Source organism: Arachis ipaensis, chromosome B1 (assembly GCF_059453495.1).
Source record: "Arachis ipaensis isolate K30076 ecotype BB chromosome B1, ASM5945349v1, whole genome shotgun sequence".
In the NCBI taxonomy this organism is placed as follows: domain Eukaryota; kingdom Viridiplantae; phylum Streptophyta; class Magnoliopsida; order Fabales; family Fabaceae; genus Arachis; species Arachis ipaensis.
Window position 1 is genome coordinate 5,375,804 of NC_142436.1, and position 72,089 is coordinate 5,447,892.

The 72,089-nt window shown below is 33.1% G+C and overlaps 5 protein-coding genes and 1 long non-coding RNA gene across 8 annotated transcripts in view; 2 read left to right on the top strand and 4 right to left on the bottom strand.

Moving 5' to 3' along the window:
* Positions 1-4,963: 4,963 nt before the first annotated feature.
* LOC107607545 (PHD finger-like domain-containing protein 5A) lies at positions 4,964-7,495 on the bottom strand. Its single transcript, XM_016309505.3, has 2 exons — positions 7,356-7,495; positions 4,964-5,540 (listed from the first exon to the last, which is right to left on the bottom strand). The coding sequence occupies exon 2, from the start codon at positions 5,488-5,490 to the stop codon at positions 5,158-5,160; it is 333 nt and encodes a 110-aa protein (XP_016164991.1). The 5' UTR covers positions 5,491-5,540; positions 7,356-7,495; the 3' UTR covers positions 4,964-5,157.
* Positions 7,496-7,929: 434 nt separating this feature from the next.
* Positions 7,930-8,749, top strand: LOC110269071 (uncharacterized). Its single transcript, XR_002358050.2, has 2 exons — positions 7,930-8,058; positions 8,538-8,749. It is a non-coding gene; the product is annotated as an uncharacterized LOC110269071 (long non-coding RNA).
* Positions 8,750-8,918: 169 nt separating this feature from the next.
* NPC1 (non-specific phospholipase C1) lies at positions 8,919-15,885 on the bottom strand. Its single transcript, XM_016309586.3, has 5 exons — positions 14,976-15,885; positions 14,687-14,859; positions 12,815-13,167; positions 10,940-11,116; positions 8,919-9,661 (listed from the first exon to the last, which is right to left on the bottom strand). The coding sequence occupies exons 1-5, from the start codon at positions 15,564-15,566 to the stop codon at positions 9,339-9,341; spliced, it is 1,617 nt and encodes a 538-aa protein (XP_016165072.1). The 5' UTR covers positions 15,567-15,885; the 3' UTR covers positions 8,919-9,338.
* Positions 15,886-35,246: 19,361 nt separating this feature from the next.
* Positions 35,247-46,675, bottom strand: VLN1 (villin-like 1). Of its 3 annotated transcripts, none has more exons than XR_015902193.1 (23): positions 46,416-46,562; positions 45,521-45,658; positions 45,005-45,104; positions 44,693-44,761; positions 43,600-43,833; positions 43,131-43,308; positions 42,889-43,015; positions 42,382-42,547; positions 41,296-41,446; positions 41,110-41,195; positions 40,857-41,012; positions 40,387-40,455; positions 40,223-40,291; positions 39,962-40,129; positions 39,354-39,482; positions 39,039-39,186; positions 38,892-38,902; positions 38,244-38,384; positions 37,505-37,688; positions 37,360-37,425; positions 36,995-37,211; positions 35,832-36,010; positions 35,247-35,559 (listed from the first exon to the last, which is right to left on the bottom strand). XR_015902193.1 is itself a non-coding variant. In XM_016309653.3 (23 exons), exons 2-23 carry the CDS (start codon positions 45,574-45,576, stop codon positions 35,446-35,448), a joined length of 2,730 nt encoding a protein of 909 aa, XP_016165139.1. In that variant the 5' UTR covers positions 45,577-45,658; positions 46,416-46,675; the 3' UTR covers positions 35,247-35,445. The 3 variants fall into 3 exon arrangements, 2 of the variants coding, with proteins under 2 accessions (XP_016165139.1, XP_020972084.1); XM_016309653.3 differs by having other exon boundaries at positions 37,563-37,688; positions 39,992-40,129; positions 46,416-46,675; XM_021116425.2 differs by having other exon boundaries at positions 37,563-37,688.
* Positions 46,676-66,402: 19,727 nt separating this feature from the next.
* Positions 66,403-67,224, bottom strand: PH1 (pleckstrin homolog 1). The gene has a single exon (XM_016309781.3). The coding sequence runs from the start codon at positions 67,026-67,028 to the stop codon at positions 66,543-66,545; it is 486 nt and encodes a 161-aa protein (XP_016165267.1). The 5' UTR covers positions 67,029-67,224; the 3' UTR covers positions 66,403-66,542.
* Positions 67,225-69,126: 1,902 nt separating this feature from the next.
* LOC107644876 (DNA replication factor CDC6B) overlaps positions 69,127-72,089 on the top strand; it is an 8,231-nt gene continuing 5,268 nt past the window's right edge. Inside the window, 6 exon segments of the mRNA XM_088502445.1 lie at positions 69,127-69,153; positions 69,211-69,316; positions 69,436-69,534; positions 69,537-69,577; positions 71,196-71,273; positions 71,819-71,893. Of these exon segments, the coding sequence (XP_088358571.1) occupies positions 69,127-69,153; positions 69,211-69,316; positions 69,436-69,534; positions 69,537-69,577; positions 71,196-71,273; positions 71,819-71,893 (426 nt within the window).

Here is a 72,089-nt window from a genome sequence, read left to right on the forward strand (position 1 = left end):
ATCCTGGTTTAATACTCTAAGGGCAGCACTATACACTCTGGGATTCTCCTTTACTAAATCAGATGTCTCCCTGTTCTTCAAACACACCAGTAAAGCCACAGTGTTCCTCCTTGTGTATGTGGACGATATTATCGTCACTGGAACTTCAAAAGAGGCTATTGCCAAATTAGTGCAACAACTTCACTCCAAGTTCTCACTTAGAGATATGGGAGAATTAAAGTATTTTTTGGGCATTGAAGTCACTCGAACATCTTGTGGGGGCCTACTACTGTCCCAGACGAAGTACATTAATGATTTGCTAAAGAAGGCTAACATGGGAGACTCTAAGGCTGCTGCTACCCCTATGACTTCTAACTTGAAGTTGACATCCACAGATGGTGTGCCATTTGAGCATGTGAGCCTGTACAGATCTGTTGTTGGAAGCCTCCAATACCTCACTGTCACCAAGCCTGAAATTGCGTTCTGTGTCAACAAAGTCTGCCAATTTATGCAAACTCCACTGGACAAGCATTGGAAGGCGGTAAAGCGTATCCTCAGGTATCTGCAAGGCACGAGGACCATGGGGCTTCATCTGCGCAAACCTACTGAATTGATCCTTACAGGATATACTGACTCTGATTGGGCCTCAGACATTGAGGATCGCAAATCCACTGCTGGCTATTGTGTCATGTTTGGGCCGAACCCTGTTTCTTGGTGCTCAAAGAAGCAGGCTGCAGTATCTCGTTCCAGCACAGAGGCTGAGTACCGTGGCATTGCCAATGTGGTAGCCGAGCTGCTCTGGATTCGAAATCTACTTGGTGAAATTCACATTCTTGTACCTACCCCCAAAGTGTATTGTGACAATACAGGTGCTGTGTTAATGTCTGCAAATCCTATGCTTCATTCTCGCTCAAAGCATTTTGAGATTGATCTCCATTTGGTGCGAGACCATGTAGCCAAAGGGCGAGTCCAGATTCATCATATCCCTGGAGATGCTCAAATTGCCGATGTCATGACTAAGGCAGTAAGCTCCTCACGGTTTGCAACCTTTCAATCCAAACTCAAGATTGAGCAACCTCAATCGTTGAGTTTGAGGGGGGATGACAGGATAATAGAACAGAATAACGGAAGTTTGTTAGAGTCACTTAGCAATTAGTTAGCAACTAATTAGTGGTAACAGGTGCAGCAAGTCACGTGTCTCAACATATGTATATAAACTCCTATCAGCTGTAGCCGCTACACAATAATCACATTCTCATTCTCTTATTCATTCATCTAAGCTTCATCTCTCTCTCTCTCTCTCTCTCTCTCTCTCTCTCTCTCTCTCTCTCTCTCTCTCTCTCTCTCTCTCTCTCTCTCTCTCTCTCTCTCTCTCTCTCTCTCTCTCTCTCTCTCAACACTCTGAGTTATCGATATCATTTCAAAATATATTAATCTTAGACTATAGACAAATTTCTAAAATTTTTCAGATTTATCAATATTTAAGTTGTCTATACATCACTTCTCAAAATATTATGATTTCACAAGTTATAATATGCGATATTAGTTATTGTTATATATATGAAAAATGTACTCATTTAGAGTTTATCCATTTATCTTCGATTAATATTGTTATAACAAGGATACATGTGACTTTATGAGAATGATATAACTTAGACTTTGGTTATCTGAATATTTACTGAGTGGTTGAAATAGCTCCATGTAACGAACCAACGAATGCTAGCAATAGTAGGAATGATGAAAAAATCAACCGAAACGAATATTCGTGGGAATTACTTATGATTTAAGACTTGATGGGACTCGTAAAATCCTCACAACACATCCACATGAAATGGATGGAGACAGAGACATAAGTACCATTCCCATGAGACCCGTTAAATCCACGTGAATATAAAATTACTAATTTATATATACATAAATCTATTTTTTAAATTTTTTAATCCTAATTTCTACTTTCAATTTCAATCCTTTCTTTTTCTTCCGGACTCATTCTTAGCCCCCTTCTATATATATATATATATATATATATATATATATATATATATATATATATATATATATGTGTGTGTGCCTATTAAGTTCATCATTATGTTGTTAAGTATCGCCTCAAAAATGATGTTATGTTATTATATTGGAATATGTTTAATTTATAATTTTTTTTAAAATGTTATTTTTAAAATGAATATGTTATGACTTGTGTTGAATTATATTGAATTAATTATTTTATAATTATTATATTATATCTTTTTTATTAAATTTTTTCAAAATTTTTTAAAGAATATCTATAGACACTCAAGGGGATTCGCACTCTTTAAGGAGATAATTAAGCGCGGACTTGTAAAGACGTAAAGGGAATAGGGGCATTTTTTTAAAAATGGGAGTGAGGGATAGGAAAGGGGCTCCTCACGCTCCATTAAGTACCCATTTTTATACCTAATTAGTAACTGAGATTTAATCTAAGCCGATTTGAGACAGGACATGTAGATGAATAGACTTCATCTGTATTGGGCTTTAAGGAAAGGGGTTCGTCACGCTCTCTTAAGTACCCATTACTATAGCTAACTAGCAATTGAGATCCAATCTGAGCCAATTTGAGATGGGACACGTAAACTTCATCTGCATTGGACTTTAAGGTAATGAATCTAAGTTGGATTTGAGACCTTAACAATAGACTTAGGTTGATCTTTCTTACTTTGAGATCTTACTGGTCCAAGTATATTTTGGATTAATATTTTGAGTTATTGTTGTATAAACACTATATTATTAAATATTATAATATTTAGTATATAAAAAAAGTTAGATATATTTACAAAAAAATTTAAGGTAATGAATCTAAGTTGGATTTGAGACCTTAACAATAGACTTAGGTTGATCTTTCTTACTTTGAGATCTTACTGGTCCAAGTATATTTTAGATTAATATTTTGAGTTATTGTTGTATAAATACTATATTATTAAATATTATAACATTCAGTATATAAAAAAAGTTAGATATATTTACAAAAAAATTTAATTCAAATTAAAAAAAATTTAATTATCTTTTTTTCTCTCTTTTAGTTTTAAATATTATTTACTAATGTAATAAAAAAGTAAAAATAATAATAATTACTCATATAAATAAAATAAATAATCTTAATATATACATAACACTACATATATCAATAATTATTATATATGAAAATAATTTTTTTATTTTTTGTAAAGATATTTATATGATTTATTGTATAATTGTTCTCTTAATATTTAATGAATTTAAAATACAAGATATTATCTATATTGTTTAACATACAAAATAAATAAATTAAGTCATCATCTAGGACAATACGTATAATAGTACAAATACCTACTTATTAGTATTAAAAAATATATAAATAGTATAAACTGATATTTTTTTACTAAAAAAATAATAATAAAAGTTATTAATTAAGTTAGTTACGTAATAAAAAAATTATGAATAATTTTTTAAATAATAATAAAAATAATATCACTATTTTTACATATTACAAAATTTATAAAAAAAAAAATTTGGACAATAAATCGACCCTCAATAAATTATATATTAGCCTATCAAAAAAATAAATAATTAATACATTAGATATTATTATTTACGTGTGTATATATATATATATATATATATATATATTAAAATTTTTGTTATTGAAATTAAAAAAAGATGAGTTGTTAACTAATTCTGAATTCAAATTTAAATTTGAGTAAGAAAATAAAAAATTATTTTGAATTTTATGTCATTAACCAAAATTAATTTCAAGATAAAAAATTACTTTGTACATGTAAGATAGTGTGATCATTTGTTATTTTTTTAATGGCAAATATTGTCAAATAAACAGTGTAAGAAATTGGAAGAAAATGTACTTACCATTTTAGAAAATACTAATTTATTTTCCAATAGAATAAAGAGTAATGCGACATATTCACGTCTTTTTATGAATCAAGTTTAACCAAATTAAACAATAAGACTTGAAATAATGCTAGCCATAACTAATTTTTGTGATGTTTGACAAACTTGGTTAGACTAGGTTAACAAAAGATTTGGATTTGTAGCATTATTCTAGAATAAGTTATATATTGAATAACAAAAGTTATTATTGGTTTTTCTTCACACTAACTAATACTCAACGATAGTGTTCCGGTAATGTTACCAAGAAATATTAATCAATCTAATAATTTTTGTAATGACGTAAGTCTATAAATTTGAAAACTTGAAAATCATGTCATAAAATGTGAAATTTTAACATATAACAATGGTGATTATAATGTTTTGACTTAAAAAATAAATATGATATCAACAAATAAAATTGTCGTAGGTAAATTTTAACAAAGACAAATCTCCATAAGTATTGCTATCAATGAGAAATTATTCTACTTTAAGGACAAATACTATTATTTTTACGGCATTTCCTAACTTGGCAAATTAATGATTAATATTGATGCTCCATTTATTAAGGATTTGTCACTAGCTAATAGATTGCAATACACAAGACGAGATTCATACTCTTATATTTACTCAAACATGACCACTTAACCAATTCAAATTAATTAAGATAAATGTTAATTATTTTTAATATTTTTAAATTATATATATATATATATATCGTTTAATTTTTTCAATACAAAATTTTATATAATTTTATGTTTATTATCCCATGCAAAGCACGGAACATACACTAGTACTACTAATGCGAGAGAATTAGTAAAAAGATAACTTGAGAGTTTTCAAATCTCAAAACAAAGAATTTGTTCTTAAAATTTCTTGAGGATTCAATGTGAGTACTTAATTTTGACCTTCTTTCTTTGAGTATCAATCACATGATGAGACAATAACACTGCAATATTAAAAAGCGTACTACTATTACTAACAAATTAAACAATAAATAGTGTTCTTAACAGCATAAATACTATTTTTCTTAATCCATTTACCAAATAATCTTTCCCTCAAAATTGCACACAATTCACAGCACAGTACCTGAACTTGTTCAAATCATTCCATTAATTGCATGATCCTTAGTAAACAAGTCATGCACTTACATCACCAACAATTGCATAAGAAAATATAGTTCTATGCTCAAAGTCTCAACTCCAACGGTTCTAATATGATATCTCAGGAAGTACATACAAAACAGTTTTAGACAGATTAAAATATCTCACTCTTACACCTTCATCATCTTTTCTTAAAACCATACTTCTTGCGTTCATAGAATAAATCGGTTTTGGCACTCCCTAAATTAACAATTTTGGGGCAGCCATCCCTATCTTTCTCCTGCTGTGTGCATTCCTTGCAGTAGTAAGCATCAGATATTCCCACCCCTCCACATATGACGCAGCGGCCCTGAAATGAGCCATAGTTGCATTCGTCACAAACCCGGACAAGTGTACAAGGACGCACGTAAGAGTCGCAAATCACACACTTGCCATCGCATTTCTCACAAAGTCGTCCAATGGCAATTCCTGGCTGCTTTCGGCACATAATCAAATCAGGATGATGCTTGGCCATATTCTCAACACCCTGCTAGATGGCGAGTATATAGATAACCTCTAACCAAACTGCAATTTGAATAACATGAAAGGAGCTCAGTAAAATACTATTAACACTTGCAAAACAAGGTAAAATACCAAATCTACAAGCAAAATATTGGGATAGCTTCATTGTTTAGATGAGTAAATTAGCAATTTCTGATCAAATGCCAACAAAGTATGCAAAATGCATTAGGCAATAAAATCGTGAACCTATTCAAGTCATAGGCTCAAATGGTTTCTTCCTTAGACTGGATACAACAAGGTCTTGTAAGTGGAAAATGCATAATGAGAATAGTCAACAATCACAATAGATAACTGATTACCAGAAACGAATATATATACATATATAAAACTTCCATTTTATCTAGCTGACATCCCGGAAAAATAAAGTGACAGGTCAAGTATCCATTAGTATTACTATTAAACGAATTGCCTGTACATCGCTGGAAGTAACAAATATACCAGCTCAATTATTTATAGACACCACAGTATACAACTTTGCAACATAATCATTAGATTAATATCACAAGAACATATGAAGTGCAAGGAGTCAGAACTAATGTCTCAGGCTGAGAGCCTGAGAAGCATTAATACCAAACTACTTAGTTTTGTTTCACAATAAAATATTTATGCAAAACAATGGCTTATTATTAAACCATATATATAACACAGGTCAAATCCTATATGAAACAAAAGTAGAATCAGAATAATGATGGATACAGCATTAAGTAGTTCAATCTATGGTTTGAATTTGACATCATAATAGTAAATTAGTAACCCGAAGAGTGGTGGGGAGTGGCCAGTCCCGAAAATGCTATATCAAGAAAGCAGATAGTAGGATGGCCACTATTTCAACAAATATAGATAAAATATTATCAATTTAGATACCGCATATACAAATTCTGGGAGAGAAAGAACATCATCCATGATCACACACATTCAATTAAATTGAAAATAATAGACATAGTCTACACTCTAAACTCTACTGTCCAAAGGCTAAACATGTGTCACAATCAATTAAATTGATAAATAACATCATTAAAGTAAAAGTTAAAAAGCTATGCTATATGACCAACAACATTTTATCATGTTTGCCTGATTGTTTGGTCACCATTCTAAATCCTAAGTCCTAACTTCTAAGCCTTAAACTCTAAATCTTAAATTTTAATAATATAAAAATAAAGTGTTGGCCAAATGCTAGCTAATATTAATAAAAAGGATTGGTCCCTAACATTTCTCAAATTTAAATATCATCACAAGAGGATTAAGCAAAAATAAACAAAATCGCATTGAACTTAAGTTCTCTACAACCCAAATCTAAAACATTCAAATTCATAAATCCGGATCATCATCTATCATTATTGTGATTGAAATGATGATGTTGCCATGGTTGATATTATAAACTGAATAAATTCTCTAAGCCATGAGCCCATGATAACAACAAAGAAAACCCAAACATATTTTCAAAAATAAGTCCTAATACAGCGTAATTACTCTAAAGCCCCCTTAATACTGAAAATCACCGTTAAACCAGTACACACCACTAACAGCTGCAACACCGAAAAAACCCGAACCTATACAATTTTCACTTTGTTTCAACGATATCCATTCTGTAAAAGCATCAAATTCGAATTTTCTTTCTTTATTCATTTAAATTAAACAAAAAAAATTAAATAAAAGAAATGCTAACAACATACATGACGAACTGCTTAATCCACAATCACAGAGATCAAGCTTGAACAAAAATCACTATGCTGAAACAAATATAGAAAAATGAACATGAACATGAAAAATTGAAAATTTTGCCGTGCAACACATAAGAATAAGCGGTGTTGAGCTAACCTGTGCTGAGAACTGAGAAGTGAAGGCTTGAACGGTGTCGCTTAACTGGAATGGAGAAAAGAATTGGGCAGCGAAAAAGAGAATGGCGAGAACAAAAATAGTGTGCGAAAGAGAAAGAGAAAATGCGAGAAAAATCGAGACCTGTCCATGAGATGGGCCAGGCTGAAAATGTTGAATTGGGCTAAGCCCACTATCTTTTGAATTTTTTTATTATTATTTTACCTGTCTTTAACTAAATAATACACAGCATGACCAAAAAAAAAAAACGTAAATAATACAGACTACAGAGGGGGCGTAGACGAACTTTCCAAACGTGGGAAGCGGCGAGGAGAACCTGGAACCACCGTGGATTACGCCTAGGCCGGAGGTGGACTGCGCGCCGGCTCAACAGAATTCGATACAACATAGAATCGGAGAGAGCAGAAGCAAACCGAAGCTCGAGATGGCCATGGAGAGGGGACGGTCTTGTCGGAGATGCGCGGCAGAGCTTTCAGTAGGAATAGGAGAGACTTTCCGGCGGAGTTTGCACCGAACCGGAACGGGATTAAGTTGTATGTAGGCAATAGACGTGGGTGGCCAGGGTTCGAGCTTGAATCGGCAGCAAAGGAGGAACGGCGGGCTACTGGAACTGATTGCGAATGATATCCGGGTCGGGTGGGTGCTGGGTGGTCCGGCCGTTCGTAGCCCTCTGGGCCCTTTTTTGGTAAAATATAGGATATTGAGAAGTTTTTTGGTGAAAATTTTACTTTTCAAATATTTTTTTTTCATATATGTATAGCTATAAAAAAAAGTTTGAATCTAAACATTTTTGAATTCAAAAGTGCTAGTCTACATTAAAATTAACCACTAATATATTTGTGTATAAATATATGTGTAGTTTAATTTATTTTTAATATGTATTTATATTCTAATATATATTTTATATTAGTGGTTAATTTTGGTGTACACAACATAATTCTTTTAAATTAATGGAATAAAATTTTAAAGAAATTACACCATAAGGTTCAAGATTACTACATATTCTGCTTTCTAGACTCACAATAGATACCAAAATTACCACCCTTTCGAATTACTAGAATTAGCTTTCTAGCAGCATAATTTCTTGAGTTCGTGGACCAGCATTTGTAATTATACCACAAAGCCTTGACAATATGTGTATAATCCCCTCTTCTCCCTTTACAGTAGCTAGTTAAGGCTGCATCCATAGCTGGGACCTGAGTTCATGTGACCTTTGCTTTCTTGCAAGTCCTCCTATACATTTCAGGCTTGGATAGGGCGCTGCAGTCGGAAGCCAAAAGCGCAGATATTTTAGTTCTTGCAAGGATTGCAAATTGTCTGTTGTTATTACGATTTCATTTCTCTTGCTCAACAATATAATTTCTTCAGTACTATAAGTTTTTATTTTTTTTAATATAATTTTCATTAGGCTTTTTATTAGCATGCATAATTCTATTCATATAATTGGATAGAATAACAAAATTAAGAATAACAAAATTAAAAAGCTCGTGCAATGTATCACAAACTTAAGTCCTATAAGAATAACAAAATTAAATATATCACAAATTTAGCATAAACAATAAGCTCCTCTAACATTAAAGCTTCATATAAATTTATAACACTACGCACAGTACATAATGTTTTGCTTAGTAAGTTATAATTCTAGCCACTACAATATATTCCTAGAAATTTTATCTCCAGCCTTACCTAGGAACCACATAATATAAATTTTAAGATTTCGTTCACAGTAATGTTCCTTTCATTCAAGAACAATCAACCATCAAAGTGATTAATAGGGCCAATAACTGATTGTTCATATTGAGCATCATTAATCAGTTAACTGGTCAATGTTCTTAAATAGAAAATAACATTCAGAACCCATTTTTGCATCCCCCCTTCTCCCCAAAAACCCTTTCCTAAATTTAACATGGAATCTAAAACCTAACATTTTAATACATATATTTACAGCTGATTTTGTGAAAAGAATCAGTAAGATTCCAAACCACCGTGGTGAGCTTCCACAGGAACTCTGCTAGTGAGTGAAGGCCTCATTGTGACAATGGCTGATTCATTAGCTCCAGCTTTGAGAGCAGCTTTTCCAGCCTCAAGGAACCTCTTCACTGCATCTTCTGCATACTTGTTAGCTTCTCTCACTGTCATAGTCTTGCCAATGTTTGGATAAGAGTTGAGTACATGGTCACCATTGAGCTGAGATGCAAGCTGGATCAGTTCCACTTGGAACTCTGAGAGACTTGTGTCTTCCCTTGCTCCGAATGGCCTTAGATCACTACTCACATCCGCAAGTGTCTCTGCAAGTAGAAAACAACAATACAAATAGTGTTAATAAAAACCTTGAAATTTGGATATCAAGAATATGACTAGTTTCAAAAGGAACTAGGATATAGAACATGACAAAACAACAGCCATAAACGGGAATACAAAATAATTTATTTACTTCCAATATTCCCAACAAGTGAGTTCAGTAGACATGGAACACGGAAAATATTTGACTCGCTACCCCCCACAACCACCGTCAGTCTGCCGCCATGGGCGACTTTTTGTCAGAAGTCCACATTGGTCCGACGAGGGTAAAATGTCGATTTATTATACTTTTTTTTTTGTCTGATTTGCTAAACACAAAAAAAAAAAAAAAAACTGGAGATATTAGACTTTTTCGTTATTTCTGACTCTTGATATGATTTTCTGTTGAGACAGCCCAATATTTGTATTATTTGTTTTGGATTATTGTATGTAAAGCTGCACCATTTTCTCTTCACAATACTTCCAAACCCACTTCTGAGCTAGAGCCAAAAGCGGAAACTTACTCATTTAATATTGCCATTAGTGCAAAAAGACAAACAGGAAGTTTCCAGGACTGCATTTAGAAATCGCCGGTATTGCCTTAATGCCTCTTCATAACACATCAGAGACTCTGTTGGAAGAAAAAGCTGTTTGTCCATTGCAAGCCTAATACCTAAGATTGTCTATGGTTAGTGTCTTCGTCTACCAGAGACATGAATGCGGTGGTACATGTCCACCATTTGTTTGTTGAGACAGATTTTTTATGGACATAGGAGCACACAAGTGGATGCATACATGTCTTCAATGTTCTTTTCAAAATGGTGAGATGCAAAAACCGGATATGAGACACAAATATTTATTACAATTTTGTCCCTAAAAAATTCTAAATTGCACTTCTACTCTCATCATCACCAATACCTACTACATTTTCCTTCCTTTTCATTCCTCCATGCTGCTGCTTCCTCTTCCACCACCATCACCATACGCTGCCCAGATCCATCCAGCTGAGTCTATCACTATTGTGTCTCTATGTTTGTGTCCCATCTGTCTCCCCCCACTAACCAAACACAGCCTAACTAACCCACCCACCAGCAAAAGAACAAGTTCGAGGAGGGCTAATAAGATATTCATCATATTCACACAAAATGGACAAGTATCTTGAGCTCATCAAAATGTTGCTTTAATGAGTAGTCCAGACTATAACTGGTTACAGATTAATTTTACTACCAGTAGAGTGTGCCAAGTTCACTGTGTAGGATGAAACAATAAAAAAGGCAGAGACAAACCTGGACAATCATCACGAGAAGTATCTCGAATGTTGAAGTATTTTTCAAAGGTACCGGCCCAGGCATCTCTTTTTGTTAAAAAATTGGAGTTCAAATTGAAAAGCTTCTTTACTGTGGCAGGAACAGATGAATGTTCATATTGAGAAGTTGGTGTTGGCCCATCAGGTTCATGAATCACTGCCAAACAATTAAGTGTCAGCTTATGCTTAAAAACTCCCCTAAACAAGAGTTAAACTTGTCAAAACAATTAAAACTTGGGTTACAAGGCACAGCTTATGACTATCCAAGTACAGTTATTGCATCAACAGAAAAGTGGTTTGATAGATCCAACCTTTTGGAAGGATAAGGATCTAAACTAATTAATCAGTATACACAAAGAAGGCCAAAATTAGTTCTCAGTACCACATGTCAGAAGCACATAGAAGTATGAAATTCAGTACATAATTTCAAAGTAATGCAAAATTTTCCCATCAACTGTAAAGTGACTAGAATCACGCAACAGTAGAAAATCTGTATGTCAAAACTCTTTAGATCTGCCAACACACCATATAATTATAAATCCTATGCAAAGACCCAAAATGACTTAAACCAAAGCAAGTACACAGTCCCATATAACTGATAAGTAATAAAATACTTGTGTCTACAAAAATACAATCATCAAAGAGAGAAAACTAGTCAATTGTACAATTTGATGCAAAAGTATATTTCAGCCAAGTCTAAGGTACATAGAATTAACCCAACTAAATAATTATGTCTACAGCCACCATCATTAACCAGATAAACCTAAAAATTTGTACAGCTTCAAGCAGAAGTATAATTGAACCAAGTCTAAAGGTACATAGAAGTAGAACTATGCCAAACAAATAGTTATATCTACAAAATACCATCATCAAACAGATAAACCTAAACATCTGTACACCATGAAAAGTATAGATCAAGCTGGCCCTAAGGTACAAAGAAATATCCCATTCCACATTGGATTTTCCATACTAACAATTAAAAAATAAATTGGTGACAAGCCAAAGTCACTAAAGTCAAATGCAGCAAAGCCAAAAAACTTTCAATGTACTCCACTCCAGAAAAACAAAAACTAGGGGAGATATTAAAAAAAAGAAAGCTGAAAATTTGCACACTATTCATTCCTTCACCTAATAGTCTAATACCACTACCATAATTCTTTTTATTTACTTCATCAACACCATCATCAGTCATCACCATATGCAATTATTTAAAGAAATAAAACAAAGATAAAGCTAAGCAAACAAACAGAAAAGGCCAAATGGGCCAACTTGTCCCACTCGGTACAAACCCGTCTAACTTGTGAGTTATCCGACCCGAGCCAAAACTACCCACTTCTAAACAAGCCATGTTTTTATAATTTTATTGAACTCTCCCACTCTTTCAAGTCGAAGTCGGCAGAGCTGGCACATTGGTTCCGACTCATTTTACCAGCTGACATGATTTTTTGCAGGGATCAGGCTCACTAACAGTCATTACGATTCAATTCAATTTAATCCGTCCAAACCAATTAAGTCACTGGATGACATTAATGGTGTGTTTGTTTCAGTTTTTTAAAGGGGGAAAAATCTTTTTCCATATATTTCTCAGAAAAATTAAAAATATAAAAATCTAAAACAAAATTGTTTTCTACTTCATAGCATAAGTTTTCAAGAACAGCTTCTCAATAATTCTATTGTCAAAACTTTAGGCTTTATAGCGCAAAATTAAAATTTCATAATCACTATTTAGAAAAAGCTGAAAGAAAAACATCCTAAAAATTCAGAACCACCAAAAGTAGCAATAATTAAGAAAACACCACCCCATAAAATGATACACCAGCAAAATATTCCATAATTCACAAGTTACAAAACTGACCTGTACCCTTTTCAATCCAAGGGGAAATTAAGAAGGTAGGGACCCTGACACCCAACCTATTAAAGCGGAAGTAATAAGGGTCAGGCCCAATGATCCCATCAGGGTTAGGGACACCTTCCACAGGGGTAGGCACATGGTCATAGAACCCTCCATGCTCATCATATGTGATCAGAATTGCCATCTCCTTCCACTGAGGGCTCTTCCTGAGGATCTCATACACCTCCTTCACGAACCTCTGCCCCTCTGCCACATCATGCGAAGGGTGGTCATCGTTTGCTGGGGAAAGCTTAACGTCAAAGTACCTCTGCTCCACCACCACATAATTTGGAAGCTTCCCCTTCTTAGCATGGGACCTAGAGCATATTTTGCAATAAATTGTTTAGGAAAATATATTCTTTCAAAAAAATAAAATATATTATTTGGAAAAAAAATAAGCTTTTTAAACAAATTTTCATGCGCGTAAAATATTTCAACAGTATTATCTAATAGAAATCATAAAAATCATGTCAAGATGAGCAATTACATACAGAGAGACCCTATTGACTATTTTCTTGATTTTTACTAGATAATGGTGCAAATTATATCAATTTTTTTTAAGAATAATTTCATGCACCATCTAGTAAAATATTCACAATTTTAATTTTAAAAAATGAAAATGACACAATAAATTATTAAACCTATTAAATGACACACTAGTGCATGTAGATATATTTTTACGGTTTTAACTTCTTATGAAAATATTTTATTGTAATTAATCTATTTATCTATTTTATAAGAATAATATTAATTCTATAAGAATTTAGGATATATTATTTTTTTAATTCTTGAAAAGCAATTTCTTTCCTAAATTTGTTTACCTTAAAATTTTTTGACCAAATAAGCTTTCTATATATATATATATGGGTAAAATATCCATAACTTACCTTATTTAGTATTTATTAAGTGTCATGACAATTAATAAATACTAAATAAGACAAGTTATAACTATTTTTGCCTGATTTTCTTTAGTTACTAAAGATTTCAGTGTATATATATATCAAGAATACCTCACCTTTTATTATTCAAAACTTTAGTTTTTTTTCTTCAATATATATAATATATTAATAATAACACATGAATTGGGAAAATCTTACTCCTCCAAATAATATAACTTATGAATAAGATTAAACCGTCCTTCCTCTTGTTTCCTAGTAAATCAAACTTGTGAAAATTTATTATTCGAGGAATATTTTAAAATAAAAAAGACAATAAAATAATGAATTGTTTCAAATCTAAAATAAATTACTTTTTTTAATAATCAATAATAATATTAATATCGATATACAAGAAAAATTTATGGAGTTACTCTTTTATGCATTGCCAATGTAAAAATATTTATTGCAGTTGAATCTTGAGTTTGTACTAGTCTCACTATCACAAACTCACAGTTCAATTTCAACTACTATCGGGTAAATAGCTTATAATCAAAGACTCCTCAGCTCAATAATTTTTCGGGGAAAAAATCAATTATTTTTCAAAATTAATTTCTTAAAATAGTATATCATGCTAACAATTAACAAATATACCTAAAAATATTTCTAACACTTTAATAAAGAAAATCAAGCATTTTAAGCTCTATATTTAATAAATTAAAGAGGAATTTAAGAAATACAATAAATTTATCTTCAAGAAAAAAAAAAGATGTTTATCATAAGAAAATGTCTCGGAAAGTCCATTTTTAAAGTAAAAAATATATCATTTTACTTTTTTATCCACTGTGAAAAAAACGATTTTTTCTCCCCAAAATAAGAAACCGTACCAAAAACAAGGAACAAACTTTCCTACTTCAAAATTAAACCCTAACGAATGAGTAAAAACTAAAACATCGCTCACTTGAATTTCAAGGCGTAGCTATGGAAATTGACAACGTTCTTGATCTTCCTGAGCGATTTGAAGAACAGAGTGGCGGGAATATTCTGGTAGTAAATCCCAAACGTGAGTCCGTTATCGTTCAGCGAATCGAAGATTGTCCTCTGCGGGAACCCTTCAATAAGGTCCTTCCTCACCTACGTTACACAAATACGAATACGAGTATTGAATACCATACGGTATTGTTTTAATTATAAATAGAAATGGAAATTTTATGAAAAAGGAAAAAAAATAGTGTATTATATTTGCTCACATTGCTCATGGCACCGTGCGAGGTTGCAGAGTGAACGTAGAACCGATTCGGCTGAGTCGACGCGGGAACCGACGCAAACCACTTGTCGAAAACGCCGAACTCGTTCGCCAACTCAGTGTAAATCGGAAGCCGCTCCGGCTTGAACCCGCTCATAACGGTTCTCGACATTCCTTTGAGCTGGTTTTCTGCTTGTTGCGCGAAACCGTTCATTGGTGCGGGGTTTGCTGACGTGTCATTTGAGCCGAAGATTTGTTCGCGAATCGCTTGGAAGGAGTGACCAGGATCCGAATCGATGAAGATTGCGTCGTCGGTGACGGGAATTGAAGGTGAGGAGAGGTCGTTGGCGGTTATGCGGTTCGATTCGGTTCCGGTTAGACCGTCGATATCGGGTCGGGTCTTCTTGAGCCACCCGAGGACGTGGTCGAAGGAGCGGTTCTCCATGACGAGGACCACCACGGTCTTGATTGGGCCGTTGATTTTGTGGGTTTTTTTGCGGTGGAGGTTGGCGGTGGTGGTGGCTGAGATGGGAGACAGGAGGAGGAAGAGAAGGAGGAGGGTGGGGAGGGGGAAAGGGGATCGCCGGAGATTCATCTCTCCGGTGGCCGGTATTGTTCTGTTTTTTTTCCTTTTTTCACCTGTGAATGGTTTAAGGGGTAAAATTGGGAATTCAAAAAGTTGGTATGGGTGGGTGGGTTACTTTGCTTAGTTTGGTTTGGTTTTTTTTAGGGATATATAAAGAGGAGCACAAAAGAATACGGTATATGCTTTTAAAACAAGATAATTTTTTTGTTTTTGGCTTTTGTGTTTGGAAATTAATTAAGGTTTTGTAATTTGTTTATATTTTGCATCTTTCTCCGAAACACCCAAATTTTATGTAAGGATCTATGTAGGTATGTTACTTATTCCAAACAAATTCTGTGTATCTTGAATCCGTATTTTATAAGTGTTTTTAGGACTATCCTCATTATTATATCCGTTTTCTTAATAATTATTTGTATGTCTTAAATTAATGAAATTTTCAATCAAATATTTTAACTGAGGTAACAGTACAAAGCTAAATATAAAAAAAAAATTGTGTATCTTAAATCCATTTTAGAGGCAATCTTAGGATTTTAGGATACCATAGAAACAAATGTTCTTTAATTTAATTTAATTTTGGGTAGTAATTCTTCTTCTAATATTGTCATTTAATTATATATTTTTAAATAATTATCTAAATTTTTTTAGGTCACTAGACATAATCCTCAAATATTCATCGGCTAAAAATCGATAACTAATTTCTTGTTTCGTATGAATTTTTAAGTTAATAACTTTTTCCGTTAAATATTTTTATATGATATAATAATATATAATTAAATATCTATCTAAAATTATTTAGACTAATAATAATGTATACAGTCATACAAATTAAATACGTATTAAAATTTAAAACCATTGATATGAAAGTAACATATAATGATTCTTAAATGTAATAGTTCTTGATATTATAACAATATTCAAATGTTACACAGTCTAAGTGTGCATGTGTTTTATATTTCATAAAATAATTACAAAAATTAATTCTTTAGTTTTTGTTTACCAAGTCAAGTTTTTGAGTTCCGTGGAGGTTATAACTCCACGCCCAAAACGTTACTAACAAGAATTTTGTGAAGATTTGTTTCCATGTACATAAACTTTTCAGCATGTAGGCCATCAATCTATTTCATGGGTGAGGGTCCCTTTCCACAAAAATTGACGTCTTATGATTTCATAAACAAGGTTTGTTAGTTGTTACATGTATAAAAAAAATCACTAATAAATTATTAAATAAAAAAATATATTTGGTTTTATAAAAAAATGATTATTTTTTATAAAATTTATAAAATAAAGGGTAAAGTATTAAGATGTAATCCTATTTTGGTCCTTAAAATTTAAAGTATCCTATTTGAATCTAAAAAAGTTTTATTTAGTTTCAATTTAGTCTCACCGTGAGGTCAAAGTTAAATAATTAACGAAATATTCTATATGACAGTAGTATAAGAACAAAATCGATAATTTAGAGAACAAGTACAAGCTCTAAAGCACAAAATCAACCGTGGATGCATCAATACATTTATTTATCATTCTCCTTAGTTCTATAGAAAATATTTCATTCAAATTGTAAGAAAAATGATAAATAAATCATAAATGTATTGATGCATCTACGACTGATTTTGTGTCTTTAGAGCTTGTACTTGTTCTCCATATTATCGATTTTGTTCTTATACTGCTGTCATGTAGGACATTCCGTTAATTATTTAACTTTGACCTCACAGTGAGACTATATTGAAGCTAAATGAAACTTTTTTGGATTCAAATAGGACACTTTAAACGTTAAGAATCAAAACAGGATTATCCTTAAACGTAAAGAACAAATTTAGTATTGAGGTAGGAGTTTTTTTCCGAAATGGTCGATTGATATGTAATCCATGTTTATGGGGGGGGGGGGATTTTTTGGATTGACCGTTCATGCAATGAATCCAAAAGAGGGGGAAATTTTTTTCGAATTGTATGTTCCTCGGACACGCATGGAGCATGCATGTTAGTTGGGTGGAGAGATGGGGTTTCATGTGTTACACTCTCTTTTCTATCTCTCCCATGACTCTACAAACTAAAGAACAAAATTTAGTGAAACGAACTTCATTTTTACATTCACTTTTTTACTTTCACCTTTTTCACCATTAGTTTAACTAAGAGAAAAAAAATTTACTCCTACCGTGAAAGACAAAATTTAAAGAAAAAATGGGGACACGTAATCTTACTAAACCTGAAAAACACATGATTGAATGTTTACATATCCAAAATATGTAAATTATTTTTTTAATATTAGTGATAATTAGTTTTAGTGTTAATTAGTATTAGTTAATGTTGGACTAAATCTCCATTTTGGTCCCTGAGATTCACGCGATTATCCATTTTGGTTTCCGAGATTCAAAATTACCTATAGTGATCCTCCAAATTCAAGTTCGGGCACTAATTTGGTCTCTCACTCGACTCTTTCCGACAATGATTCAGCAAATGGAGTGCTGGAGTGGCACCATTCCTGCCACGTGGACACTGCAATGGCTAACTGACATGGCAAGATTTGTATTTTGGACCCAATTTGGTCCATGAAACCCTAACTTCTACACCATCCTCCTCCTCCACCTCCTTCTTCTTTTGCCATTGCAACTATCGCTCCCACAACTCATCACTATTCACCTCTATTCTTGTTTCACTGTCATAGTCAATCCTACAATCTTGAAATAATGCAGTTTCCTAACCCATGCCAAGCTCCTGCAACAAGTCACATTGCAGGGCCTTTTCCACTACTTCACACACCACCTCATTGCCACAATCATTGCCCTCAGCTCCACCGTCCGTGCCACTGTCCTCCTCCTCACCCTCGCCCCGATCGTCGCTTTCTGTTTTCTGGTGGGATCAACTTATAAGGCGCTCTCTTCATCACGGGACCCTCACGACGCCGTTGCCCTCTACCATTAGATGAGGGATCATGGGTAGACCCCTAACCACTACGCCTTCTCTTTTGTCTCTAAGGCCTGTGATGATATTTCCTCTTTCTTTGCCCGCATTTTTTTCCACACTGTTGTTCTACGATCTGGCTTCGACTCTAATGTCTTCGTTTATAATGCTGTGGTTGGCATGTACCATGGGCGTGGCTCTGTCCAAGACGCACACAACATGTTTGATGAATTGTGCCAAAGGGGCATCCAGGACTTTGTGTCTTAGAATTCCATTACATCTGCTTATTCTCGTGCTTTTGAGACAAATACAGCACTTCAATTGTTTGTTGAAATGACCACTCGTTATTGGTTGTCACCAGATCTTGTGAGCCTTGTTGACATACTTCCTGTTTTCACTTTTGTTGGTTCTTTGATGTAGGGGAAACAACTTTATAGGTTTCTTGTTGGGAGTGGGTTGGTGGATGATGTTTTTTGTGGAGAATGTTATTGTTGACATGTATACCAAGTGTGGTAAGATGGATCAAGTAAACAGGATTTTTGAAAGAACAAAGTTGAAGGATATTGTTTCTTGGAATATTATGGTCACCGGGTATTTTTAGACTGGAATGTTTGGAGATGCTCTCTCTCTATTTGAGCATAAGTTAGGAGAAGAAGGAGAAGAAAGGGAAGGAGGAGGAGGAGGAGGATGGAGAAGTTAGGGGGAAAAGGAGGACGAGGATGCAGAAGTTATGATTTCAGGGACCAAGTTAGGTCCAAAATATAAATCTTGCTATGTCAGCTAGTCATTACAGCGTCTACGTAGTAGGAAGAGTGTCACTTCAACACTCCATTTAATTTACTGAGTCATTACTAGAAAAGGTTGAGGGACCAAATTAATATCCAAATCTAAATCTAGAAGACCACTATAAATAATTTTTAATTTTAAAGACTAAAATAGGTAATCACGTGAATCTCAAATACTAAAATAAGAATTTAGTCGTTAATGTTGTTTGAAGACTTATATTTGGTATATTAGTATTAATAGTGTAGTTTAAAAATTTAGTTTAATTAAAATGTTTATTATTACTGCAGTTATTTGGTTAACATGCTTATGATGATGTGATTAATTATAGTTATTTGGTTAATACGTTTATGTATAAAAAAATGATGTGACTAATTCTAGTTACAGTATGTGAAATAATTTTTTTAATGTATGTAGGATTAATAATACAGTTTCAATAAACTTCACCCTAACGTGTTATTATTAATTGTTGATGTTTACCCAGGAATTTGTTACATTTGTTATGTTTTTAATGTATTAGATAATGCTTAAGAGTTAACAATGTGTAATGAGTAGAAAAATATTATGTTATGAACTTTTTTGAGTGACTAATACTTAAACAAACATTTTTATATGTTTAAATAAAATTCGATCAATTTAAAAAATATTTTATCTATCATTTCATTATTAAAAAATATAAAAAATAGTACATCATTAAAACAAACACTAGCTAAATCGTTGAATATTTAATATTCTGTGCTTGGTTCAATATATATAAATTAAAACAAACACTAGTTGAATATATATTGATCTGATGAGTAGTTAAGATTTTAGGTTATGTGCTATAATTTTTTAAAAGAGAAATATTAATTTTTATCCAGTAATTTTGTAAATGTTTAAAAAGTATATATCATATGTTGGAAATTTATTTTTTATTGTTAACATTTTTTTTTAGGGTTTAAAATTATTGAAACTTAGACATGAACATGCTAGAACCTTGTGATTCAATTGCCGTTGAATTTCTAAAAAGATTGAGTTTGGACAAATATCTTGCATGGAAAGAATACAAGGACATTTGGCAATGTTGATAGTCTTAATTAAAAGATAACATCCAGATATACATATCTTTCATCTTTCAGCTAGTGAATGCACAATAATTTTGGAGGATGTAGCAATGATTTTTGGTCTTCAAAGCAATGGCATGCCACTTTCAGGATTAACGATAAGCAGTCAGAGCCTCCTAGACAGTGGATAAGTGCACGGATCAATTTGAAAAGTGCACCCACAGGGAGTGATTGTCGGAAAAATTTCATTAAGTTGACATGACTTAGGAGGTATAAAAATAATACAGACTTGACTGATATTGTTGTTATACAAAGGTATATAAAAGCTCATATTATGTTATTGTTTGGTACAACCTTGTTCTGTGATAAATATAGCAATGGAGTATATTGAAAATTTCTACCATTGCTCCGTAATTTTCGCGTAGATAAGTAAATTTAGTTGGGGGTTCAGCATGTCTTGTCTATCTGTATCGATCATTATATTGGACATCACGTTTTGATTGTAAGGACCTAGATGGTCCAGTGCTTCTCCTCTGACAGGGTGATGTGACAGTTCGGTATGCAACAAGGCATTCTTGGAGCTGCAAAGAATCTTGGTGGTGCGCATAACAATGTATTGACAGGTCCTAAAAATTTGAATTGGATTGTAGCGCACGATAAGTGGATTTCAATATGGCAAGACCAATATGATCGCCGACTTAAGGATCTTAATCCAGTCATTACTTATGATGCGTCTGAGTTTTACATGAGTTGGTACAGAAGTGAATTTTCTAGTCACTTGCACTTGGGCGAAGGTAATACTCCTAGTGAACAACCAGCGCCGCCACAGTTACAGTTACAACCACAAGCACAACCAGTTCCACAACAACAAGTTCTTCAGGATCCTGGGATGTTGTTTTCTCCTCAAGTGGACCAACAACAGTTCTTTATCCCTAAAATGGACCAAGCTGCTATAAACCAAATTTAGAGTTTTTTTATGATGCAGATCAATCACAGTGGGGTAGTTATCCAGGTCAAAGGCAAATCCTCCAACATCAAGATGACAGACCATTTGAAGTGGTGCATGGCCGCATGTCTTTTGATTCAAGACTTCACATGCCATCGATGCTGGGCATTCTGGGGATCCATCTAAGAGTCATTCTCCTTTGACTTAGGTAGGAGTGGTCTCGGTCGAGGAGTTGAATTTGTCCGTCCCACAGGTCCTAGTGGGAGCATACCTCGTTTTGATCTTTAACACGGTTGCAGCAACAATTCAGGAGGAGGTCAAGGTGGAGGACGAGGAGCCAGAGGCAGATGCCTTTATATGCACCTTAGTGAATGCACCCCGTGATAAGGTGGATGACAATGACGACGAGGATGCTGATGATGATAATGACAACACTGAGGATGATGATGATGATGATGTGGTAGTTAAGGATGTGTGTACACCCGCCACAGGTATTATAAATTGTGTTAACTTTAACTCCATACATCTGAATTTATTAGTAATGCATGGTTGTGTTCTGGGTAGGATTTATCTTTAATTCACGTATGTGCAACTCCTTGTTGATGTCATTATTATTGTGTATCATTGTATAGGTATTAGATGTGTTTGCAATAAGGGTTATGACTTATGGATTGATCCTTTGCGAAGAAGTCATAACCGGTTTACTCCAGCAACAATCAAGAAGAATGTTGGTAGAAAAATGAAGAGTATGGCAAAGGTAGTAAAGAGCAAGTTTAGCAAGTAGTATCTCCTCGTTTAGGTTGTCATTTTTATGACTATGTTATTTTTTATCGTGTTTGAAAACATGGACTATGTTAGACTTTATTGTTATTGTGGTTTGTTTCATTTAGAACTATGTTGTTTTTATCTATCATGATTCAAAACATGGATTATGTTGAACTTTATTGTTATTGTGGTTTGCTATTGTTAAGACTTTAATCTAGTACATTGAACTATGTTAAATTTGATGTATCAGAGACTATTTTGCTTGCTTTGTAGTTAAAGTGAGACTTCACGGGAGGATTTAAACTATACAAAAAATTAGAACATAAATTGACAATCGAACGCAAACAGAGAATATACCAATTAGGCATTCTCATTGGGCACTAAAATGGTGTGACACATACGTTATCACCTCAACCACTAACTATTTAGAACATTGCCCCATGCACTTGATCCACCCCTATAAGGACATCTACTACAATTGTGACCCTCCGCACCACAAAGCCTACACCGCCTTGGAGCACGCATCTCGCGTATGTCCATTTCATTCAAGAATCGAGTGATTTTTGGACGCCCTTTCCACACTCGCCTGAGGCTAGGATTAGGTATCATCCTTGGTCCTTCAACCACTGACCATGTAGTTGGGTTTTCCAGTGGCCTAAACCTGGCTCTACAGACCTTTCTAACCTAATGCATCCGGTAAACCTCAATCACATAAACTTGCCAATCCAAGCGTTGGTTCACACAACATGCAAACATATGGAGACATGGAATCCGATCCACCTGAAAATCACCACAATCACACTGCCAGTGGCATAGATCGATTGCGTACTCCATACCCGATGGCATCTCATAGACCTCGAACACCTCGTTTCACCTATCAAATATACTAACCTGAATGCTTGCTGAATGCTTCCTGATGGCGAGAGATTCTATCCAACCACCGAGTATATACCTCATCGCGGTCATGTAGTCATTGGTATCACGTATTAAATTCATGAACTGTCCTGGAATAGCCTGTTTCAAAAAACGATATTAGGAATTTACACACTATAAAAAAGATTCAAACCTCTGTAATGTTAAATGTTATATACCTATGTTGACAATAAGCTTTTGCAAATACGGTGTCTTGGAATTTCTCAAGAAGTTCACTGCTATGTGCCTAATACAATGCATATAAATAACTCTCGGAGGATCCCATGCTCCATTGCTATGGGCTATGACTGAAGTAATAGACTCATAACGATAAAAAATAAGACCCACATCATCCCGAATCACGACACGTCTTCTCAAATTAGAAAGAAAAAAGTACCATGCATCAGTAGTCTCCCCTTCGACAATGGCAAAGACAATAGACACAATATTTTCGTTGTCATCTTGTGATATTGCAACTATCAGAACTCCCTTGTATTTTTTATATAAGTGTATGCCATCTACCTACACAACTGATTTACAATGTCTGAATGCTCTAATGCAAAGGTAAAAACTCCATAACACTCGCTGTAATACTCGGATATCCTGAGTCAACTCATCCCCTCGATAGACAAGCACCGTTTCGAATTGCATAACTGCTGCTGGTTCTTTTTTACACATAGCTTCAAACCATGTTGGCAGAGCCTCATATGATGCCTCCTAACCACCAAAAATCTTCTCAACGACTTTTTGTTTTACCAACCATGCTTTGCGGTAGCTCACCGTGTAATTGAACTTTTCCTGAACATCTACATTCACAGATCACACTTTCAGAGATGGGTGGTCAGCTTCCACTAATGACTTTATCGTTTCTACGATTGTGTCTGAGTTCAACTTGCAGTGGTCTTGAGAAATAATAGATCTGGTGTAGGTGTGGCTACCATTATAACGTCTTATTTTCCAATAATATTTATTTCGAATCAAACTAGCCCTGATAAGCCAATCACAATTATTTCCATATTGTACACATTTGGCATAAAATGACATTGGCTTAGACTCGTATACCCGGTAGTCAACTCCTTTACGAATCATATAGTCTTTGATGGCCGCGATCACAATCTCTCTAGAACTGAATTCTATCCCAATAATAAATTCGTCGTCTGCAACAATAGGTGGGTCTGCAACAATAACACAAAAACCAATTATACATTACAATTAGCAACCACAATAGAATCATCATCTTATAGTACAGCAAAATATAAATATACTCTACTAATATTATATTCACATACCAGTATTTGCATACTCAAAAAACTCCGGTGCATTCAAAGCCGTAAGGTCCAAAATGTGCATAGAAGACGGCTCCCCAAACAGATGTTGGCTTGCTAGTACATTTGCCACTTCTTCTACATCTGTCTCATTAGTGCAATCAACATTGTTGGAATTAAGTCTCAAAGTGGTCCCTAAAGTTGTACTCGAGCCTCATATTGGTCCCTGAAGTTAATAGTAACTCAATTTAGTCCTTGAAATTGCACTCTAGGACTCACAGTAGTCCCTCAAGCAGTTTTCGTTCATCACTAGCCATCGGAAAGCTGAGGTGAATCGATTCCTGCCACGCTGGCACTCCAAAAACGACGTCGTATTATTTTTGGCATGTGTTTTGGCCAAAATGACGTCAAGTGGTGTATCATTCTATCTATAACGTTAAACTCCAATTTCTACCCATCTTCTTCTTCTCCTACTCTTCAATGGCTCTGATATAACACGTTGTTGGTAATATTTTCCTCACGGAGAAACCAAATCGCCTCCGATCCACTGAGCACAATCGTCGTCATTGCTAATGTGCTGGGTTGTTAACCGCGTTGTCTCTGTTAAAGTAAGGGTTTGGAAAAGAAAAAGATCAATTTTGATGTTCTCTGTTATTTCTTCAGTTCTCTGAGTCCATCTTTTTTAGCCGTTAAATATGGTGTTGTTTGTTGTTTTTGTTAGGGCATGTGCGTTTATTTATCTATATTGTGTTGATTTTGCACTCCTCCACTTTGTTGTTATTGTTGCTGCCAAGTTCTCCTCCATTTAAGAATTGAACTGCCAAGTTATCATAATTTGCATATCCTATCTAGTGTTGAAATACATTTATCTATTGTTGAAATTGTTATTATCTACCCTTATTCTTGTGCAATGCATTTATCTATTGTTGAAATTATTATTATCTTAATTTGCATATTCTATCTAGTGGCTAGTTAATATTTGATTTTTCCTTATAATTTGAAATTATTTATTCCTCATTCAACCATCGGTTCATCACAGATTCTGATTGGCTTATTATCAAAATTCTTAGTATGTTACTATTACTGTTATATGAAACTAAAAACATTGTTCAAAAATAAATTCTTATATGATAGCAAAAAATTTTTGGTGGTGCTATGTCAGTTCAAAATAATTTCTGCTACTGTCTTGTATGACAGAATTTTTTATCAGTTTGAACGTTATTGTTTTATTGAAAACATAAGCAAATTATATCAAGATGGTGGTGCTATGGCAGTTCAAAAGCAAATTCTTTGCCAAACTCTTAACAGAGGAAAACTAAAGATGTACAGTTCTTTTGAAATATTCGAGATTGTAACAAATAGGCTGTATAATTTAAAGGTTCTTATAATTTTTGACAATGTCAATCAATTAGAAGAACTAGAGGAATTGGAGTAAATACCCATAGTCATCCCTGAGATTCACGCAAATACCCATAATAATCCCTAAGATCCTGATTTCCCCATTATAGTCCTCCAGATAGAGCTCCGAGCACTCAAAGTAGTCCTTAGCCATATTTTAGGTGATGAGTCATCACCGGAGCGCTGACGTGGCCTCAAATTGCCACGCTGGAGGGTCCAATGGCTAGCTGAGCTGGCTAATTTCCAATTTGTACCCATGTTGGTCCTTCGTATTATATGTAACCCTAAATCCCCAAATTTTCATATAATTCATCTCCTCTTCGACTTCATCTCTTCTTCTTCTTTTTCATACCCTTGAACTACACGTTGTGATCTTCGGGAATGAAGCTTCACCACCTTCCCAGCCATCTGTAGCATCATCATAAACAGAACAATACCATAGTTAAAGGAGAACAATGCCATTCAGTTCCTAAAAGAAGCAGTCTAGGAATACTGAGGGTCAAGCATATCGAAAAATATCAAAACAGAAAGTAACAAACCATTCTCCAAACCAAGTCTTCAGGACCCAATGGTTGAGCTGGACAAGGATACAGGAAATGCATTGAGTACTGGAAAACAAAATAAAAGCAATTAATGCCAAATAGGAAAGCAAGACATTCAACTAAATATCAATTTTAGAAAAATAACAAATATGCAGGGTGATTAGTGGTTATATTGCACGGGACATAAATTATGCTTAAACTTGCCATTGGCATTGGGAAACAGTAGAAAGTTTTTGCAAGGTTTCAGCAGCAAAAGACTGTACATAACCCAGAATACAAACCTTGCAAAGATTTTGTTGCATTTCTTTTATACGAGCAGCACTAATACCTTTCAAAAAATTTAGAAGCCAACCTAAAGGATTTGAGGTCACATTGGACCACAAACTATTTGGAAGAAGAGTTTCATGGTTTCCCCTCCTATAAGGATCAATGCATTTGCAATTCCTACTGATAAATAAACAGTTGGAAAGAGAACAAGCCACACCCCCAATCTTTCACCTGAAAAAGCAAAGTTGAAACCTTTTCAAATCATGCAATGATAGTTTTAGGACTGTTATATGCATATAAATCTTCAATTAACTTGGTTTGAGTACCCAACATAGTTTTTGAGGATCAATTATATATAAAGCATTTTTGCATTGTTAATTATGCAAATTTACATCAGATTATAATGCACTTCTTTAAAAACATATAAAGAAATAAAACAGTATGGCATGAAATAAAATAGAGATTTTGCAGCAAGGTCTACTTTCACTATTTCTGTGCTAAGAATCAACTCTATACCTGCAATCAAACATTTAAATTTGCATTTGGAAAATCATTGTTAGGGACCATTTTTCTAATTTACTCTTGTTTTCACTTAGCATGAGAGCCTAGTTGTCCTTAAAACTATCCAATAATTGTGATGAACCAAACGTAATAATCACCTTTTTCATTATACCACTCAGGAAGCAATCTTTCTCTTCCACTTCCAACACAAACATGGAAACCAGGAAGTCTAGCAGGGGCTGCAAAATCCAATTGTCACATCAAGATAATTATAGCATAGAGGGAGAGAGAATATCACAACTTACACTCAGGAAAAAGGTAAGTCTTACTTAGTACAGGACGTTCATAAGGTGCTACCTACAGAAAATACAAAAAGAAAATACAAGGGAACATGTATTAAGACAAAATGTAAAGAAAGCCTACTAATGCATTAAAAAAAATTAATCACCACAAGAAAATATATTTTTCCAATCCTGCATACAACTCCCTGTTTCATCCGTGTTTCATTCAGGTTAAATAGAGCAACCCTACAAACCCCAGCCAGCCTTCAAACCCTAGACACTACAATGAGACCAAAACTCCAGAACCTCAACTATACTAACAACTTGCATATCATGAACCAACACTGTATTGAAAAAAAAAAAAAGAAGGTTACCTTGAGTCCGATCACAAAGTCAGAACCTCGTGCTTATGGTGGTGAAGGAGGGGAAGAACGATAACAACTTCTGATCGGATTACTTCTTCTCTCAAATTTTCCTAAACTCAGCGAATACAACCCTATGGCTACGCCATTGATGGGGAGATGAAGAAGAAGTCCGAAGGTGGAAGAAGAAGAGATAAGTGAAGTGAAGTATTTGTGTACGGCGTCATTTTTGGCTTTTAAGGGTGTCAAACCCAAAACGACGACGTTTTGGACCCCTCCCACGTGGCAATCCAAGTCCACGTCAGCGCTCCGGTGATGACTCATCACCTAAAATATGGCTAGGGACCACTTTGAGTGCTCGGAGCTCTATCTGGAGGACTACAATGGGGAAATCGGGATCTTAGGGATTATTATGGGTATTTGCGTGAATCTCAGGGACGACTATGGGTATTTACTCAGAGGAATTGATTATAAAGTCACTTTGTACAAGAAATAGAATAATTATAACTACTAGAAATATGCATATTCTATCCGGATTTGGAGTGGATGTAATTTACAAGGAATATGCTTTTTGAGTTGAATATGCATGCCTAATAGCAATACCAGATGTCTATGGGAAGGCCCTAAAGTACTTTTCATTTGCATATCTTTTTAGAAATAATTAAAATAGTTAAGACACTTTTTTTTCTTTAAATTAAATAGCTAAATTTTTTATACAACATGCTAATTTGCTAACATAATAATGATAATAATCTCTTATTATAGTTTCTCCCCTTGTTGAAAAAGATGGAGTTAAGCGACTCAAAATATCTTGAGTGGCTAGATCTTGCATAATGCACAAACTTATTATTGGTTCACTCATAATTCGATATCATAGAAAGCCTGCATTCTTGAGTCTGAAAAATGTTACAACATGGTCAGCATTAATCTTATCAGTAACTGGTTGTTCGTGATTTAGGGTAATGGGTGGGGGAGGATTTTCAATCATTTTTGTAGTACTAAATGGTTGTGAATGGTTTGAGACATTGAGTTATGGAATCCATTATTTTATCTAGACTCTGAAGCATGTGGAACTAAATACAGCTTGTCATGTTTTCAATCAAATCATTTAATAAAAATTGATAGTAAGTACAGAAGTAGAATTTTGAAATTTGGGTATAGAAGAGAAGGAAAGAGAAGAGAAGAGAAATTTGGGGATTATGGTTTTTAAATTTGATTCAGAAACCAAATTGCCACAAAAAAATTTACTAATCCACGTCAGCTAGCCGGTACTTGGCCAGCGTATCAGAGACGAATCCACATCAGCTTTTCGATGGTGTCTATTGACGGAAAATGCTTGAAGGACGACTCTGGGTCCCGGAGTGCAACTTCAAAGATGAATATGGGTAATTATTAACTTCAGGGATCAATTTGAGGCCCGAATGTAACTTTAGAGACCACTTTGAGACTTAACTCACATTGTCGCCATCTACATTTGAATCATCTATTTTATAGTTGTCTTCAAATTCATCTTCGCTTTCATTATTGTAACCTTCGCAATCCATGTTTCTATCGGCGTCTTCAGCCCCATAAGCCAAGTGTTCAAACTCAACATAAAGCTCGATGACGGAATCTTGTTATCGACTTTCATGATATATTGAAAACATTTCTTGCATCTCTACTTCATCAGTGACATACTTGGTCTCGAATTGTATGAATCTTTCAAATACTATTACAGAATACCTGTGCACAACACTAGTAACTCTTTTTAATATTTGCGGATCTATCATTTCACAAATTATACCTTTTAATTCTTTAAATAATATGGTGAAAGGAACAACAATATCACATAGATTCTCACACATAAATCTTATACCTTCATATATCTGAAATAAAATTTGACCATTAAAATACACTCTCAAACTAACTCTATCAATCATTTTTCTCATTAATTTTTTAAAAATTAAATACAAGAACAACAAATATATCAAAAAACAAAAACAGATAAGAGAAGAAGAGGAGCAGGACGAAGAACAACAAAATGAATGCCAAGTCTTGACTGAGCCCTTATTTGTAGTCACTGCTATTCAAATTTTTTATTTTTTCCTGACAAATCATCCCACCGTATATCAATTCGCCCCCACCATACATCAAGTCGCCTCCACCATCTAACAAGTCGCTCCTACTATTTTCTCTTTTTTACAATTTTTTTTTTTTACATCCTCGCAATAATCACCCCTTCATTATTTGTCTTTTTCTTTTGTCTTTAACAAATCGCGGACAATAATTTTCTATTTTTTTAATATGTAAGTAAAATACACAAGTGCATCATAATAATACATAACACAAATTGCAGTCCAATATTTTAAAAAATGAACCTACATTGATAATTGACTTAGTATATAATATTTGTTACCCATTCAAAGGATTTATTCATAGTAACTCAATTTCATCTTTAGAGATCTCACACATAGTTTTAGGTTTTAGTAAATTCTTAATTTTGTTATCACAAGGTAGAGGGATAAAGTGGTTATAATTTTTTTTTTTTTTTTACATTTGACGTCATTGGTATTTCAACAAACAGAATTTTTAAAAATATACATACTTGTTATTTTTAAAATTTTATTTTATATTTAAAGAAAATAAGATTAGAGCTAAAATATTTGTATTAAGTCTTAATACTTGTCATTTTGTAACTTTGTATTTTTGAACACTAATACATTCTAGAAAAAATAAAGAGTATAATACTTTTTAAAAAATAACAAGGTAATAAATAAAATGGTAGGTTATATAGACTTTAACTTTTTTTAATTTCATTTTAAGTAAAATATTATATGTAATTTATTTAAAAACTAAAAATATATAATTAATCTGATTAGTAAATTATTCCTTTAAATTTCAATTAATCATATAAAATATAATAAAATAAAAAATTAAAATTTATTTAATTAATAAAAAATAAAATACTTTTTTAAATAAAAAATACTTAAAAATGAATAAATGATCCTATCAAATTTCGTAGTGTAACCACAGTTCTATTTATTATTATTTTTATTTTATTTTATTTTATTTTTATATTTTTGGAGTCAGATACCAAAGTGTGGTCATTTATATTTCAAAATTTGGAACTCTGATGTCATGATATGGAACATTTTATACGGCCCAATGGAATATTCGTTCTTTGGATTTTAATGGGTGCATGCACTTTACACCCAGAAAGCGAAAGGCACTTGCAATCCAAAACCTATCACCATGAGGCGACAAGGTTTTTAGCAATTTTGGGCATTATCTTAAGGGAAATATTTCAAGTGCACCGAGAGTACTATTGCTCCAATTATTTTAATTGTTGATCTGAATTAAAATCAACAATTAAAATAACTAAAGTACCGATACTTTTCGATGCACTTAAAATGTTTCCTATCTTAAGTCTTATTTCTTCTATTCATTAATAAGCGTCTAGTATTATCAAAACAAAAAAAAGGGGGCTACTATTTTGTTTTTAATTTTAAATTTAGCGATATAAGAGATTGATGCGACTTGATCAATTTTTCACTTTGAACTTTTTTATTTTATTTTGCTAAGAGTAAGCTTAAGTCGTGATGCGGTATTTTTTTACAATCTAATTCTGTCTGGTTCGTTAATTCATAGAAGTTGTCTTATTTAGCCAATGAATTTCTTATGGCTTAAAAAAAATATAAATATAATTGTCAGCATCCTGGAAAATTGTACCACATTGTCATCCTTCTTAAACAATTTAGTTTTATGCCATTGTTCCTCCGGCATTGAGATATTTTGTAGAAAAATATTAGAGACTAATATTTGTAGTAAAACAACTACAAACAGAAAATGTTAGTCAATTAATATATTTTATTATTCTTTTTCTCTTAATTAGAGCAACATGTCACAGTAAATTTAAAATATTACATTCAATATTATTCGTATAGTATTTTAGGGTGTCTAAAAATATTTTGAATAATTTTAAAACGTTTTAAAATATCTTGTAAAGTTTTAGAAGATCCTAAAATATTTTAAAAAGTTATGAAATGTCATAGAATATTCTAAAAGATTATGAATATATACACAAGTGTAAAGAGTAATTTAAAATAATCTAAAATAATTTAGATAAACATAATAGATAAGATATTTGTAACAAAAATTCTGGATGATTAATCTAGACTGTTGATTAGATTTAATTATAACTGTTTATTTAGAAAGTGAATAATTACAAAAAAAAATTGACAATTTAGAATTTGGGTGTATAAGCTATCTATACAAGTACTTGTGTAGTAAAGTATTATTTTGCACCAAAACTTTATTTTTTTTTATGTTATTTAGTGTTTTTAACTTTCTTACTAACTATTGAGGGTTAGGTTGATTTAGTTTTAACTAAAAAATTTAGTGAATCCAAGTGCTGATATGATAGCGTTGAAGTGTGTTCAAGGCTGTGACAATTTAATATTAGAGTAAAATTTGAGAGACAATACAAGTTATTTATAGGTATAGCTTCTAGTGTGACCATAAAGTATGTTGAGATCCAAAGAAAAAGTGTTATTCCTTTTCAATGGAAAAATAAGAAAGTTTGTTCCTTAAGCGAGTAAAGAGGTAAAGACTCTAACATCTTAAAAAAAGAATTTATTTGTTGGGTATCCTATATAGATATGCCCTTTCAAAAATGATAGAACATGACAAGGAGGCTATCGAGACTCGTATTTCTATGACAAATGAAAAAGTACTTCAAAATTTAAGGAGTGATCAAATAACCAATAAAAATACACACGACAGAGTATCTCTCGAGTGTCCCTTATGCTATTGAACTCCTTTAACTTTGGAAGATCAATTTTTGTGATCTCCCTTATAATAGTCGGTTGAAGTTTTATTTCTTCAAGTCAAACTCGAGTTTTCTTGAATTGCTTCAAAGCATCCTCAAACTTATCTTTTATTTGGAGCTTTTTTTTCAAAAAAAAAAAAAAAAACATCTAATTCTCTCAAGACATATGAATTTTAAGGATTTCTTTGACATATTCTATCATTTGAAAGCGTACATTTATAGAAGATAAAATATTCTCCAACAAAAGAACTATCTCTTCTAAGCAGTCAGGGTCTTTACCTCTTAGCTCGCTTGAAGAACAAACCTTCCTGCTTTTTCATAGAGAAGGAATTACCCTTTTTTCTTTAGGTTTCAACATGCTCCATATTCCATAGTCATATCCATAGATTATTTGTAATGCTTCTCGAACTTTATTCTGATCCCGAATTGCTATGACCTTTAACACGCTTTAACACTATCGTGTTGGCACTTAAACTCACTTAAATTCTTGAGTTATGACCAAGTCAGCCTAACTCTTGATATTTAGTAAGAGAACTAAGAATATAAAAGAATATAAAAAAAAAATTAAAATTTTGATAAAAATAACACTTTACTATACAAATACTTGTACAAATTACTTACATACCCAAACTCTCGTCTTATTTATAGTTATCTACTCTTTAAATAAACGGTTAAGATTAAATCTAATCAATAATCTAGATCAATTATCCAAAACTTTCATTACAAATATCTAGTTTACTATATTTCCTTAAATATTTTTAGATTCTTCTAAATCAATCTTTATATTTATATACATATCTACATTCTTTTAGAATATTTTATGATTTTTGTTGAATTTTTTAAATTTTTTTAAGACATTTTAAAATATTTCAAATTCACCTAAAATAATTTTAAACACTCTAAAATATTATACAAAAATTATTAAAATGTAACATTTTAGAATTTACTATAACAAACAACTTCAACACAGATCCGATTAATGAAAATTAATAGAATAATGCCTTAAAAAAACTTTATTCATATAAAAGGCCCTTCAACATGAAAGACCTATTTGATAGCAGATACATAATTAACTAATATACTAATTAGTCTTAAATATTAGTTTATTAATAATATGATTAAACACATTTACCGTAAATTAATATTATACATCATACTCGATAAGTTTAGAAGTTGTCTATTAATTTTTAATTATTAATAGAGTATGTATTAATACTTTATTAATTGAAACTACTTATTATAATTTTTGTTTTATTAGTACCATAATATGTTGTTTTTTTTTCTTTTGGACAGGCACCATAATATATTGTTAAACTTATGAAGTATAATCTTTAACTATAATTTTGGAGAAGAATAGACAAAAATATACATGAATTTTTATATGATAGATAAATATACACTCTAATTTTTTAATGAGTCATTTATACACACCAATATTAAGTACCGTTGTCATTTCTATTTTTTTATCGTTTGAGTAATTTTTTCGATGGTAATGACTGCCAGATGACTCTGTACATTGTATGACGTGACCTTTTTTATGACTATACATTGAAAACTAAATATTAAATTATTGAATTTGTTAAATTTCAATAAAAAAAATCTTCAAGTGATTTAAAATCTTCATTCTTTTCCTTTCTTCTCTAAAAAGTAGATGTGGATCAAGGGATGTAATTCAGAAATAGCTGTTAGAACTATATGTTCGAACTTCGAAGTAAATTTTGAAAAAAAAAAAAAAAGAGAATAAAAATTTTAAATCATTTGCAAATCTTTTTTACCATTTAATTTTTACTGTATTATCAAAAGAGTCATGTTACACAATACTACTGCTGCCAAAAAACTTATCCAAGCGACAAGAGTAGAAATAACAACAAAATTTGATATTAGTGTGTACAAATGACTTATTATAAGATTAGAGTGTATATCTACTGTGTAAAAAATTATGTGTATTTTTGTCCATTTTTCTTAATTTTGAGTATTAATTTCCAGGTTATTTATTTATTGTTAAAGGCACTGTTCCATTCCGGGCTTCTGTGTCAACAAATGTGTTATTCCTTGCTACTTGCACTGAAGGTGTTATTGGATTTACGGCCTCCTTATCAACACAGTCACATACAAAAGATAAAATATGTGTGCGGTGACTGGTGAAGGCAGAGTCTATACCGGGAATATCGGTGTTTCAGTTGTTTTAACCGAAATATTAATTAAAATCAACGGTTAAAATAACTGGAACACCGATATTCTCGGTATACCTGATAATTTTTCTATACTATATAGATAAATTATTAAAAAATATAGATAAATAATTTAAAAATAATGATAATTTGGTTTGGAATTATAAACATTTATTTATTAATTTACATATGCAATATAATTTTTTTTCCAAAAATAAAAGAAAAATTTGATATTCAATACATGATGTGATCTTTATTTCCTTGACAACGTTGGATATAATTTACATTTCATTATGAAGGTTTTGATAATAATGGAAGTCATCATCTTGTAATGAAGCTTGCGTGACGCATGTTCCTGACTAGTTTAATACAAAAAAGAGAAAGTATCATAATCAAAATGTACATTTTGCTATTGACATGACGCAATTAATGTTATATTAATATAACAATTTTTTAGTTACAATTGCATAGATATAAACTCTTTTTTTTTATTTGAATACTGAAGAACAAGGTTATGCACTTGTACACTCCTTCACAAGCATCCTCCTAGATGGTCAACGTTGCTTAACATTGCTGTTATTTTAAGTTAATTTGAGAAATGTAGTGAAGATAGCTTTATACCAAGGAAATCAAACTCGAGTTTATCTTAATTCGTGAAACTTAAACTTTAAACTGTAAACTCGACTCATAAACTTGTATTTTTTATATTAAGGGAAAGCCTTAATACGCATACCTCAACCATAATCAATTCATCACAAAATAGAGTGTAAGATAAAATGAAAGAATATGTATCTGGAAAAGTTCATGTACATCACAGAAAAAAGAGAGCCACTCAAACCCAAAACCTCAATATGCACCAACATAAGAGAAAATTCCTATATATAGTGTTGCAAGAAAATACAAGCATTTCTTGGCCATGATCTTGATTATCTTGAAAAACCTTGGCCTTAAAATAAATCCAGGGACATCTTCAATTTGTTTTGTTTCCACTTAGGAAGCTTGTAGAAAGCAGTTTTGGGCATTCCAAACTTCTCATGGAACTCTTCATTGGACAAATATGCCTAGTTTCATCAGAATATATAGTCAAAAGAAGACTTTCTTAGCATAAAAAAGTAAAAATGGCTAAGAAGAAAATACCTACAGAATAAAAAATATGGAAATTTAAAGTAATAATGAATGGTGTAATGAACTTAATTATCATTTTTAGTTTTTCACTTCTTGGTTTTTCTCAGTGATCCTTCAACAGGAAGAAAAGAAATTTGAAGCTGCTAGAAGAACAGGTTGAGTAAATATAAGAAAATTGGCTGCAAGAATTTTTCAGTTCAAGAAATACCTCTCTTTTCGTTAAATCGATGCCAGTTACTGGATTACCAGAAACCACCCTCAGACGCTCGTAAGGATGTACCATCAAATTCTCCCCATCAATATTTCTATCTTTCTGAATGATACTCGTAGTCTCATTTGAGGACCACAATTCTGATCCTGGAGAACCAGAAACTGGCATTGTTTGTTCTGGGAACAGAAAAACATAAACCATGAAATAATCATAAAAAAAGGTGAAAAACTGAATGCCATTCAGGAAATCCATTTGCAAGATACTAAAATTTATTTTGTAGATGCCAACAGCAGTGAGAAATTTCTATTTTACTCAAGTAATACACCAAATTTAGTCCCACTTGTTCAAATGGTTAAAATTCATACCTAAACTTTGGACAACAGAATAATTATGAAGTCTTCTTTACAATCCATAAATAAATTAGGTCTCTCTTGGCCACCTCATGTACAATCTATTTAGGTCTTCCTCTTCCTCTCGTCACTTGTCTATCTTCCATCTAATCCACCTTCCTAACTAAATGCTCCACTGGTCTACTCCCTACATATCCAAACCACATAAGACGAGATTCCAACATTTTTTAACAATAGATGCTACTCTAACTTTCTCTCTTATAAATGTATGGTCACTCATCAATCTAAGCATCCTCATCTTGGCTTATAAATAGATGGTCTAATAGTAGAGTGATAAAATTTACTCTTAAGTTCTAAAAGTACATTTTTTGTCGCATATAAATCTATACACACTTCGCTACTTTGACTAACTGCTTGAATCCTATGGTATACATCCTTCTCGATCTCTTTATTTTTCTAAATAATACACCCAGGATACTTGAATCGCTTTGTGTTAATATTTCCTTTCCTCCTACTTAACTTACATTTCATATATTTTTGTCTTATTGCGGCTTATGCAAAACTGTACACCTCTAAAGCGTCTCTTCACGATGTCATCAGCAAAAAGCATGCACCATATAGCCCAACATAGAACTAAATAAATTACAACATTGATGAAAGAAACTTGAAATATTTTTATTAAAAAAAATTTAAATATATATGGGCTAAACATAGATATATTTATGAAAGACACTAGCATTATTTTTATCCACGTTGAACCATATTAGGTGGGAAAAGACTTTGTTGTTGTATAAAAAGGATTCTTATTACCAGCACTGCTGTTGGCAGGAGATCCTTCGAAGAGCTTCTTGGATACCAAATCAGTGCTCAAAAGAAGCCGATCACCTGATTGCCTAGAATCTGAGCCGGCACCACCAGGTACAGGTGAACTACTTCTTCCTCGGGTGCTGGGTGTAATAGAAATGCTTCTGTGACCATTAGAGGTAGATTCCCTAGAGTTGACTTTCAATGGGATTCTATTGTGTCCCTGAATAGTAGAATAGTAGATTAAAGAAGGTGATGAAAGACACATAAACCAAAGGAATAAAACTGAAAGCTATCTAAAACTCAGCTTAAAATTTTCATGACGAGACCAACAATTCACAGAAACATAATATGTCCAGGAAGTCACTTACTTCTACTAAAGGTTTTGACTTTCTATTCAGAATTGCAAGTTTTCGTTCAAAGGAGTTGCCAAGAATCTGTAACAACCACATTTCAGTTAAAATAGTTTATCAGATTTAGGACAAGAGCATGATCTATAAAGTGGCAGGGAATTGCCTCTAGTCTTTTGAAGTTTCAGTCCTGTCAAACTGGACTCTTCAGAAATGAGACTTACATTTGCTTTTGTGTGATCCCATGAAAAGAAACGAGTGAAAAATGATGGTTCATGACCTTCAGTTACCACATAAACAGGAATATCCAGAGAGAGGCCTTCAACAAGAACATCCATTTCAAGAAACTTCTGCTCATTACAATTTCAATTGTGAGAAGAAAATACTGCACCAAATGTTAAGTCTATATATTAAACTGAAAAGTGTAAAATTTGATCTCATCTTATAGAGAAATAGAGAAATAAGAATTACTTCCTATCATACGGCTATCGTACAATTAATAATAAACTGTGGAAAAAAAAAACTATCCAAATTATTTTCTACGAATTATAATTAAACTCACTGAACAAAATTTATTTTCACAACCAACAGGACTCCTTTTTACTGAAGAACTAAAGCTGATTCGATAGCAGAGTCCAAGAGGGTTAAAGTCCAATGTTTCAAAAGAAAAATTAGAATACTTACAAGGTATAATAAAGTAGCTATGAACATTGAATAATGTATAGGAAATATAAACGGCTAAGTGAAATGACCATTAACAGACAAAATGCCTTTAATATAGCTTTGGATAAGGAAGCAGTGTTAACTGTCAAGTTCACAATTCTAAGTGTTATTTTGGCAAATGGGCTATCAGTTCAGGAAAAAATATATTTAAAAAGATCATAAGTGAAAAGTAGACAATTTACCAATCCAAGGCTGAGAGCTTCTTGTTTTGACTTGACAGTTGAATGTAAGCCAATCCAAACATAAATCTCTTTTTGGCAATCAAGCAATAAAACATCTTCTGTAACTAAGTCATCCTGTGTATAGTTGTATATCTCTTTCACCTGAAAATGTTGTATCAAGGCCACACTTAGTCCAAATCTGATACTATTAATAACATGATTTGACAAAGCCTGGCAACCATGGAAACAATAATAATTAATAAGACGATATCGTATGAAACTAAATTATTTTTGAATTGTCTGTCTTCATCAATAATGTGTTTTGCTGACTCTCAAAAGCTAAGGGTGTATTTTGGTTTATAGTGAGCAAATCATGGTTTGGTCCAATGGAAAAAGAGAGCTATTTTCCCTTCTGCTTAAACTTTGTATATTTTTTATAAAAAAATTTCAATTGGTAACCTTAAAATTAAAGCTAAAATATAACCCAACATGAATTCAGCAACATATCAAAATAAGTTGAAACATGGACTCCTCTCCTTGGAAGTTGGAACCATGATTTGTACTCTCCGCACGCCAAACAAAACACACATGTAACCATATGTAATAGATATCCAATTCATAATATTTTATAAAGCACATGAAGAGTTTCAATTTGTAGAACCAATATACCTTAAAACCTCCTGAGATGGAATCCAAATAAATTTTGCGTGAGAAACAGAACCATCAATTAGACATGCATTCCCTGTCATTTCATCCAGGATAATTCTAAACCAAGTGAGAAGCAGATTATTTTCCTCAAAAGGGTATTTTTCTTACCTCCATTTATTTTCAATGCAAACAAATGTGGATCATCTGTGAATCCTTGAATTTCTTTTCCTTTTGGATACTCCGCCTTTCCACCAAGTGCATCCCAGAAATCATCGGGTTCATTACCTTCCCTCACAGATACAGGTAGCCACTTTGGCTGAAAGTTGCATTCAAAATGTTATACAGGTCATTAGAAGAAATAGCACAAAAAGAAAGAAATAATGTCCAGTCACATAATTTAACTGAACCAAAATGCCAAAACTTCTATTAAATTTTCTTTCCCAGAGAATAGCATTCAGATAAGATTGTAGCACTGTGACATACATTAAGTAATTCCACCATTCTATCAAGAAGATTATGGTCTCGAGCCGAAGATAGGTTCCCAATCCAAGTAAAGATAGATGCCTCAGTTTGCAGAATGTAGCAATAGGATGAATTCAGGGAAGTTGAAACCTATAAAAATTATGTTATATGATCAAAGAAAGCATAGAAAAGTGAGAAAATTCGACATGGAGAAATTGAACGCAATATACAATTTAGTGCTAGCCAACAGTTTTCAATTAAATCAGTTAAACAGACCAAGAGAAAACAATACAAATAAAAATAGTTATTCTAATTATCATGTTATTATGGTTCCATCAAATAAATTATATTTACTAAAAACTATAAATATGTATAACTTCTTACAGTCCTGCAGTATTTTTTAATGCATATACAATCAGAACAAGATATTGAAAGTTTGAAACAGTTAGTAATGAAATATATTAGTGACTCCAGCTCTCAACTTGAATAAGAGCTTTATTAAAGCTTGGAATTAACTGATGCAATTTAATTTATTTATTCAAAAGAGAAAACACATTTAACATTTCAAGCCTTGGAACTCAGTTTTTCTAGTAACTAGAGATTAAAAAAAAAATACAATGGACTTTCACCCCTGGGTTAAGAATGTCACTGAAACATACTTGATCAACTTGGATTGCCTGCATATTATCTGGACTTGTACCTTGAACTCTGAACAGAGCTACCTGTGTTTCATTGTAGGTTTCATCTGTGGTACCTTTTTCTTCTATGAACTTTTTATATCCTGAACTGTTTCCCCCCTTACAACAAGAAAAATAAAAAATTCAGCGCATGCTTCTTTCTATTAAAATTACGAGCTATAGCCTTAAAATGAGATTATAGTGTGTACATACCTTGAATATGATTAGTCTCTGAAGTATTGAGAAAAACTGAACTGGCTCCTTACTCTCATGAATTTGAGCCTGAACAGGCATGTGATGAAAATTAGATTAATTTATTTGTTGCACATAATTATTCGACAACTTATTATGAAAGAGCAGGCAAGAATGTCACTAACCACAACTGGATTAGTTCTTGCTGAATCAGCCATAATATTCATGTGAGAAATGGCCGCTGTTTTATCCTCCTGCAAGCCAAAAATAATAGAACATATTAAGAGTTTCTTCACAATAACAACCACCACCACCAACCCTTATCCGAATACATGAATTCGAGTTTATTCATGGCTACGAAAAAAAAAAATAATAATTACAAGATTGAAGGTAAAATTTAGACAGCTTCTGGAAATAAAATTTCACTTCCAAATCACTTTTAATTTTAATGCCAAATAAGATGTCATGGGCTGCAATTCCAACAAACTAAGAAAACATCATTAGACTATCCTATAGTATATAATTTTTATTTTAAAGAAAAGGAAATAGATTGTCTGTAAATAATACAACTTTGAATACTTAATAAATTTATGTGAATTTCAGTAGAAAAAATTGCCTACAGGATACATAACAAAAAACATTGCCTATTGCTTACTGTTACAGATTTGCAGCCAAGCCAAGCATAAAAGAGAGTTTCATCCCTTCCATTTCCAGGAAATGTATACTGTACTATATAGCTATCTCCGCTGTAAAGCCTTGTCAGCTCTGCAACTGAAAGAAGAGATAATTCATCACCATCCACCAGCCAAACCTGAATTTGCAGTATTCAGTTAACGGTTAACACTGGCTAAAAAACAAGTATGACTATTTGGAAACAAGAAAGTGCAAGGTTTTGAGCAATAAGATACTTTTATTTTCCCAGAACAATCTATAGACGGCTCATTGTCTTCTTCCGGAAGCTCTTTCACTTCATAACCCTGATGCTTGAATATGGCTGTGGCGAAAGAAGAAAAATAATGTTCAAAATTTAACTACAGGTTATGGAAATGATTGCATATTTCTTAAACACAACTAAATTGTATAAGGTACTAAACCTGCTACTTTTTCTTTGCCTTCCTCATAAAGCCTAGGCTCCGCTGTTTTAGGCCAATTAGTAAAATATGACCGAAATATCGGACTTTCCAATCCCTCTGACAAAAATGTCAAATGAGTCTTGTTTGATCTGCCTTCATTTCTGACAAAATCCTGGTATTTGGAGATGGTAGTGAGAATAGGCCATGACATTAACACTCTAAGGAAAATTTCCTGGTCTTACTTATCTGTCATTTGCACATTTCAACAAAGAATTTATTACTAAATTTCCAATTTTACTGCCCTTTACTAAAATCTAAGTACATCACTAATCAAGAAATGTAGTTTGAGATTGATAGAATGGATCAATTAGATTTTGAAAATTAAACTCGAGCATTTCAATAAACATATTTTATAATGAAGCATTGATTTTAGTTTCAATTCTTGAGTATATGGCTGAAGTGACAAATTAAAAAAGGACCGGAGAGATCACAATTTAGAACTGTGGCTACAAGGTATATAGAGAATATGAAATCTGAAGATCAAACCCTCCTAAGAATATATATTTCTTTTGGGGACACAATTTGGCTCTATAATAACATGGTTAGGATTCTGACATAAAATTTTCAAGAACAAACGTGGAAAGTGAGCATGTGGTAGAGATCCACTAAGTTGGCTGGATTTAAATTAAAGAATGAAAGTTTGAGATAAGTACAGGTATATATGCCTTGTTAGAAATCAAGATAATATCAATAGAACATTAAGGAAAATATCAGATGTGATCTCTTAGAATTAATATTAATATTTACTGTTATTTCTTAATTATTTGCTTATTTAATTAGGATTACGCCTTTCCTATCCCCGTTGTTATTATAAATACGAGTAATGTCTTGTCTATTGTATCAAATCATCCTATTTCATAATATTATTCATTTACCTTTTGTTCTCTCTTCTGCCTCTTCTATCTAAAACCCACAATCTCAACATGCCTGATTCTTTGGAACTTGGAAGTAAATTAACTCTTAAAAGATAGCACCATAGACCGAGAAAAACCTGAGGCTTCCATGAAAAATAGAAAAAAGGGAAACTTGAAAGAAAGGGACTCTTACTTCTGTAGCTTTGGTTGCTGTCCTTCTTTCCGTCAATAATGTCTGCCTTCCCATCCAAACAAAAATCTCGCTATCACAATCCAACATGTAACACTTGTCTGTCTCAAGCATGTCTTTGCTAAATGGTTCGCTTCCAGTTTCACAAAGTTTTCCCTGTAAATTTATCCTATTGAGAAAACAAACTGTTTAGTTAAGAGTAACATAGGTATTCAGAAAGTAAACAGAATTACTTTCTACTTCTATCTCTATCTCACACATTTCCTTAAAAAATTATTTTCATTTGAACCAAATAACAAAACGAATTAGATTGTTTCTTAACATTAATGTTATTAAGTTGATCCTGTAAAGGTAAAAGTTAAGCATATCAATATTAATCAGTTCAACTATTGATCCAATATAACAACGTTGGAGATCTTTAAGATGAATAAGGATAAGCAAGTGTGGATTATCAACACACGCATTGATGCAATCACACCAGCAACATGCACATGAATTTCTGAAGCTCACCAAAACAGCTTTACAGATGGAGCCACGGATTCTTGCACAGAATGCGGGTCTCGGGGAATGGGAGCATAACCACCAAAGAAGCTCCAGAACTCGCCCACATCAGAATCACCAACAAATTTTCCATCCTCTACAATAATTATACAATGATGATTATACTCAAAAAAAGAAGAAAAAGAAAAGAAAAGAAAAGAAAAAGATGGTTATAACTTATAAGAATAAAGAAAGGAAGCACATATTCCAACCTATTGTTGCCACCTCAGATTTTCCACCATGCTTATTATCCTTGATATACTGAACAACCTCCAAACCTTTGGCTCTTTCTTGAATAGTAGAATTGCATCCACTGAAGAGGAAGATTTTTGATGCAGTGTCCAATATGAATACATCTTCATGATTTAATGATGATCTCAGAAAAGGCACCTAGCAAATTGATAAGCATGTCATACAGATATGTGTTAAACAGATCAACAGTAGTAATCATGTAAAGCTTACAATCAATGTTCCATCCCCTTGAAAAAATCATTGGCTAAAAAATCAAATCCAGTTGAACTAATTTGAAGATCATACAATATTTATGGAGAGACAAGAGAAATAGAAAATAGCTTTAGTGTATACAACTATAATTTTCTATCAAAAGGAGTAAGCAAAGGAGTAAATTGACATTATCAGAAGACAGAAGCAGTTAATTATCAAACTTCAAAGAAAACTTACTTCTTTCACATGAACAACATATTCCCCCTTGCATGTGTACATGCGGACTTGGTATTCACCATTCAAGCTCCCCTGCTTTGATGTAAACACTCCCTCAACGGGTATAATACAAGGTTTGAAGTAAGATAGAAACTTCTGTGATTCATGGCCTTGAATTTCCCTGTATTGAACACTGCATGATCCTAAGGCTGCATCCAACTCAAGTGCCTTTTCTGATGCCAAAGCCGAGTCCACCTGCTTATGAGAAACAGTGCAATATGCAGATCATGTTGTTTAATCATCACTCATATGCAACTCAATTACTATGTTCATTATTTAATTCATCATATTTTCTCCAACAACAACCAAGTTGTCCGATAAGGTGGGATTGGCTACATAAATTAGTGTCTATGTTAACAATGAAACAATTAAAATCTAAATCTTTTATGATAGTTTTGTCTGTGATATTTATCTTTCTCTCTCTACTTTCAACTATTGGACTATCCTTCATCTATTCATAGATATTTGTTCCATTGAAAGAACAATTATTGCTTCAACATGGCACTTGTCCATAACTAATATCGTATAGAACTTTTTTCATTAATAACATAAGTAACTTTGGAATGAGCTTCTAGGCATCGATTTCTTGGATCCAATATACCAAATATCCTTCCTCAGTCAATCTATCTAACCACATTTATTAATAATGGCACGATATTATAATCCAATACACATAGACATAATAGTCCCTTTTTTGTTGATGTCTATCGGATAAACAGAAATGAGCCAAATCGGCAATGGCACGTCAAACGAGCTTTATTTTGGAAATTCCAGCACTGTAAACTAGTTAGTATAGTTTGATGAGCCCTTCCATTTGGTTTTACATCTATAAGAAGTTCTACCGTCTACTCAAATTAGAGAACAATTTAATTTCATAAAAAAAATGATGAGAAACAAGACATAAAATTGTTTTAGGAAAATGTTGAACTGCATTAAGGCTAAGGGCTGAAGACATAAGTGTAGTAAAGCTTAAAACAAATGTTCCTGAAAAGAATTAAGAGTAATAAACAACTATCACTGCAAGCAAGACAGTAAAACAAGAGTGGATAAAAACCTTCTTTGTTTCATTTCCCAGCCAATAATGTATGTCATATTGAGGAGTGCCAATTTTTGGAAAAACTGCCTGTTTTCCATAAACACAAAGAAAGGTATCAATTTCACATACAGAAAAGAGAAAACTACTAACAATGACATTATGGTGAAGTTGAAATCCAAAAGCAGCAGGGTAAAGTAAAAAATATAGTGAAACAGTGAAAAGATAGTGATGGGATCTTTGAAAACTTGGGTTTTTCGATTGTGATATAGCGATCAATGACTTCATGAATTGAAAAGAACTGAGAAAGAAATAAGGTTGCCAGTATCTTACATTCAGAACTATGTATGCACTTCCAGTATAGAATCTTCCATGGCTTGATTTTGACACTGGAACCAACTGCTGATTTTCAATACACCAAATTTCTAAGCCTCTAAAATTGAAAATTAAGTGAAAATCAGAAAAGCCGGTGAAAGAAAGGAAGTCCATTTTAACAAAATTTCTTCTTTTATGTGAAACACAAATTTGGAAGAATTAGGAGACAAAGATTAAACTAAAAAGTTAAGTCTCCCGGCTACCACTTCAATGTGCCCACCAACTACTTTTTAAAACTGGCCACTATTAAAATGCAAAAACCGATTTTCCAACTTCCTTTCTTAGCATCACCTCAATAATGAAGAAGAAATTCATCTAATGATAGCAGATACAAGTTTATTTGTAATTTTCTTTAGCCCATCAAAAAAATAAAAAATAAAAAACTGAACCTGAAGATAATTAGAGCATAGTCAATACTCAATAGACTTAAGACATAATATAAGGAAATTTAACATAAATGGATTGTAAGGATACGGGTTTGCTCCTGCATTTAGGAATGCAGAATCCAAGTCTTTATTGGCAACCGGCATTATCTGTATGCTCTAATATTCCACCAAAATAGTTGATAATGAGATAAATCTTCAATCCAGGATTTATGTTAGTCCTCAGAACCTGAGACAAATGTAAATAATATGATTTCACTTTTCAGACCACATTCTGGTTTGTAAGATTTAGGGACAAAGCAATGAGAAAGAATGAAACTTGAGGAGTTTCTGCTGAGAACTAGGTATTATATATAGTAAATAAGCTAAGCAAAGAAAAGCTACCATTATACAATAACTAACATCAAACAGAAAACTTGGCATTCAAAGAAAAATAATAACTGAACTAGTGTAGATTACTCAACTGTCAAGCGATTACAGCGATGAATGAAAGCTGTTATCATAGCCCATATCAACTTTTTCCATGTTTCTGTTATAGTTATTTTCTTATTCAGCTTGATAACTTCTCATATGAGTTGCAGTATGCTTATTTCTTTTAAGATTTGAATCATTCTATAACATGAATAGTCCATAATTCAAAGTACAAACATCTAAATCTACTGAGAAGTGACAAGATTGTCCCCACCAAAAACAAGAAATCCAAGCGAGTTTGACAAAGGAATAATAAATGCCTGAGATTTATCAAAAAGAACAAAACAAAAAACAATAAATGAATGTAACAAAATCAACATCACATTCAAGCACAGTGCACGTTACAAATCACAAAATGTTCATATCTAAGCTACTGAAATCACTAAAGACAAGTGGTCAAAGGTCATTCCAATGATCTGAAGTTTCTAGAAGCTTAAACAAAACAAAACAAAACGGAGAATCTGCAAAGCTTTGATGTATAAAACAAATTGAATGAACAGAATCTGAGATCAAACCTTGCGTTTGTTCAGATGATTCAGCGCGTATTGAATTGAATTGAAGTAACAGAGACAAGAGAGCAGGGGAAAAAGAACAAATGTTGGATATTCCGATTTTGCCACATTCAAAGTCTAAAGTCTAAACAAAAATTGTTTATTTGGAATATTGATTAATTAATACTGTTTGGTATATAGAAAGTGACTTCACCAAAAGCAGCAACAAAAATTAAAAAATTAAAAAATAAATAAATGAAAGGAAGAAATAAAAAGAAGGAAACAGTAAGAAAGGAAAGCATGCTTGACTTTATCGTCCAGCTTGTAAAGGGACCCACAAAAGGTTCACTTTGCAGTTTGCACTAAGCTTAATCAATATCCATAATCATGATTAATCAAACAGTACTCAGCTTGCTGTCTCCCTACTCCTTTTTTAGAATTTAGATTAGTGAAAGTGAGTTAAGTCAAATTTAAGTTAACATTCACCAAAATTATATGTCTATAGTTACTGCTTTATTTTGAAGGATTATATAGGAACTTTTAAACAATACATAGAATTTATGAAAGTTTGCAATTTTCACTTGCATCATTTCATTGCCCAAAGGGTGGTAATTGTGCAACTTAAACTATTAAAGCACCTGATGAAATAAACAAAGATAATAGATGTCCATAAAAAAATCAATAATTAGTTCGGTTTTTTATATAAAATATATATTAAAATAAAAAATATGTATTAAAAAATAAATTAAATAATATATACTTATATATAAATATATAATAATTAATTTAATAATTAATTTTTTATGTGTGTTTAAAATTTTTCTAAAATAAAATAGGTTAACTATTCTGTCTTGTTCGGATACTATTACATGAAGTATGAATCACATAGGAGCAATAGTATAAGTGGTTAGTTATTAGGGGAGTGGATTCTCTCCTGCAGAAAAAAAATTGGATGGTATCCAGTGTTTAATTTAACCATTGATTGCTCTCTCTCTTATTTATTTTTGGTCCCACTTATAGAATTAAAGATGAGAGATTACACTGCATTTTATCCCGTGTTAAAAAAATTGGAGAAGATTCATTTTCAATTATTAGTTGCTATAATTTTAGTAAGTTCTAACTTAAAATTAGTCATGAGACAGTTAATGATAAACTAATAATTGAATTAGTTATTAGATATTTATTTCTAGTTAGTAAATGAGTTGAATCAGTTGGTATATAAATAAATTCAGAAAATGAGACTAGAAACTTAAGGTTTGTTCTTGTAAGTTTCATCTTGTGAAATTGGTAAGAGAACTACACTTTTTTTTTATCTCAACTCTCATTTTCTCTCCTCACATCTTAGAATTGTTCTAATTTTTTTACTCTCTGAACTCTCAAATTTTTTTATGGTGTAGTGAGTGTGGAGAGAAGTAGAAGAAATCAAGAACATATTTGAAGAAAGAGCCTTGTACAAATCTATAACAAATCAGAAGGAATCACTATTTACTCTTTTAAATTAGTAGGATGAACAACCAAAACATAACATTAACCAAATCTTCACTACCACCCTCCTATCCAATGAAGGTATCTGATACATCATGTCATTATCTATTTTTTCTTTAAAGTCTTGGGTCATTGACTCTAGAACCACCAATTATATTATTTTTTCTATGAAATCTTTCAAAATACTTCAAGAAATAAAACCAGTTTTACTAAACATGCCTGATGGCACACATACAACAGCTAAACTTGCAGAGTCAATATACTTTTTTTTAATCTTTTCAGCTTACACATGTCTTCTATGTACTTATATTCAAATTCAATATAACTTTTAGTGTCAAAGTTGATTAAAAACTCAAAGTGCTGATTTTTTATGAAAATAATTGTGAAATTTAGGATAAAAACACCAAGAAGATGATTGATGTAGCTGAACAAAGAAGCATGAGCTGAGAGATAAGATAATTAGAGAATTGTCTTTGAAGGTAGGAGATGGAAGAAAATTTCAATTTTGGGAGGACAATTGACTAACATGTGGTGTGTTGAAAAATATCTTTTCAAAGTTTTTCTCGATCTCAAACCAAAACGGATCTATTATGTAAAAATTTGATAAAACAGACATTTTATTCTATTAACTATTTTATATAGGAAGAGATTATGTATATTAGCGTTATTGATCAAAAGGATAATATTTGTGTATTATGTAAAAAGGATATTGAGAATGTTCACTACATGTTCCTTGATTATGAGTCTACTTAGCACGTATAGTGTGCTTGGTTGATTGCTTATGGTAGATTATGAACAATTCTAGAGACAATTAAGTAATACTTTTAAGAACTAGACAAGAGCGCATATAAAAAAGGAAGAACATAAAAGATGATTGATTAAATTTTTTGCTATCATTTAGAATACTTTGTTGAAAAAAATGATAAGATTTTTAGAAATAAAAAAACAAGTGCAGCGAAAATTATTAATAAGATGTTTAGAAGCTATAAAGAGTGTAATGATGTTTATTCTAATAATTAATAATTATAATATTAGAGATGACTATAAATTGATTTTTTTTTTTTTGGTTTTTCTAACACTTTTCTATATATTTTTATTATTCTATTTTTTGTTGTGTTGAGTTTTTTATTTAAAAAAAAAAATATTAAATCACCATCTCACCTATTTATTATTATATTGTCTGATATTGATCATTGAAAATAAAAATACTCTGAAGTTAATATATTCCTAATTTTGCCCAGAATATTGTTTAAAATATATATGAAATATCCAAAACCTTAATCATAGACAACTCATTATACTAAAGAGTTAAATCTTATAACCTAGAGTAGCAGAGATATTAATTACCTATATAAATTTCACGTGTGTATAGAGTGGGTTTGTGTGGGCTCTCTAATATAAGAAATTGAATATATTTTTCAGTTTAGACTTTAGAATACATTTTTAGGTAGATCAAATGTCAATAATCCACCACCTAAAAAGAATGCCGATAATTATAATGGCCAAACAAAAAAACTGCAAATTATTCTTCTATATTTTTTATTTATCATTATTTTATTAATATTTTAAATTAATATATCTAACTATAATTGATGTCTTTTTTTTTGGTGACTTATATTTTTTTTTGTGACTAACTATAATTAATGTCATAATATATCTAAAATATATATATTTTTAAACGAAATAAGCTCAACACACAAGTGGAGCGAGAAAGCTAGAAAAACAATAAAACAACACCTCTTGAAAACACCTAGTAAAATCTCACACCAATAGCTATCTCAATGTCATCTCCGTCATTATCATCAATAACAAAAGGGATTCTCGCACCTGCACTCTTTGTAGTGAAGTAGAGACATATTGAAGATTTTTTCAGCATCTTTTCCTGTGTTCTAAAACAACCTCTTGTTCCTTTCCAACCAGACATTCCAAACAACCGCAAAATAACTTATGAACCACTTATTACGCTCCTCTTTCCTACTTGTAATACCTGTTCAGCTTTGAAAATGTTCCTTCATAGTATCTGGATAGGACCATTGTCTGCCAAAATTAGTTAACCAATCACACCACACCTGCCAAGTAAATTCACAGCCAAGAAACAAATGGTGAACATATTCAACATCCTTATTACATAATACACACAAATTATCACCCTGATTAACAATTCCTAGCCGACACAACCTTTCCTTTGTATTCACTCTACCTATCAAGACAAATCAGGCAAACAGCTCTACTCTTGGAGGGACTAATCCTTTCCAAAGAGTCTTAGTAAAGCTATAACTTGTTACGTTATCCGGAAGTATTTCCGCCTGTAGCACATGCACAAAAGAGTTAGTAGAAAAAATATCTTGCCTGTCAAACTTCCAGACAACTCTATCCTCTCTATCAAAGGTTAATTTAATCGGTCGCAAAGTGTCGTGTAATTGATTCACAAGTTCCAACTCCGATTGGAACAGCTCATGCCTCCATTGGAAGTTTTATATCTACTCTAACCCATCCTAGAACCCACAAGCCCCTATGACAGAGCCTTTTCGAATTGAAACTGAAAAGAGCCTTGGAAACCTATCCTTTAGAGGACCACAACTTAGCCAGCCATCTCCCAAACATGAGTTCTTCTACCATCACCAACCTCCATGGACAAGTCAATTATGATCTTGTCTCTTATATGTTGCTCCTTAATCTGTAGCTGGCAAATGTCCTTCCATAGACCCCCTCTAGTTGGTAAAGCCTGGGTGGACAACAGCTCATTAAGGGAGAGATTATTACAAGAGCATACCACCTTCTTCCACAACGAACACTCCTCCTTTGAGAACCTCCACCACCACTTAAACAAGAGTGTAGTGTTACGAACCATCGCATCTCCGACTCCTAACCCCCCTAGCTTCTTCGGAGCTTGGACCACATCTCATCTAACCAAAGCCATACCCTTCCTTCCATCCTTCTTACTCCACAAAAAACCTTCTTTGTAACGAAATCAGTTTCTCCGCCATGGCCTTCGACATCTTGTATAAGCTTAAATAATAAACCGGCAGGCTATTTAATACTGCTTTGATGAGTACCAAATTTCTTGCTTTGTTTAGAATCTTCAATTTCCATAAGCTGAACTTCTCCTCTACTTTGTCTATAACTGGCTTCTAAGTCTTGATCAACCCCAGGTTAGCTCCTAAAGGAATTCCAAGGTATCTGACAGGTAAAGAAGCTTCCTTGCACCCCAATAAACTGCACATGCTTCGAATCCACTGATGTTCACAATTGATTGGGATCAAGCTGGATTTATCGAAATTGATGCTTAGCCCCGACATCAACTCAAAACATCATAGGAGCCTCTTGTAGTTCTTAATAGTATCCTCCTCTGGCAGACAGAACAAGACAGTGCCATCGGCAAACTGGAGATGTGACAATTCTATATTATCTCTCCCAACAAATAAATGGGATATCTAGCCATTTCTAACTGCCTCTCCAATCATTCTATGTAGTACATCAACAACAAGTACAAACAATAATGGAGATAGGGGATCACCTTATTTCAGACCTCTTTCCATCTTGAACGGCTTTGTTGATGAACCATTTATCAACACCGACATAGAAGTTGTGCCTACACACTCCATAACCCACTCTCTCCATCTTCGCCCAAAACCCATTTTCTGTAGAACAATGTCCACAAAGCTCCTTTGACCCTATCATATGCCTGTTGAAAGTCCAGTTTGATTATTGCTGCTTTCTTTTTCCTCATTGATGGTTATCAGTGGCTAAGAAAAGGGGGGTTGAATCTTAGCCCTTTTTTTGCTGAGTAAATCTTGCTGTCCTTTTAAAAACGCTTAAGGAGATATTTCTACTTTTGTCTCGTCACTAGTCAAGAGAATTTTTCTTTTTGTCTCGTAACCAATGAGGAGATATTTTTCAATTTTGTCTCCTTCGAACAGAATCAGAATTAGAGTAGAGTAGAGAGAGAAAATCACACCCATAAGTATCCTGGTTCAGCTACTAAGTGCAGTGCAGCCTACATCCAGTCTCCATCACAACAATGATAGAATTTCACTATAATCATCTTGATTACAGACACCAATTCTCCCTAGGAACTACCCTTCCTATCTGGGACAAGTCCAGAATCTAACCCCAATCCTGAATTTGACTTGGTCACCTACCAAGCTTTCAACTGCTAAGTGCTAACCCAACTTGCAAGAAAATTCCCATAGAATCATGAAACACAACACAGATGTACAAAGGACCTCTAGGATATTTATGGATTTTTCTTTTAATTTTGTATACTCTGCCTTTTTTCGCTTTTTGGATTTTTCATACAAACCTCATTGTTTGCCTTTTTCCATGAGACTCAAGACAGACAAAACTAAACTGAAAAATACAACATGAAAAATATTGAAAGAGAAAAACTTCTGTTAGCTTGGGTAGCTATGAGAACTCTGTGCTTTGCACTCTTAACTCCTTACTTCAAACCCTGGCTGTTCTCCCTTATTTATAGAAGGGGAAGCCTCCAAGGTTGAAACTATTGAACCGAGCCAACTTCTTCTTCTTCATGCAAAAACCGGTTCGACCAAAGAGAGGAGAGAGGAGGCCGAATGCTATAACTAACATGCAATTACCTCTGTGTCATCCCTTCTCACCAAGATCCATCAATCCGGGCCTTCCATCTTGACTTGCTCCCCAAGAAGGATTCATAGTCCTTGATGATTCCTTGACTGCTTGACAGCTCCTCCTGCTCTTATCTTCTGCCTCATCCTCTATGTAGCTACAGTAGCTACCTCCTGTGGTGGTTGATCAAAAGTAGAGACGAGTCATGCTTCAAAGGGATCTACTTCCTCTGGCCAAGTTGGATCTTCTCCATTTTTGGGTATAGAGAGCTTGAGGCTTCCTTACCACTTCTTACCATAAGTGGCAAAGATCTCAGCCACACCTTACTGTGGATCTTCTTTTTTCCAATACTATCATCACAATGGCTTCTTGCTTGAGCATAGCTTCACTGCTACAGTGCCTAAACTCTGATAACTTGCAGCTTCTTCTTCTCTGTGACATGACCAAAAGTGATGAGAGAAAGGAGAGAGAAGAGAGAGAAATTTGAACAATATTCAATGGAACTAAGAAAGAGAATTAAAAATGAATTAAGTTTTCCACTTCCCTTTGCTTAGTAACGTGTGATAGCAATGATGTCAATCAAATCAATTGATGTTTCTCTCTCATGGTTCCAATGCAATTAAAGTAAGTTGAATAAATTTGAAATCCATCAAAGATTGAAAGTGGGTAACCGAACTAAGCATGCAAAGTTCTCTCCTTCTCTTTTTTCAATTCGGACCAAGCCTTTTGGTTTTGCACCAATTTGTTATTTTTGGGCTTGTTTGCATTCATTCTGGCCCAATTAACAAAATATTGTTTCAGCCACCATAATCAAAATAATTTTGCATCAAGGCTGAATATTAAATTATATTAGGCTTGTTATTTTTCGGCCCAAGCTAAGATCTGCACAACACAACATTATTAATTAACAAATGTTAATTAAGGACCAAATTAATAATTTTGTAATTAATTATTTTAATAATGTTTGATCATCATCAATTTTATTTTGGAGTTTTCCAAACTTATCACTCATTTTACGCCAATGTACAGTTTCACATGCAATAAGAGGCCCATTATGTATTTTTCGACCTTTGACAAACGCACTCTGAGTCTATTCAACTAGGCTTGGCATAACTGATCTCGTCCTCCTGACCAATACCTTAGAAATCACCTTATACACACAACCAACCATGCTAATTGGTCGAAGGTCCTTAATCTCCTTAGCGCCAATGAACTTAGGTGCTAATGCAACCCATGTGATATTAGAATCTGTCGATAACATGGATGTCTGAAAGAATCCCAGCATAGCTGCCGTGAACTCAGTCCCAATCTCATCCCAGCACTTCTTAATGAAATTCATGTTGTACCCATTACTTTCAGATGCCCTAGATGATTCACAGTCCCACACTGCATCTCTGATCTCTTCAACTGACGGCAACACCTCTAAAGTCGCAGCTTCCTCGTTAGCTATCATATCTACCAATGCATCCCTAAAGCCCACCAAATGAGACTTCTCCTAATGATATAATTTCTTGTAAAACTCTCTGATAGCTACTTTTATTCTCGCTTGATTTCTTACTAACCTTCCATTAATTACCAACGCATCAATCCTGTTATTCCTCCTTCTTGTTGAAGCTACGTTGTGGAAGTACCTGGTGTTTTTGTCCATGTCCTTCGCGAGTCGGGATCGCGACATCTGTTTCCAATGCACTTCTTTTCTCACATACCACTTCTGACAACAAGTCACTAACGCCTTTCTTCTTGCCTCCATCGTTCAGTCATACACCCCATTGCTAACCATGTCATCTATCTTCTTGATATCTTCTTCAAACTTCATAATTTTCTTATCCATATCGCCAAAGTTGTCCCTGTGCCATCTCCCCAGAAGTTTGTCAAGGCCTTCAATTTATCTGTAAACTGTATCTCCCCTAGCCCCCTTCATTCCTCTTTAACCACTCTTAGAAAACCTTCATGTGTGAACCATGAGTCAAGGCTTCGGAACAGTCTCGGTCCACATCTCAACCTTGTATCTCCAACTATCATCGAGCAATGGTCTGACAGCCTCCTTGGTCCTCCTCTTAAGCAAATCTCTGGGAACTCCTCAACCCATTCCAGATTGAGCAGAACTCTATCAATCCAATTGCAAGAACAACCTCTAAACTAAGTAAACTTGCGGTCATTAAGCAGTAAATTCACCAAGTGCATATCTTGTATCCAATTCTTGAATTCGTCATCAGATGCTGTTAAGCTAGTAGTACCTTTTCTTTCCTCCACTTGAACAATCTCATTAAAGTTTCCTATGAAGCAACAAGGGACCTGACATAATCCTGCTATATAACTCAATTCCTCCCACACAACAAGTTTTTCATTTCTAATATGAGCACCATAAACCAGGAAAAAAGCACAGTTAAAATTATACTTTAATATGAGCCTCTCCCCTTTATAGCAATTACTCATTTAAAAAATTGTTTCATCCCATATTCAACAATCCCCTCGATGCACCTTTAGATTCAATATATTCACACCTTACACTATCACACCCCCAGATTCTAGCTACATCAAATTTCGTCATTACATGCCTTTTAGTCTCAATCAAATCCAACATATTCAGCCTATATTTTTATTCTTAGGTCTGCATCACCTTGCCTTCGCCTTTTGTTTCGCTAGTCTTCTTTTCTGAGCAATCTCTTCATTTTGAGCTTGGAGGATAGCCATGATATTGTCTTCTTCGTTGTACAACACTACACTGGACTCCACTACTATTTCCCATGTCCTCTTATTTTCCAGCATTTACTCTTCCAATGTTGCACTCTGATTGTCACCGATATCCCCATCATTTTCATCTCCGGCTTTCCCCCTTTGAGTATCTCCAACTCCATCCCCTCCTTGCACCATCATTCTCCGACATACCTTCGATCCACCACGTCCCTTTACAACATTAAAGACCTCTAGTTCCTTATTTTTCCAGTTTCGATCTTCAGCTTCACTTACAGTGTTGTTCTCCCCATTTGAATCGTTATCCCCATTGACATCCCCAAAGTTTCCTTCATCACTAAAATCCCCACTTCCACCATTTTTATCACCGACAGCACCATCATCTCCATAACCTCTATCCATCCCAAACCCCATATTTTCAGCCCCCTCAATCCCTTTGAAACTTCCATACTCCAACTCAGCCAGAATCGCCGCTCCGTCGACATTCCCAACCACCATCGTGTCCCCACACCCAACATTCATCACCGGCTCCAATGCAGTGCCACCATTGGCCACTGCCACATGGTTATTGAAGCCATGACTCCCACAGTTCAGCCATTGTCACATTTCTCCAGATGGTCGTGCTCGTGTGTCCTGGGACCAATCAGCACCCCCTCCCCCAACTAGCCTTCGTCCCATAGATGTACTATGGACGGGTCGGCTCAATGTTAGGGTATTGTGCTCCACAAGACCTGGTTCCACAAGACCTGCACCGGCACTCAATTTGCCCACCCCAGCTCCCCTCAAGGTTGATCCTGATGGTAGAAACGGGTCCGTTTGCAATGTGTGGCCCATATCAAGATAACTAGCATTTGTGGGCCCTATTTTCTTAATGCTAGTGTTTATTCTTCTCCCCCTTATGGCATCCCCCTGCAGCCTACATTTCAATTTGCCAAAAATCCATGACACAGTTTCATCCGAATCTTCTCTATTTCTCATAATGGCTTCTCCCACAAAATCAGCACTCCCTTCATTAACATCATTATTTGATTTGTAGGTTACCAAATTAAGAGGATTCTGTTTTAAATTTTCATTAACCCACTCGTTCAAAATATTTTCCAAAATTGCCATTCTATCCTTATCTTCTTCACCACCCGCGTCACCGCCATCATCAGTTCTGCCGCCTGGTTTACCCAATCCGGTAGATTTGTTTGCTCCACCGATCTGACAGCCACCTCTGAACAATTACCTGTAGTACTTATCCTTTGCTGTTCACAGCTTGTGTCCCCATCAGCCTTATTATCCAATTTACAATCTATTCTATATGTTTCGCGCTCCATCTCTTTCACCAAAACATCAAATCTGCTAATGCTTATTGTAATATGAATCCATTCGTTGATCATGTCCATAACACAAGTATCAATTTGCATTCGTCCAACACTGAAGTAATTGTACGATTCTGTCATCGTATCACATCCAACTACTTCACCCCCATTGACCTCCTATGATTTTAAATGTTTCAACGGACCAGGCATGCAACAACACTCCAAAACATTCTAACCACACTCTTCTGGTTTCACTCGTTCTGACTCCTCCCATCTCCAGACACTGAAAAATTGTAGAAGGCTATTCATTTTAAAAGTGTATGTCTCTTCAGCGCTTAACACACTATCAAAGGTCAATAAAGCTTTGTATGCGCCCAGTTTTCGAACTTGGGTAACTTGAAGCAGATTTTTTGCAATCTGATCTTTCAACAAGTTAAAATTAATAGCAGTTGTTGTCCCTCCTATGAGACTTCTCTGTAACCAGTTCAAATTTTCCTTTGCCACAGTTACTTCCACCTTTTTTGTCCATTTGTTTTCACGTGGATCTAGGTCTTTCGTCTTTTTTCTTGGTTCAGTTGTATTCCTCCGGGCGTCTACCTAAACCTCCTTGAGTTGTGGCTGACCAATAGTAGTGTTTTGATCGTCTGACTTTCTCTGAGTTATCTTCAATTCATTCGTACCCGATATTCTCCTGTATTTCGCTTCCCCCACAAAAATCACTTTACCTTTTAACCTCATCCTATTCATATCCCTTATAGCCTTCAAGGTCTCTCCCTTCGTAGTGTAACGTATGAACGCAAAAATAGATATATTATCACTTTTTTGTTTTCATGATAAATATATATCATTTATACGTCCCGTCCAGTTGAACAATTGAAACAACTCTTTTTTCGATATATTTTCAGAAAGGTTATCCACAAAAATTGAAAAAGACTCATTCTCAAGTCTTCGATACTCTTGTCGATCCAAATTCTTGGATCTCTGTCTTATTTTCTATATCTAAAATGTTTTATAAACATGAAAATCATGACTTAAAAAAAAGGAAATGATAGCAATATTTTTGACGCGTTTAAAATGTTCCAATGCTAATCGTTGCACCCAAATATGATTCAAGACGAACTTTATTTTGCTAAACCTAATTTGGATTGTGAACCTCTACTGAATACGTTTCAAAATTTTAACGACTCTATCCCAACATAGATATTAATGGTGTCACTCCGTTCAACTTGGAGAGGGAAAAATATGAATGATTAAAAGAAAGCATGTTTCAAGTATAATCATTTAGCCAGTATAGCATGGTCTACTAAAAATTTAAAATAATGTTGTAGATTCTCGCATTAAAAAAAAAAATTCACATGCTCTTGGACTTTTGGTAATGATGAAATTAGGCAGAAAGCAATCAACATATTTTATCCTATTATCTAATTAAATTATGGCAATTACTCTAGAACTCTTTATAATATAGAGGGTAAAATATTCCTTCTAATGTGACAATATATTATTGACTTATAATTAACCAAAAATGTTACTGCTTATTTAGGTTAGAGTTAAAATCTCAACTAAAATAAGTTTGTTATCAAATTCCAACTCAACCAATCATATATATATATATATTATAGAGAACTAATACCGTTCGCTAATAATTCAACCAAAAAATATAAAGTTGGCCAAAAAATCCAATAAAAAAGAATCACATTTTTTTGTCCCTTTTTACTTTTTTTTTTTTCCTTTTCGATACTACAATTTCATCCATCTCACCACCAACCACTACTAATATTGTTGGTCACCCGCGGCCTCTAATTATCTTAAATTATAAATCCTAAATTTAAATTCTAAATCTACAATAATAAACTTAAATATTAAATTTTATACTTTAAATGGGATGTATTTTGTTTCATTCTACGTATTTTTTTATTTAAATTTTGAATGTTTTTATTGCGTTTTAGTTTTAAATATTTTTTTAAAGATTAATTATTAATTACTTTGTGTTGGGTATATTAGTATGAGAAGATGATAAAATCTTATATTTGTGTAGTGATTTTAAGGCATGATTAGATCGCTTTCTTTAGAGAGATATTTGTCCCCACACTTAGTTGCTATAGGATTAATGACAATACTCTCCCAAGATACAATGAAACCTAAGAATTTTTTAATTAGCAATAGTAAGAAATTCTCAACTCTCTTGAACAAAGAAAATTTCTTAATGGTTGAGTAAATTGTACATTTAGTACTTGTATCTCTAAAATAGTGAACAAGGACTTATTTATACATATTGCACGTAGCAATTATGATTAGTTACGTATACAAATGATTGTGCCTTTTCTATTACCAATAGATACAATATTTTGAACATACACCATTCTTAAAGAGTTGTGTCCTTTTAACCAATAGACACTATTTTGAACATACATAATCCTTAAAAGGTTGTGTCCCTTCAACCAAATGGTACTAAACGGTTAGTAACCGTTTATTAATATTAATAATGATATTAATGGTAATATCAATAATATTAATAATATTAATTAATCAAATTTGTAAATACCCTTCAATCCCCCACTATTTACAAAATTTAAATGTCATACAAGTATATGCATAAAGAATGTGTCACTAAGATTAAACATTCTTTTAGTGTAAATTTTAAAGTTCTAACGAAATAATAGGTGTCTAATCGATTAAACCTATACTCCATATGCCAGTACCAAAAATCGCACACATTATTTATACCCTCCAAGTTTAAGAGTTTACAATTTTAAGCACTTATATGGCCTTGTGCTCATCCTGGTTTCATGAATATTTACGAGAATAAAACCTCTAAAATTCTCGATTAGAGTGGCACCACTCTTATATTCATATAGGTGGAATCTTTTGATAGATAATATTATCATTCCATTAAGATTTTAAACTCACCCTCCTAATTTATTGTAAATAGCATTAAATCCTATACCTTAGTGCTCTAATTGCTAAGTAACTTGTTATTACCCATTAAACCTTGAAACTAGTGGTCTACTAGAATAAGGTTGGATTCCCATCATTTAGCAATAATAGGTTTTAATCCCATTTTAGCAGTAGTCTCTTTGATTTTATCCCTTGACAAACCTTTAGTCAAAGAGTCTGCTAAATTTTCTTGAGATCTTACATAAGTGATGGTAATTACACCATCATCTATTAGTTGCCTCACAAACTCATGTCTCAAACTTATATGTTTAGACTTTCCATTATATACCTTATTATATGCTCGAGACATGGTTGATTCACTATCACAGAAGATTGAAATGGCTGCTGTCTGCTGTGGCCACAACTTTATATCATATAACAAATTTCTTAACCATTCCGCTTCTTTACCTGCGGCTGATAAAGTTACAAACTCAGCCTCCATAGTAGAATGTGTAATACATGTTTGTTTCTTTGAGGTCCAACTTATTGCTCCACCACCTATGGTGAAAATACATCCTGAAGTGAATTTGTTGTCACTAAGATTTGTAATCCAACTTGTGTCGGAATAACCTTCTAAAACTGCGGGATAATCACTATAATGTAATTCCAAGTTTATGGTTTTCATGAGATAACCAAGAACTCTTGTTATATCCAATGTTGATTGCTAGACTTTTCTGTAAATCTTGATAATTTGCACATAGCAAATGCTATATCAGGTCTAGTACAATGCATTGCATACATTAAACTTTCTATAGTGCTAGCATATTCTAATTGTGCTATAGGTCTTCCCATGTTTCCTTCTAATTTAAGATTAGGATCATACGGCGTATTGAATTTTTTAATTGTGAGATGATCAAACTTTTCCAATATCTTTTTGATATAATGAGATTGACTTAAAGTAAAGCCAACTTCATTCTTATGCACCTTTATGCCTAATATTGTATCAACTTCATTCAAATCCTTCATCTTGAATTTAGAAGTTAGATACTCCTTCGTTATATGAATTCCTTCTAAATTTGTTTCGATGATTAACATATCATCAACATATAAACAAATGATTACTCCATAATCTTTAGTAAATTTTGAGTAAATACATTTATCCGCACTATTATGTGAGAAGCCATTTGATAACACCACTGAATCAAACTTCTCATGCCATTGTTTAGGCGCTTGTTTTAGCCCATACAAAGACTTAATTAATTTGAAAACTTTCTTTTCATTTTCGGATAGCACATAGCTTTCCAGTTGCTCCATATATATTTCTTGTGAAATATTAGTATCATTTTGGAGATATTCTAAATTAGAAGTTGAATTTGATTCAATAACTACATTAGACACCAAGTCTAATATTTATATGCTTTAGAATTTTGAGCATATCCTATAAAAGTGCCTTTTTTTTTTTGCTCTTGCCCCAATTTGGTTCTCTTTTGATCAAGAACTCGATAAAAGGCTAAACACCCCCATATTTTAAGATAATTTAAATTAGGTTTCCTTCCTTTCCAAATTTTATAAGGAGAAACCTTTTTATGTCTTGATGGTATCCTATTATGGATATGACATGATGTCAATAATGCTTCACCTCACAAATTGTAAGGCAATTTTGCATTTCGTAACATTGAATTAACCATATCCACTAAGGTACGATTTTTTCTTTCCGCCAAACTATTTTGTTGGGGAGTATATGGAGCGGAAGATTCATGCACAATACCATGTAATTCACAAAAGTGATCAAATTCATTAGAAAAATATTCTCCACCTCTCTTCACCTTGTAATGATTTAAGGATCACCACTTATGGATCACGAAGTCTATTTAGAAGGATTTATAATTCATGAATTTGATCCATAATATCATTCATAATAAATTCAAAATATTTTATCATAATAAACTTATCTGTTCCTTGTTGTTTAGTATTGTACTTTTCTTCCAAAGATTTTCAAATATCCAATGGTGATTGAATTAACATATGACCTCAACATGCAAAAGTATCTTCATCACATTTCTTCTTCAATTGAACAATTTCTTCTTCCTCTTCCAGTGTGAAATTTTTCAGCAGCATTGGCAATTGGTGTAGTCTTTGGGTCAATCACGTATGCAAGATTGAGAACTGAAAGAAGAAACATCATTGTCCTTCCAACGATTGAAGTTCGTTCCATCTAAGCGATCTAACTTAACAAACTCTTGATTCATGACCTTGAACGTGGTGTTTTGATCTTGTGTCATCTTCAAGTAATATCTCTCTAAAATTGTTGGGTATATTAGTATGAGAAGATGACAAAATCTTATATTTGTATAGTGGTTTCAAGGCACAATTAGATCGTTTTCTTTAGAGAGATATTTGTCTCCACACTTAGTTGCTATATGGTTAATGACAATACTCTCCCAGGATACAATGAAACCTAAGAATTTCTTAATTAGCAATAGTAAGAAATTCTCAACTCTCTTGAATAAAGAAATTTTTTTAATGGTTGAGTAAATTGTACACTTAGTAATTGTATTATCTCTGAAATAGTGGACAAAGACTTATTTATACATATTGCACGTAGCAATTATGATTAGTTACGTATACAAATGATTGTATCTTTTCTATTGCCAATAAATACAATATTTTAAACATACATCATTCTTAAAAAATTGTGTCCTTTTAACCAATAAATACAATATTTTAAACATATATAATTTTTAAAAAATTATATTCATTCAACCAAATAAATAACCATTTATTAATATTAATAATAATATTAATAATAATATGAATAATATTAATTAATTAAATTTGTAAATACCTTCAATTTGTTGATTGAAAAGAGAGAGGAACAAACGCAGTTCTTCACTTCTTCCTATATGACATCACACAAATAATTGAATACAACTAAAGAGTTAATTTTTTTTTATCAATGTCAACTAACATTTTTGAATTATAAATTTTAAATTATAAATCCTCTATCCTAAACCTTATCAAAAGATAAGTTTTGAAGAATAAATTTATAATAAAATAATTAATATTAAATAATTAAAAATAGATTCTTTATACGTATGTCAAATAATTCTTCTAGTTACCAAACATAGTTACGATTCAAATGGATCCAAACTCCCCCATTATACTTTATCAGAATTTTTTAAATAAATAAAATAAATATAAAATTTACGCATATGTGTATCTCACCCTTAGTACGATCGAGGTAAGTAAGAATACATTATTAGTGTATCACGAATGCAGTTAGAAAAAGACATGTGCTCCTCATTGAATGTATTTCGTTGTCAGTAAAAACGAGACACGCTAATAAGTAATAACTATCTCATTCTCAACGAAATTGAGATACATTCATAGAGGGGCTTATATATATAATATCCCCTGCGAGGCTGCGACTGAGTTGCGCTTTCATTTCTTCAGTTCTCCCTTTTATTTCATGTCCTATGCATATCACGTTCCACAAATAACTACTTGTTTAAACATGTATCTCGTGCTTAGTATAAACGAAAATTTTTTCAAGTGTATCTCGTCCTCAGTAAACATATGATAGGAACAACAATTTTTTTAAAATGTATCACAATTGCAAACATTATATGTTAATAAAAAAAATGTCCTCTCTAATACTGAAAGAGGAATGTTAGGAAGCCAGCAATTTTAGTATTTTGTAACTATCAATTGGTCATCAATAGTGTTTTTAATAGGGTGAGATTACATCTAATGATGAGAGATCACTCACTTTTGTTTTGATGGTTAAGTGCTGGCCAGAAAACACAAAAGTTGCTGACCCCTAGACTTTTCCAAAACTGAAATATGTAACAAAGTAAAAAAAAAGTAAATTTTTATATGCATATCTATATGGATAAATTTTATATTTATTTTATTTATTTAAAAAAATCCTTCGTTGTTAGAAAAATCAATCCTGATGATGATCAAATCAAAGTTTTAGAACTCCAATTTTTTTTAATCAAAGTCATAAAAATTATAAGTGTTCGTTTGTGTTTGAGAAGAGATAATTTCTTCTCCTAGGTTCGTGCTTCTCTCTTTAAATACACTCGTCCGTTTAAGCAAATGTCGAGAGTTCGAATCCCACCTTGTGCATGCAGCAATTCATTGGCCAACGGCAGACCCTTAAATAGAGCTCCGATCTGTAACGAATTAATCATTGGCCTGTTAGGGATACCGTGGACAAAAAAAAAAAACTTAGTAATGTATTACAAAATTGAATTGAGAGAAAAGAAAAAACGTATGATAAATTTCGATTCCCAATTAAAAAAAAAAACATAATCATCCTAGCAATTAATGCTCAATTAAAAGAATAAAGAGCAACAAATGACACAACCATATAAAATTTTAATTAAATGTACCCGATTCCTACTTTTGGTTTTTCATCTATATTTTTGTTTGTTTGTATTGTTCTTAACTTGATGTGCAAAAGGGTAACATAACAATGATCATTGATTAACCATAAAAAGAATGTGGCCAACCATCCAAAGAAAATAACTTTTGTTTTTTTTTTTGTAAAAGAAAATAACACTATTTTACTTGAGTTTGCTTCCCCTTGCTGGCCATGCATATAAAGCAAGAACAAGACACTTTCATTTCAACAATAAAATAAAATAAAAATAAAATCAATAGCCAAAACATTTGCCAAACTATAATACAAACAATTTAAATTTTTTAACCACCCATAATTTTTTTGTCACCAATAAACAAAATTGCCACATAAATTTCATCTGTTTCAAGCAAAAATTATTCCAAAAAAAAAAATTGGGCAAAATAGCATTATTATTCATGTCTAGCTAAAGTAAAGCAGTCACAAAAACATTTACCATGCTATGTTGAAGGATTAAAGCAAAGCTGTAACAAAATCATTCTTCCGCACATTGTTAGTTTTAATTGAAGGGGGAATCAAATCTCGAGTGCAAGGAAATGCATCAGCAGTAACAAATAAGGAGGACGTTGGAGCAAAGATTAAGGGCTTTCACTCTTTAGGTCAAGAACCAAGGAACATAATAAATTAATAATATCACTTAAACATAAGTATATTTACTGTCCAAAAAGAAAAGAAAAACATAATTATATTTGGTCTAAATTGAACCATCCCATCCGGATTTTATTATCAGAACTCAGAAGAGTACATTTAGTTTACGTACTACATTTAGTCTGTTTAGGTACTCAGATATTTTATTTTCAGAACTTTTTTTTTTCAGAATTTTGTGAATAAAAACAATAAAAATATTTTTTTTATTTTCAGTCTTTTCTATTTTTAGAATTTTTTGAAAAAAAAGTAAAAACAATAAAATTCTGTTTTTCCTTTTTTTTTCACAAAATTCTAAAAATAAAAAATATTAAAAATAAAAATCGTATAAAAGGGATAAAATATGAAAAAGTGACAAAAAAAAAGCCCAAGCTGTGTAATGCTTTTCTGACCATGATCAGTATTTTTCCCTCATTCTTCAACCAAAACAGCATATCCTTCACCATCCTAATAACCTACCTCCATATCCCATAATCCCATATCAAGCTCTTATTTCACTAGATACTGCTGTGAATGAACCTCTTGTTGAGATGTGGCAATGACATCTCCTCAAGCAGGAGAAGAATTTGTTGTACAATAGGAAATTGTTTTGAAATTTCAAGTGGACAATTTCTGCAACAAATTTGAAGAAGATCCTGTATTTTCTGTTCTATTTTCGTTTTCTTATTGTATTATTGTTTTCATATTTTTCTTCACATATTTTGAAACTGAAAATACTAAAATAAAAACCAACAACTCTTTATCCTATCCCTACAGTCCTACACAAAGCAGAGACATCTTTGGTAAGGTCCTCTAGTGTGAAAGTTAAGCACAAATCATATCTCCCCTCATGAAGCTCCCTAACTTTCATTGCAAGGGGGTCCTTAAAATGTATCTATGGGACCAACCATTCCAGGATGTTGATATATCCGGCTATGTTTTGCACACTTAGTGAGGGTAAAGGAGAAAAGAATGGGGAAGTCAAGAATGAAGGGTAAAAGAAATCCAAAGCACTTCTTAATCAACAAAGAACTCTGGAAAAGAAAAATTAAAAGAACCGTTGAAACCAACTCATATTGATTCATATGAAAAACAAATCCAACAAATATTAAGAGGAGTGCAAGGCAGCTAGAGTAAGCAAAAACAACAACAGAATATGCCTCAGTTAATTAGGAAAGAGACACACCATGTTATGGAGTCAAAAATGTAGTCTGCTAACTATACCAGAAGCAGTGTCTGAGAAATAAGATATGTGAAGCACAATCAACAGAATACAACTGTAAGTCCCTTACACGATATTAACAGAAACGACATGCCTGAGATTAAGATCTGTGAGGCACAACCAACAGAATGCAACCTTAAGTCCCTAACATGGTATCATCAGATAGCACTTTCCAAAAAGAAAATCATCTGTTAACCGAAACTACATGCCTTAGATACTTCAATGGCAATTACCACACTCCCAATCAGATCATCTAACTACCAACCACCTCCTCTTAGTTCTCAGTTAGATGCCATCATCCCTTAAAGCCAAAGATCTCATTCATTAGGGAATAACCCAACTATAGTGAATATCACCAAATCCAGTGTATACCACACTTTTCAGAATGTTCAATTTTGTCAATGATACTGCACTCTGTGATTCAATGCAATCTCGTGACTAACTTAAAAATTTTCATGTGTCAGGGCCTAAATTAAACCATGCTTACGATCTCAATAACAAAAGAAGGAATTGAACCTTCGAGAATGATCATCACAGTTACCCCATCTCTGGTCCTACCTTATAAACAGAACAGAACTCCCCACTACCACTAGTAATTCAGCTAGGTTTACAACACCCCTTTCAGACAAAACCCCCCAAAATCTCACATATCCAAATCACTCAAAACCCTAGAGATTATATTTCTTTGTTAACAAGAAATTCAAACCTAAGATTCAACTAGATTTGCTTTGCAACATCGGCACCAAACAAGCAAAAAACTCACACATCCATCACCCAAAAATACCAAAAGGCCAATTTCTTTATCAATCACCAACATTAAATTAGAAAGGATAAAAAAAACCGAAACATTTTACAAACTATACATACACATCACATTAAACAAAGCAATCCACAACAAAAATAGAGAACAGAGAGAAAGCGCGTGAAAAACACAATCAGCGCGTGGCATCGTTCTTGTTACCAGCATCAACATCGCGAGCAGCGTTTCTATTATTGTCATAATCAACGACCTCATTATCGGCGAGTGAGCGCGAGTGCTGAACAATCGCGCGGCCAATGGAGTTGATCCAATCCTCCTTGTCCTTATCGGAATCGGCGAGGAAGAACATGGTGTTGTGCGGCGTGGAGAGCTCGAAAGCGGAGGGCCTGTGGAGAACGTCTTCGGCTCCCTTAACGGTGAGGCAGTTGGCAACGTTGACGACGCCACGTGGCACGGAGGAGCGTGAGGAAGCGGAGGAGGGATCCTTGAACCACAAGAGCTTGCCCTGTTTCAAGACGAACCAGCGGCGGCGCCAGGTTTTGATGTAGTCGCCTTGTTTTGTGAGCCAGCCGGAGCGTTCAGGGTTGGACCAGAACTCGATTCCGTTGTAGTCTTCGGGACGCGGGTCTTGACCCGTTGCTGATCGCCAAAGATCCTCCATTATCGAAGGTTCAAGGTTTTCTTCTCTCTCTTCTCTCTCGCTTGTCTCTCTCTCTTCAGTGGGATAAGCTCTCAGCTCTGTGAGTGGAATCGTAGTTGGGAGTTAGAACCAATAATTTCACTACGCCCGACCCGGATGTGTTCTATCAATTTTTCGATGTGATCTATCAATTGGGAAAATCTGATTTTTCCCAACCCGTGATTCTACACGAGTAAATTGAAATTATATTATTTGAATTATAATCTATTTACAATTTTTTTTAAATTTAAAAAAAAAAAGCTTTTTTATATAACCATAATTTAAAAACAACTTAGTTTTCATTTTTTGAAAGGTATTTTTATTTTTAATTAACTATTTGAAATAAATATTAATATTTTTTAAAATATATTTTTGATACACGAACATTTAAAATTAAGTTTAAATATAAGCAAATCAGTTAAAATACCCTCAAATTAGCAAATTATTTACAAATTTATACTAATATTTTTTAAATTTATTACTGATATAATAAAAATATTTTAAAATATAATAAAAATATCAATAATTAAATATATTTTTTCATAAAAGAAATTAGGTGACCAAATATTTTTAGTAACGATATTAAACCAAATCCTATCAGCTATACGCATTGAATATGTTGGGATTCTTCCTCTCATACATCTAGGATTGCACATACATAGGATAATATCTACATATTTACGGTAATTATTCACATCTGATTCGAATTTTACGGATATTATTTTCGTAAAGTTATCAGATCCGATTCGTACTATAATAAGATCGGATTACAAATTTAGCAGTGATATCTGCGGATCTGATCTGCAGATCCGCATATCCTCACGTCTCATATAAATAACATAGTTTATGATATTTTGTTTTTAATTTTTTATATTGTAATTCAACTTAGAATAATTAAACTTAAATATTGTGTTATTATTATTTTTTTGTTATTCAAAAGAACTTTTATTGATAATATTTTAAGAATAAATAAATTTAAACCGATAAAAAAAAGGATTTTTTGAACTTTTTTTTTATAAAAACTGTCCAACAAGATTTTAAAATAGTTTTTTTAGTTATGCAGATATACCCGATATTTAATCCGACCTGAAAAAATGTAGATATTATACCGGATCCAATAAATACAGTATAAATAAGATAGAATTATAATTTATATCCAATCCAATCCTTGTGCAACCATACACCCATTTCTTTAATGTATGGTTGTCATTCTTGTGAGCAAATATATTTATTGAACTACTTTTATTGTACTTGGTTAACAAATTTACTTGTTCATGTAGCTTCCTAGAAATAGTTTAGAAATATAATTTTTATTTTTGAATTTTTTAAATAAAAAATGTTTTCAAAATAAAAAAGAATCTAAAAATTTATGTCCGGTCCTATTTTATTATATCTTCTAAATAATTATTTAAATATTTCACAAAATTTTTAATTAAATACACAAATAATTTGTTAACTACAAAAATCATTTGCTATTTGTAAAAAGATATTATTTTTTATTATTTTTATTATATTTTAAAATATTTTTATCGTTAATAAATTTCAAAAATACTTTTATCAAAAGATTATACAATTGAAAATATTGTTTATACTTTTTAAAATTAATTTTAATACATTAATAATATAAAAATTTTATATAATTATTCAATTAGATTTATATATTTAAATAATTTTTTAATAATAAATTTAAAAATTAGTTATTTGGATAAAATTCTTTTTATAGTTACAAATTTACCATTCATAAAAATTAATTATTTTTAATAAGTTAAAAGGAAAACAAAACGCCAATAAGTTATAGCTCAAATGGTATAATCTCTTCATACTCTCTTATCCTTGGTAAAAAAAAAAAAAAAAAAAAAAACAAAAAACAAAAAACAAAAGGGGATCGAAAATACGGCGTTGCAAGCGCGATTGAGGTTGGGGGCGGGAGAGCGAAGAGGAAAATGATAGTGCGAAGGTTTTCCTGCTCAACGAAAAACACTACCCACTCTCAACTCAATCTCAGTTCCCCTTCTATCTATAATAACAATAGCTGAATCCCACAACTACCTCCGTTTCCCATACCCCCATTCTGCTGCAAATGCGAATCTCTTGTTCTGCAAATTTGGTGCTGTCATATACTTTCAAGCTCAGATTGGTTAATCTTTAGTTGATTGTCTGGCAGGGTAATGAAATTGGTGCTGATGAAAATCAAGGTGTATTGCGGAAACCTGAACTTGTGAAATCCCTTTGGAATCTGAAAAAGGTGGGGTTTATTTCAACTTTGTTTTGTCTTTGTGGCGAATTGTTTACTTTATACTTAGATTAAAGATAGATTTGTGATAGGACATAATTTTGTGGAAAATATGCTTGGTGTGTTGATCATTCGCGTTGTGTTGTTGAGAAATAGATGGTGAGCAATTGAGAGTGGTGAAGGAGGCATTGCACCTTGCAACTGCACCTTCCGCAGTTGTCTGTCGAGAAGAGGAGCAGGATATGGTTTTGGGGTTCTGCAATCCTGCGTTGAGCACGAGAAGGCTGGGAGCTTGTACATATTGTTGGGAATAATACACCATTCCCCCTTGAGAAAATACCTTTGATAGAGAAATAAAATAGACACAATCACAACACAAGAATTTAACGTGGAAACTCCAATTATCGGAGAAAAAACCACGGCCGTTGTCAAATGACAACCAGAGAATATCACTATGTGAAAATTGTTACAACACATAGACTTCTTTCTCTCACCGGCACCCCAGTACACCCACACTCTCTCAAAGCAAATATCTAACTACACCTCACAACACTCTCCAATAAAGAGTACAGAGGAAAAGAAAAATCAGATACAAGCTTAAAGTGTTTCTGACTAATGCAAAAACAAATGAAAAACTTAGCCTCATATTTATAGTTTAGGCCACCCACTCCATTTGCTATCCTAAACAATGTGGGACTAATTCAACCAAATCCTAACAATCTCCACCTTGATTGAAATAGTCACACATCTTCAGCTTCCATTGTCAACACCGACAATTCTTTGCTGCCATTGTCTATACCGACAATCATAGTTCAGAAAACTATCATACTCCACCATGAAAGTATACTCACTTGGAATTAGACCACTCCAAGCATTTCACCTTGGTACAGATCGAAACCTTGCTGAAAATTCATGGTGCAACTTCCAAATTGGCTTTTCCTGGAAGTTCTTCAGCCATCAACCTAACTCCGCCACACACCTTGCATCTCAACGCCAACCAATGCCCGTGTGCAATTGTGGACTTCTTGTCTTCTAGAGAACATCATCTTCTCTCATAGAGAGAGCAACCAGAGATATTCTCCTTCAACGCCTTGTGCAAACCTGATTGTATCAACACATCCTTGACTTGTATTTGCCACAAGCCAAAATTGATTCTTCCATTAAATTTCTCTATTTCAAGCTTCACAACACTTGAATATCCTGACATTGTTGCAACCGTATACTGGAATAGTATAACTCAACCGTGCACTAGGAAGGGTCCACAGGAAAGAGAGGTGGGTCACAATGGACACACTTAAATACCAGGTCTTTCCTTAGCCAGAACCTTTCCAAACTGCACTCTCACAGTGTCACACTGCCTTCCAGCAACAACAACAGCAACCAAAGATCAACCTCAAGCCACAGGACAAAATTCTTTTCTGATGTGGAAGGTCAGACTAGGCTGCAACCACAGAGCATACTAAGAATAAATCCCACCAAACCGAAGCTCTGATACCACTTGTTAGGAATAATACACCATTCCCCCTTGAGAAAATACCTTTGACAGAGAAATAAAATAGACACAATCACAACACAAGAATTTAACGTGGAAACTTCAATTACCGGAGAAAAAACCACGGCCGTTGTCAAATGACAACCAGAGAATATCACTATGTGAAAATTGTTACAACACATAGACTTCTTTCTCTCACCGGCACCTCAGTACACCCACACTCTCTCAAAGCAAATATCTAACTACACCTCACAACACTTTCTAATAAAGAGTACAGAGGAAAAGAAAAATCAGATACAAGCTTAAAGTGTTTCTGACTGATGCAAAAACAAATGAAAAACTTAGCCTCATATTTATAGCTTAGGCCACCCACTCCATTTGCTATCCTAAGCAATGTGGGACTAATTCAATCAAATCCTAACACATATGCGGGTGCCCAGGAACTGGAAAATCGTTGTCCATGGAGAAAGTGAAAGAGGCTTTACTCAATTGGGCAAAAGAGGTAAGCTACACTTATACTGTGTTTGCTGCAATATTATTGGTTTTAGGATTGTGAATATTTCCTTCTGATGTATGTGTTATATATCTCTTGAAATGATTTTTGGTTGGTGGTGTGTGTTCTTCTTGCATAGTTTGCGATATTTTGGTGGAAATTCATGGAAGAATTACTATGATTGATGCAGTAAGAAGTGGTATCCTTTGACGTAATGAATGATAATTTTCTTTTTTTAGTTTTCTTACCCCTTAATGGTTTGGTCCCATTGATACATTGTTAATATGTTCCTCGTGGACTAGAAGAATACCATATGCACTAGTTTCCCATTGTAATTGTATGCATTTGATGCTCAATTTTGGGTTAATATGTTCCTCATGGACTAGAAGAATACCATATGCACTAGTATCCCATTGTAATTGTATGCATTTGATGCTCAATTTGGGGTTATCTGAGCAATCACACTATACATACTCTATAACTTGAAATGCTCTATCTAGATTATAATATGGTTTTTTGTTCCTTTCACTAACCACTTCTTGTCTGCTTTGCAGGAAGGTTTTCCACTGCCAGATGTTTTGTCAGTAAATTGTACATCCCTTGCCAATACATCTGATATTTTCACCAAGGTAGGAGGAAACCAAAGCATATATTATTGTAGTCTTGTTTGCTTGTTTGACTGACTGAATGACTGGTTCTAATAGATACTTTGTAACGACTCAATTTTCAATACGTCATGATCATACTGAAAAGCAAACGTTACTAATTTGCTTTCCTAAAAATTAACTAAATATTTATTATTAAGCTTGTAATCGTATTAGCGCG

What these genes read in the sequence shown, in the direction of transcription:
- NPC1 (XM_016309586.3), bottom strand. Translation starts at nt 15,566, where the DNA reads ATGAATCTCCGGCGATCCCCTTTCCCCCTCCCCACCCTCCTCCTTCTC. An exon ending in AGCTACGCCTTGAAATTCAA is followed by an intron (nt 13,168 to 14,686) that starts GTGAGCGATGTT and finishes AATATGCTCTAG; the next exon opens with GTCCCATGCTAAGAAGGGGA. An exon ending in TTCTCGTGATGATTGTCCAG is followed by an intron (nt 9,662 to 10,939) that starts GTTTGTCTCTGC and finishes TTCTACTTGCAG; the next exon opens with AGACACTTGCGGATGTGAGT.
- VLN1 (XM_021116425.2), bottom strand. Translation starts at nt 45,576, where the DNA reads ATGCCGGTTGCCAATAAAGACTTGGATTCTGCATTCCTAAATGCAGGA. An exon ending in AGGCAAAGAAAAAGTAGCAG is followed by an intron (nt 41,196 to 41,295) that starts GTTTAGTACCTT and finishes CTTTCGCCACAG; the next exon opens with CCATATTCAAGCATCAGGGT. An exon ending in ATTGTTCTGGGAAAATAAAA is followed by an intron (nt 41,013 to 41,109) that starts GTATCTTATTGC and finishes CTGCAAATTCAG; the next exon opens with GTTTGGCTGGTGGATGGTGA.
- PH1 (XM_016309781.3), bottom strand. Translation starts at nt 67,028, where the DNA reads ATGGAGGATCTTTGGCGATCAGCAACGGGTCAAGACCCGCGTCCCGAA.
- LOC107607545 (XM_016309505.3), bottom strand. Translation starts at nt 5,490, where the DNA reads ATGGCCAAGCATCATCCTGATTTGATTATGTGCCGAAAGCAGCCAGGA.